We start from the raw sequence: 61,130 nt of genomic DNA, 5'->3' as shown, positions 1-61,130 counted from the left end.
CCCTAAAGATAGCATAGGCAGGGCTGAGTAACAATGATGCATGCTGCATATACATTTCCCTCCCCCCCCCCTTCAAATAATTATGGGCACTGTAGTTTGTTAAGCAATGCTAGGAATTGTAACTCAATAAGTGATGAGCTACATTGCCCAGAACCTTTGAGGGCAGAAATGTGCTTCAAATGTGTTTTAAAGATATCTGTACGCAGCCACAGTTCAAAATAATATTAATATTAACAAATGCAAGTATTACCCCTATGGGGGTTATCCAGAAGGTACAGTACATCTCTCTTTTGTACTGGTCACGCATTTCAGAACAGGAGTGCATATTGCTGACTCCCATCCACCTCCACAGAGGTTCACATACAGTAAAGGCACACAGGGATATCAAAGTTTCTGCTGGTTTTGCCTTCTACAATACAAATAGTCTTTAGTGGACAGGGGCACCTTGGAGAGGGAATGAGCAGGACCAGCTGCTATATTGTTCAAAGAAACAGTTCAGGATGGGGAAAGTGTTCCACTTTAAGGACTATCCAGAAATGTTCCTTCTTAATTTGAATTCTTCTATCGCAGCCACTCTGCACATTGAGAAGGACTATTTGGCAGAATCTTCCCTGGACTGTTCCATGTTTTGCACAGTCCTCACAGTGATCTACACTGAAGCTAAGTAACGTTAAAGAATAAAATGTATTTGTTAAACTGTGAATATACTATTTATGTCTCCAAGATCCAAAAATGAAATGTCAGGCTTAAGGTCAAAACAACCACCTGGAATTACATAATTCTACACAGTGCTTTTTTTCTGGGGGCACTCAAGGATAGGCAGTACCGGCACACACACACACCCAAGTGTTAAAAGTGTGCACTTACTGCATAACGCTGATGGAGACTCTTTACAGTTCATCAAAATCAGCTTGTGAGATACTACTCAGATTAGACTTCTAATTTTTGCTGCATTCTACAAAAAGTGAAAAGGGCCCAATAGTCCTCCAGTAGCCTCAGGTAGGTATCTTCTAGCAGCCTGGCTATGCCCCCACCCTCCTATCTCCTTTGGTATTACTTTCCCCTGGAGGACTGTTTTATTAACTGCTTTCAACCTAGTGTTCATTTTATTGAGCTGCCCCTCCATAGGCATCATCAATTCTTTCTGTGTTTCCATCACTCTGGAGCACGTTGATCTGCCAGGACCTCTGAATATATAAACCCTTAAACCAGGCATCCCCAACTTTCGGCCCTCCAGATGTTTTGGACTAAAATTCCCATCATCCCTGACCACTGGTCCTGTTAGCTAGGGATCATGGGAGTTGTAGGTCAAAACATCTGGAGGGCCGCAGGTTGGGGATGCCTGCCTTAAACAGTCCAGGATCACAATACCTCAAGGACTGTCTCTCATCATATAGAAACACCCAGACCCTGCATTTGAAGCCCTTCTTTGTGTGTAATATGAGGTTGAATGCAGGTGTAATGCAGGGATGACTCAATTAATTATGACAAACAAATGAGAAGTAGCTGAACTTCTCCTTTATTCCACATAGCTTTTACTAGCCTTACTTAGTTTGGAGGTGGAAATGTGTTATGTACTAAGCTTGGATCCTAGAACAATAGGCAAGTAGGATCCTAGAATGCAGCAACTGATTGGCTTGCAGGAGAAGACCAATCAGGCTCCAGGAGGAAGTTAATCATCCTATTAGGCTGGTAGGATCGTAGGATCGTAGAATGCAACAACTGATTGGCCTGCAGGAAAAGACCAATCAGGCTCCAGGAGGGAAGCAGAATCAGCCAATCAGACGGGACTCATTGTATAAAGAATGTATATAAAAGCCTTAGGGTTTTTTTTTGGGGGGGGGGGAATTAAATCACGGTTTTACAAGCTGCAATAAGGAGCATGAAATCACTACAGGACTCCGAGTATATTTCAAAATGTAATGACAAAAGTTCCAAAGATGCAGCTGAGTGTTTTGTTCCCATCATTTGTGGGTAACTGTTGAGCTGAACATTTGGTTTCAGTCTTCAACACTGGGCTATCTCAAATATTTAGTTAAAATATCACAACAAAGAAGGGGACACCAAGAAATATGATACATGTCTTGAGTTCTGGTTACCGGCTATTTTAAAATATTTATTTTAAAAGTTAAGGGTATGGGAGAAGTGGTTAAATGAAAGAGGATCACTTCTCACTAAGGAGGAGTGCACCTGCATATTGTTTTTTTGGATAACACTCAAGAGATAACAGTGGATTCGATTCATGCACCTAATGTGGAACAATTATTTTTCCTGCGGAACGTTTTAAAAAAACCCAACAACAACAACAAATCTTTGCTAAAGGGGATATAATTACAGGGGAGTTTCATCTAAAGACTTCATTCCATAGCCATCATCAACAGAAGAAGAAAACAGATGAGAGTAGAAAACAGATGGATGCGTCATTCTATGGAATATTGATAGGGTGGAATTGGTACAAATCAGAAATCAATACCCCACAACAGAAATGTACAGTACTTGTGGACAATCAAGAAGCTGCGTATTACAATTTCCAATTCTATGCAACTCTATGTCCTTTACATTTTTTTATCTTAATATCTAGGAATAGGAGATGAATAAAATAATAATAGTTGGGGGGGGAGCAGCAGCAAAATAGTTATCACAGAGTTTACCACAATAATAATCAAATCTTATAAAATAAATATGGGGAAATTATATATAATCATGAAAGTGACATGCTGCCAACATATAACTGTGTCGCTTTAAAATTAAAATTGCTACATCAACCAGCATCTTTTAGCCTTTTGTGTGCATTTGGCTGTGTTAAATGAGGTTTTGTATTTCACTGTGGGTTTTGGCAAGGCTTCATATGTTTGGACTTAAGTCAACACCGGTTCCAGCTGAACAGTTCCTGTCATTAGCTTTGCTTTCAGAGGTTCAGGACACACTGGATGTATTTGAAGCAAAGTTGATATTTCAGTTGATTGAAATCAGCAGCTCTGCACCAGGTACTGAAGGGAATCCAAGCAATGCAAGAAAGCCATTGCCTGGCTCATGAGTGACTATTTCAGATGTTACCAACACCCTTTGGCTTTTGGCAAGCACAATGAAGGAAATGCTCTGCTTTTGCCTGATTTTGTCTGTCTTATGGGAACAGATGGTGAAGGCTTATAAATATATGGGTGGTATTTTCTTAGTGACTCATCTATCAAAGCAACGAGCCTCAGACTGTTCCGGGCAGCCAACCAAGATGGACGTAAGCATGCTTGAAGAGCAATACGACTGTCTAAAACAGAAGCAAAAACTGCAGACACACATTATTGTGTTTAAAACAGGTAAGTTTTAGACTTGGCTAAAACTTTAAAAACAAGGGGTCCACAAAAAGCCTTGAAAATGTTCATTGATTTTTACAATTGCCCTAAGCTTATGCTCACATTTGAAAAGTTAAGTACAATGTCTTCATAAGAAATAGATCCAAGGTACCTTACAGATTAACAGATGTATTGTGGCATACGCTATACAGTCTGCTAATCATTAAGGTGCCATAAGACTCTTACTGTGTTTGCTGTAACAGATGGACAGCCCAGTCCTATGCATGTTTACTCAGAAGCAAGCCCCACATTGTTAAATGAGACTTGCTTCCTGGTAAGCTTGCCTAGTTTACAGCCTTATTCATCTACTCCCTGTGGGAATTGTTTTCACATTGTTATACACAGTCATAATAGTTAGCAAAGCCAAACGTTAACACTTCTTTCATGTTTGTGGGGGGAAGAATATCTTTTAGATAAATGTGCTCTGTGATATACTTATTAAATGTGGGTCTTGTCATAGCACAAATTTCAGCTTCAGTCCACAAAGAAAGCCACAGCTGGCTATTATCTTTACTAGAATCAGCTAAAGTGCTAGAAAATAGTGAGCAAACTTTTATGCTCTCCAGAACTCTTGTTCAGGTAGGATGTTTAGCAAAAAAAAGACAAAAGAGGAAAAGGGGCGAGGTGGGGGGAAGCTGAACATGATAAAAAAGCCCCACACTGAAACTGGTAAGTAAATTAGTCAGTCTTAAGAGCAAAATACATTTCAGGTTGTACCAAGAGTTATTGGGACAAGGAACTACCAATGGCTGTTCCCCTAGTTTCTTTAAACGATAGAAGGCAGTTGTTACTCTGATATGTCTCTAGTACTGAACGTAAGAGATAATCTCACTGATACAGCAGGAGTGACTAACTTCTCTGGATTAGAGCTGTTTTGTATAGAGAATTGTTGTGTTAGTCCCAGAAAGTGAGATAAGCAATGTAAGTAATTTCTTATGTTTTGTTAAATTAACTGAACCAGGTAAAATGATGGCTAAAAAAAGATGCTGATGTGGAAAAAAGTTTGGTAAGGAGAATTTGAAACACAACTTGAGGGTAAACTCTTTTCAGGCTTACCTCCAAAGAAACATGGAAAATGGGATCGAACTTATTTTCGACCAACAGTGTTTGATCCAGTACAAAGTCACTATGGGTTGTCTTGGGCAAGATAAATAAATAATAAAAAATTAGTTTGCTTGCATGATGTTTCTTAGAACAAAATGTTAATTATATCGGATAGCATCTACATAACACACAACACACAATACAACAGTATGTAACTATTTTAGGTTGCAATCCAGTGCATATGTTTTTGAGAGTTAGTCCTCTTAATGCAACAGGAACTTCTGAGTAAACATGCGTAGGGAGCATATAATTACTTTAAGAACCTAGCAGCCTGCTAAGATTCACCTTGATATTTTACTGAATGTTACTGTGAAAGGCAATCATGTGAAAACAGTACACGTAGCTTTGCCAGGTCCTAGGTGGTAATATGTAACCAGGAGAAAACATGTTGCTCTGGATTACTGGTTATCAAATAATGTCACCGTGAACCTTCCTAACCAATTTGTTCAGGCCTCCTAGAATATAATGTTGGACAATTCCTTAGCCTAAGGAAAAGCCGATCAAAGGAGAGAACTTCTCTTTGCAGGTCCTTCTACAGTGTAATGTAAACATGCAGGTGAAAACCAGTTGCTTGGCAAGGAATGGGAAATGATGAGAAACCAATCTGTGAGATTTTAGTCTTTCTGAAAGAACTTAACGGGTACAGGAGTGGCAGTGGTGGCAACACAAAAAGGTAGGTCTTCACCAGCCACATTACCAACTGACTTGCAGACCACTCGGCTATCTATAGTGCCTTGCCAGGTTGTCTTTGCAATTGCATCAGAAAAGTAGCAAAATAAGTTTTTAATAGGAGGATAACAGGAAACACTGGAATGCATGGTATTGCATTGCAATCATCTGGATTATCTAGGAAGGCCTGAATGAACCTATCTGTCAGTTGCAGAAAAAAACAGCTAGTGTGTGGAAGCGCCCTCACTAATGACAAAATTTGGGAATTCCTCTTTATTCGCAGGTATATCAATCCCTCAATGAAGAGCATAAGACATATTAAATCAGTGTGCCCATTCATCTTCTCCCTCTTTCTTTTTTTTAAAGCAGGTAATTCACTTTTCCAGCTTCTTCCTATTCCCCAACATGTCCCTATCAGGAAAAAAGGTCAGAAAATCTGTATTTTGATCAGGATTCTCATCAAAGGCAAAGGGGAGGACCTTGCAAAAAACCCAAAACCAAACATTTTGTTGCACTGAGAAGATGGTGCTCCACTCACATTTTTGAAAGTGTAACAATAGCCTACTTGGGTACAATGTGGTTATTGTACGCTGTGGCAGTTCCCCACCTTCCAATGGGATGATGCGTTCACTCCCTTTGGAATTGGTCCCAGAAAATAAGATAGGCTTACCAAAATGTTCAGATTTATGCTGGCAAAAGATTGTGAAAAGGGTTTTTAAAAAAATAAAAAGAAGCAGAAACAGAATAATTGATCTGAGGCATTTTTATGTGGGAACAATGTTTCTACTTGAGAATTTAGCAATAATAAAAATTTCAAGGTAAATAGTTTTTGTGTATGTGCACCTTTCCTGCAGATGTGGTTTGGGGAAATGGCTTTGAAGGCCAGCATTGGCCCACACAAGCAGGAGGTTCTTCACATCTGACCTAAAGAGAAAACTAGCTAGCGGGACCTAACTTGCCCAATCTTGCATTTATTTTCTACATGTGATTCATTTGTGATTAGATTATGGTAAGGCAGCCAATCTTTCTGGGATGTGTTAAGATTGTTTATCAGATTGCAACAACAGATTTTTGTGGTTCCTGATCTGGAGTGAGGGGGAGTCTCTTGCTCCTTTCTACCTATATTTGCAACAGCCCCAAATGTGAACAATCCCATCAAGCTTGTACTACTTTGCCACGTGTAATATGCAAACATATATTTTCTTCACAGGTGAGAATGAGACAGTCCCAGGGGAATCGATGGTCAGCACTGTTTTAATTAACAAGAAAATGAGGAAAGCAAAAGCATTTAAAGAGCGTGCTCCTGTCAAAGAGGTTAGCCTTGAATTGCCCTGCAGTGAAAATATACAAGACAGTTCACCTTGGCGGATACATCTAGAGATCCACCGCCTTTCACATGGAGAACACCAGGAAGTTCCTTTGGGTGCTGTCCAAAAAAGCAATGAACAGGTTAGCGCTGACAGTGAAATACTGTCTCAGAAGGAGAGAGTGATGACATGCGAAGAATTATTAAAAGGAAGTGAACAATCTGCTGGAATACTCAGCGAACAGGAAATTTCGAGCCCTGCTGAAACGACAGACAGTTCTTATTCACATTTGACCTCAGTTACTTCACCAGCTTGGACACACGCTCAAATTTCAGTCTCAAAATTGGCACCGACATCTAGTAAGCTACACTATTACCCTTTCCCTCAGAAGAAAACTCACAAGATCTCTGAAGCTGCAAGAAGACTTGGATTGTATGTTTCACAGTGAGAGCATCTCATTAAGGAAGGAAGCCAAGTCTTGCTACGCACAGTCCCCTACACAGAAGCAGCTGCATGTTCCTTCTGGTCACATGTGCAACTGCGATCGGATTCCAACACCTGTGGTCGCAGGAATTGCTGTGGCTGTAGCCATGTATATCCCAGCTTACACAAGTGTTACCCTGAGTGGGAAAGGAAAAACTGCTCATATATAGGGGTGGGGACAGCTCAAGCTACGGTATTTTAAACATTTGGCTAAAATATTCTTTTGCCCCCATCTCCTGTGCCAAGGGGCTTGTTCACATTTGGGTATTCTTTAGCTGTCAATCCACTCCCCACACCTTTTAAATTAGATCAGAGTTGTCCACACATGCACATATTTGAATTTGTATCCAAAGAGCAACTTTGGTCTTCTCAGGGGTTTTTGAATTTATCCTAACTTCTCTGTTCTAAATAAAAGGGACTTTCACTCAACTCACTTCTGTGGGATGAGAGAAATGAAGGCTTTGGCCCAGGAAACAGCAGGACACAATATCTACCAACCTCAGATCTTAGTCTGGAGACTCTGAAATTCTCCTGCCTCTATCAGCCTCCACGATGTATAATGCTAACCCATGATTTGTTTTTAAAAACCAAGGCTTTTCCCACAGACGGTCAAACAAACACGGCTTGTTTCTCCAAAGCTTGGTTCATTTTCCAGCTGCTCTTGCCTCGTGCCCTTCCATGGGTTCAGATATGACACCATAGTTAAAGCAAGCCAAGGTTTGCCAGCCAACAACAAAGCACAACAGGAGACTGTGGTTTGCTGGCAAGAAACAAAAGTTAAACCACTGGACAGAGTTCAGGCCATCAAACAATGGTCTCTGCTTATTGGATTCAGCTGGCCCTGCAATGGGAGTTAACTGTGAACACTTTCTAATATTTTACCAAATACCTTTGATGTGCTTGTTAAGGAATGATTGCTTAAAACCTATTTTGGACTACTCAGTGTTCAGACTTATTTGAAAATATATTTTGAAGGTTCATTGGGTAGGAAATCTTTTATAAGTTCATAAGTTCATGTGCCTTTACTATAATAATGAAAAAGCAGCAGAACAATAACGTTCTGCTTTCTAACGTTCTTTTTCTAACAGGATTTGGCTCCTGTTAGAAAAAGAATGATTGACTAGCTGCACCTTTGGTCTGATCAGGTTGAAGAGTTCTTATTATGTCTTTGTTAATTCGTGATCCCTGGACCGTGTAAACAAGCCCACAGTGGTTCTCTAAATGTCCTGCTAATTTTGTTCAGGTGTAGATGTAACTATGAAATGCATTTTTATAAAGTGGTGATAGTGATACTATTTCTAGAAATGTCTTATTTTCATGAACTGGAATTCAGTATTAATAAGAATGATTGACATATACTGCTTTGTTAATTCTTTATTGAAACAAATGATTCCCACCCCCTTGCACTTTCTAAAATCTGGAGTTGATCCTCTTTTTTTCCTGCCCTCTCAAGATTAAATATAGTTAATATGTAAATATATACGTTTCCTATTTTCCCCACTTCGTTTTCTCAGCTGCATGTCAGAAAGCACATATGCTTTTCCGCATCACTGAAATAAATTAATGACTTGTAATATGATTTTTCAATTCATGGAAATGTTGTTATTTTGTAAGAAATATAAATTGGAAGCACAGTTCTACTTTGCATCCAGACCAGTTGTTTTATTTTCATAATCTGCTCCTGAGAGTCAGTACTGATGTTTCATTTTGAAGGTTTTTTGGTTTTATGTGTGTAAATTAATATTTGATGTGTGTACACATAGGCTGCATTCATATATTACAATAATGCATTGTGACAAGACTTTGGCTTCTCCTCCCAGAGGAGGGGGGCAAAGGAGAAAATCCAAGGCATGTTCTCATAACAGCAAACCATAGTTTGAAGTTACATTTGAGTGTGTTCATAGACCATAGTGGATATTTGTATTACTTTAGTAAAAATGCATAATGCACTTTTTCCCCCTAGTCACTGCAAACGAGCATGATTGTGAAAGTTCTAGTATGAACCTTTTTGGTACATTTGTGAGGGCCTTAGGAAGTGGAGATATAAAGACCCACAGTCTTAAGTGGGGTGGAAAAAAATCATTAAAATAATAATAATAATAATAATAATTTTTTATTTATACCCCGCCCTCCCCAGCCAAGGCCGGGCTCAGAGCGGCTTACAAGCAATAATAAAAACAAGATGAGTGATTACAACTTAAAAACAAAAATAAAATACAACATTAAAATAATGGAACATTAAAATATTAAAATGGAGCCTCATTGCAGGAGAAGGAAAAGAAAAAAGAAAAAGGGGGCGGAGGGAATCAAATTGGCTCCAATCCAAAGGCCAGGCGGAACAACTCTGTCTTACAGGCCCTGCGGAAAGAGATCAGATCCTGCAGGGCCCTGGTCTCATGAGACAGAGCGTTCCACCAAGTTGGGGCCAGTGCTGAAAAGGCCCTGGCTCTGGTTGAAGCCAATCTAACTTCCTTAGGGCCTGGGACCACTAGGGTGTTGTTATTTATGGACCTTGAGGCTCTCCGTGGGGCATACCAGGCGAGGCGGTCCCGTAGGTACGAGGGTCCTAGGCCGTGAAGGGCTTTAAAGGTCAAAAGCAGCACCTTAAATCTGACCCTGTACTCCACCGGGAGCCAGTGCAGCTTGAAAAGCACTGGATGAATATGCTCCCATGGCAGAGACCCTGTGAGGAGCCTCGCTGCAGCATTCTGTACCCGCTGGAGTTTCTGGGACAGCTTCAAGGGCAGCCCCGCGTAGAGCGAGTTACAGTAGTCAAGCCTGGAGATGACTGTCGCATGGATCACTGTGGCCAGGTCGGGGCGGGAAAGGTAAGGGACCAACTGCTTGATGCGGCGAAGGTGGAAAAATGTCGCCTTGGCTGTTGCTGTGACTTGCGCCTCCATGGAAAGGGAGGCGTCAAGGATTACACCCAAACTCTTAACGGAAGGCAATGGCACTAATTGGGCCCCCGCAAGAGAAGGGAGTTGGTCCCTCATCCCCATGCTATCCCGACCTAGCCATAGGACCTCTGTCTTCGAAGGATTTAGTTTCAATCGGCTCCCACGAAACCATCCAATGTCAAGGATGAAAAGTTGCACATAACAAAACGGAAGCCTCCTTCCCTTCTTTTCTCTTATTTTAAAAGCACTTTTTCTTCTTCTGTGACATGTGCAATGCCCCCTCCCATACTTCTTTGGAAACATATGATACATCATAACCTGCTGTTCTTCGAGGGGCATTGTTGGGAGGTGGAACCCCACTCCAACCTGCATTGCCCTGGAAAAAACACGACTGAGGTGTGTCACAAAACCTTATACAAAAACATGTTGGTTGTAAGATGCTACAGAATGAAATCCATTTTCCTGCAATGAAGTCATGTGCTTCTGGGCCAGCCACTAAATGCACAAAGGGTGGAGGGGAGTTGACAACTCCATTATCTGCAACAGACATTTTAAGCACATGGCTTCTCCCAAATAATCCTGGGAACTGTAGTTTACCCCTCAAGCATCTTTAGCAAACTACATTTTGCAGGATTTTTTTTGGGGGGGACATATGTTTAAAATGCACAGTACGGATGTTACCCAGAAGACTGTTGTCAAAGTCAGTCCTATATTCTGATTTCTAAATAAAGTAGTTAGTCAACACCCTTTTTAATCAACATTTTGCAAAACATGGAGCAAACGTTTGAATCCGCAGACCAGAATAGATTGATTGTGACATTTTTGCTGGTCATAATTAAGGTGGTTTTTGGGTTTTTTACTGTTGATTTGTTTTTCCTATGTGCTAACATACCTTCCTTTGCTTTTTTATACTATCTATAGATACACACACACACACACACACACACACACACACACACATTCACAAAGCTAGGCCAGGTTTCCCACTCTCCTCCTTTCCAGTTCTGCCAACTTTGGCTACCTACCCACACCTAGGACAAAAAGGGCTTACAACCTAACAGCACAATCCTGTAGGTGCCTCACTCTCCCAATCGTGTTTACTGTATTTAATATTGTGTGCACACTGCCTATGGGGCCTGCAGCCTAAAATGTGCTCCTTAAAAGTTTCTGTTACGGAAGCAGTAGGTAAGCACCATAACTGCCACTATTTTTTGTTTTAAAAACAGGAGCCTTAGCCTTTCAAAAATGTGGCCCCTCCATGAGGATCCAGGAGGGCATCAACAAAAGAATGGGGCCTTTTTTGCAGTGGCTCCCTTGTGGAATTCCCTCTCCAGGGAAGCTAGCCTGGTGGCATCATGACACACATTTAGGCGCCAGGAGAAAACCTTCCCCTTATCCCCCACCTTTCGCTAATTCCATCTATGGACTTTTAAATGTGTGTTCCAGGCACGGAAAGGTGTTGTTTTTATTTTGTTACTATGGCATTTTTGTGTGCTTTTATGTTGTAAGCCGCCCCTGTAGTCCTCGGACGAATGGGCGGCAAAGAAATATCCCAACTCCGTTCCGCTTCTGAGGAAAGCTGAGGAGGACGCTCGCGCCGTTGCCGTTAGGTTTAAACGAGCGCGTGAGGCGATGCGCACACCTGGCTGAGGCAACGGTTGGCTCCTCCCCCGCGTGACGTAGGCCGGCGGCGCGTGCGAAAAGCGGCGGCGAGCCTTTCGACGCCACAAACGAAAGAAGAACTAAAATGGCGGCGGCGGCGGCGGCAGCGGCTGCGTCCCGGGAGCGCCGTTCCCGGTCACATGACCGCCCGATCTGGGAGGGGGAGCCGGGAGTGTTTTCTCTTTCATTTCCGACGGGCTCCCACACGTAGGAAACCCGGCAGCGCCTTCTGTTCCTCGTCAGAACCCGGGTCTGGCGGAGGGTGGGTCGCCGAGAGGCGGCGGAGGCGGCGGCCGGGAGGCGGAGACGCGTCTCCACCCAGCGCGCGCCGCTCTGGACGCGCCCTCCTCCTCCTCCGCCACTGGAAGCGGAGCGGGGCGGAGAGAGGAAAGCGCTCAGGTGAGTGACGGCCAGCGGCGCCCCATAAGCAGCCGGGGGGGGGGGGAGGGAAGGAAGGAGGAGGAGAAAGGGCCAGAGCCCCTCACGCTGTTCTCAACAAAGCCCCTCACGCCTGGAGGAGGGAGGGGGTGGCCAAAGGCTACTTGCAACAGTCACCTCAGCCATAAATATTGACAACAGCGCCCTACAAATGCTCTCTGCCTAGGGGGCGGGGTAGGCTCAAAACGTCATCATAAAGGATTTTAATCTGCATTTTGACAGCATACTCCCTCAAAGTGGCTAGCCTGTAAAAGTATACAATGCAGTATGAAAATTTAAAACGCCCATTTCATAAACTGACATGGTGAATTGCCTTGAGATCTTTTGATGAAGGGCAGTACAGTGGTACCTCGGGTTAAGCACTTAATTCGTTCTGGAGGTCTGTACTTAACCTGAAACTGTTCTTAACCTGAAGCACCACTTTAGCCAATGGAGTCTCCTGCTGCTGCTGCTGCGCCGCCGGAGCACGATTTCTGTTCTTATCCTGAAGCAAAGTTCTTAACCTGAAGCATTATTTCTGGGTTAGCGGAGTGTGTAACCTGAAGCGTATGTAACCTGAAGCGTATGTAACCTGAAGCGTATGTAACCTGAAGCGTATGTAACCGGAGGTGCCGCTGTATATAAATAAAATAACATTTAATAATGCATGCACACACACCCCACACACTGTGTCCTCAGGGTGGGTGGGTGGGAATCTGGCTTGATCTGTCTCTGGGGAAGCACTTAATTCCCTCCGTCACCCCCCAAGTTAAATCGGTTCGTTGCGGGCTTGTGGCATTGATGTGCTGCCAAAAGCATCCTTTCAAGGTGGCTCTGGGTTAAAAGCACTGGGCACCCACACATCCAAACACATATCATTAAACCAGTAGGGTCATTACAGGTGGCCACCGCAGACGACCTCCTGTCTGAGCATTCGTTCTGAAGTTGTGGGGAGGTCATGCGGCGTTGTCTCCCGCGGTTGCTTATAACCGCACTTTCAGCCCGTCGCCCCTCTCACTTTTCCGTACTGCAAAAAGTCAGATTTTTAGAAGCAGGTTTGTGGCACGTGAGCTTGAAATGTGTTTTGGTTGCGGAACCTGAATTTATTTGCTGGCATCTGAATCCCGCCCTTTCCTCATATGGCCCCCAAAGAAGAATTTAAGCAAAATAAATAGAATAAAACACTTTTGCAGTCAAATAGGAATATCGATTCTGTAGGGGGCTACAGAATTTAAAAATTGCCATGAAATAAAACAGCATCATGGCAATGTACTGTATAAAACTTGGGAAAATGAAACTGTTTTCACCCCATGCCTAAAAGATGATGGTGTATGCACCAGGCAAATTGACAACTTGCAACATTTCTCTTTAGTTTCCTTGTGCCTGTGTCTTTTAATAGGAACCTGACTCATGAAAATGACACCACTGAAGGTTTCCCTGCTGCTTAGCTCCATTACACAATTAATTCATTTTTTAAAATTTATTAATTCATACACAATTAATTCATTTTTAGTTCAACGGTGTAGCTTTTCTCCAGAATTGTGGTTACTTGAGATCTGCAGATGACAGGTGGTATACAAATTTAATAAATAATAATAGGCATTTGAAACCCCTCCCCTCTAGGGGATCATTGACACCTTTTCTTCCCTACATGCACCCACCCACAACATCACTGGACAAATGACTGCAGGGCAATCAGTCTGCAATAAGTTTTTACTTTCAGAATGAATTCTGTTTCTCAAGAAGTGTTTTTCAGGGGCAAAAAACATACAATAAATCTAGTTTGTATTTGGACTACACAGCGGGGGTAGTACTCTTTCTCCATTGACTCTAATACAAAATGTTTGTACACAGCCCTAGTCACTGTTTAAAGGCCAAGGGGGAGGGCCAAACTGGTAACCCTGTATCACATGTGGGGGGAAACCCTGTGCCACCAGCCAGTCCTTAGCCTGCCTTAGGCGGTTGAAATACAATATCCTGTGCTATAGGCCTGGCTGTTTCTAGTAGACTCCTTTAAACAGCCATGTGACAGATTAAAAGCCAAAGGCAGCAGTCTCCCTGAAGTTTAAGTCTTCCCAGTTGGATCTCTGCATGTCACACAGCTATGAAAAATGCAAGAGGGAACTGGCAACTTGGTGGGATGAGCAGAGGGGTTAGATCAGTTGCTAATTGATGTGTGTTTCTTGCAATGTTCTCAGCTAAAATATATAATTCAGTGCACCTCCCTCGCTGGTTTTCTTACAGAGGCACTGTCTTTAAAGTTTGCTCATAAATTTGCAGCGTCTGTCTGAGAAGTAGAAGTTTCACACAATAAAACATTAATAGAAATGTTTCCTCATGGAGTCTCCTTCCCTTTCAGTGTCAATGGCAGTGCAATCAATGCATATGAACCAAACACTAGAAATGAAAGCAAAACTAATGAATCAATTTTACTGCCTCACCCCAAGTGACAGATGGCAGCATTTTAAGATCTTTGCCAGATCTTTTATCAGCCATAAATGACTCTCTTGACTCTTGAAGAGGCTCTGCATGTAGATTTCTTTCACACAGTGTTCTCAGTTTCAGTCTTTTCGTTTATCCTGCTCCTTAATATCTCCCCACCCCCACCCCGCTTTCTGTTTTTCTCATCTGGCTCAAACAGAAATGGCAATGCCAGTCAAGACAACCACATATTTGGTTGATTGTGTAGAAGGAATCAAAAGTTAAGCCCCTGACCTTCTGCTTATCCATATGGTGACAGAAAGAGAAAGTCCATGAAGAAATCAGGAGTTTCTTTTCTCTGGCTTCCTCCTTTCATCACAGCTTCAAAAATATCAGCATGTTGGCAGGATTTTTTGGCTAAGTCTCTAAAATCTGGCAGCAGCTCTGGCTGCGCTGGGATCATTGGCAGATACTAAAGTGTGGAAGGCATGGTAGAGATGGAAAAGAGAAGTAGCAACAGCTGAAGTCCTCAGACCACTTCCTCTATAGAGTTGTGAATCTTGCAAGATTAAAAGGGGTTTAAAGATTGCAGCATTTGAAATTTCTGTTTTGCCCTTTTTGGTGCCAACTTTTAATTTGGCCCCTGTATCACAGCCTCTGGTGGCAGCTTGATCTGCAGACATTTGCAGGTGGTCATGTTTTTCTTCCTGCTATGAATAGCTTCCAAATGCTGATTTCTGCAAATCAAGCTGCTGTTTAAGGCTCAAGAGCAGCCCAAGCAAGCTTTTCTGGTCAGCTGGCATCCAATGCCAATCCAATTTAGTTAGAACTTCTCCAAGGCTTTACATAGTCAGCTGCATTAAATCCTGCTAAGATTTTAGTTTGACTAGATTTCAGAGCTGATATAACATTTTATCCTGGGTAAAGATGTGAAGCTGTGTTGGAGCATTGATTCAGCATCCATCTCCATGAATCTTAAATATCCAGTCAAATACATTAGTTCTTTCTGTGATTGCAGGCATAAGATTTCAACTTGTCAATGGTTTTTTATAAAGATTGGTTTTCAAGAGGAGACAGCAATGCGGAGCAAATAAAAACATGTTAAATCATTAACAAACATCAGTTCCAAGTTTATTGGCTGCTTGCTACTCAGCATCAGCTGAATGTGTTTGTTTGTTGCTTGTTTGTATAATGTACTTTGCAACTTCCATTCATCATGAATAATGTAGGGAGGGGGAGAGCCATGCATGATACCCTGAACTTGAAAGAAAGGTTTATAAAAAGGAAAAAATAAATTAAATAAATAAATTAAAAACAGTTTCATAACTGGTGCAATTTCTTTGCTACCCTTGCACTAAAAGAAACAGTTCCACTTCTCTGCCTCCCCCCACCCTTTAGCAGTCTGTCATTAACTGCCATGTGGGAAGTATCCTGATGTAGTGTTAAATGTTAATAATGTTTCTTGTGCTTTACAAACACATAAATGAGTGCTGTTTGTAAGCTGCTTTGTATTATAACCTGAAAGGCAGGATATAAACAATTGTAACAAAGCCATAATATATTGGAAGCTGTTTTGCACCAAGTCAGACAATGGTCCATCAATCTCAATGCTATTGATGTCGACTAGCAGTGGCTTTCCAAGGTTCCAGGCAGGCCTTTCTCACTGGAGATACCAGGGGTTGAACCTAGGATTTACTGTATTCAAAGCATGTCCTTTTCTACCAAGCCATTCCTGTACTTCATCGGTTTCAGCACCATGTAAACAAACAGGTTTCTTTTTGGAATAAGAGGAAGTAGAATATGCATTTTGATGCAGCCTACCTACAAGATTACAATGCCCATTTCAGCAACTAGTGCACATAGAACTGAGTGTTTTAATTTTGTTTCCTAGGTAAGGATGGCACAGAACAAATACCTCGCAGCAAAACTGAAAAACTATTTGCGAGAAGATAAAATTCAGCTATGGAAACCCCCATATACAAACAGCTGCCAGGAGGCGGGTGAGGAGCTGAAGGCAAGTAGTTTGTGGCTGGCGTATTGTTGCTGCTTTTTACTTCATGCAAATTTACTGCTTTCATTTCTTAACAGATCCATTTTTATCATCCTAGGCTCTCGCACTGCAATATTCAGCCAGGCTAAATTGTAATGACAATGAAATAGAGGCCCTCCTGGAAGAGATACGCTCCAAAGCAGTCGAGCGAGGAACAAAAAATGAAGCTTATAAGATGACAGGAGTTGCGACGCTTGAAGTAGCCTTGCCTACAAGGTTGGGTAAAGTAAGCAATTGTTTAATGTTCTCAAAAGAAGCATATATAATACGTTCAGTAATTGCTGTGGATGTGTAATGAATGGAAACATTTCATGTATACAGAAGAGGCAGATAAGCTGCCTGAAATGGGTCTTCTCCTTGCCTTATGTAGGGGGTGATGGAGCAAGGAGCCACTCAATTGGATAGCTCAGTTGGTTAGAGCACGGTGCTGATCATGCCAAGGTCTCAGGTTCGATCTCCATATGGGATAGTTGCATATTTCTGTATTGCAGGGGGTTGGATTAGATGATTCTCAGGACCACTTAATTTCCAATTGCACAATTCTAATATTCAGTGATTGGACTCCTTTTGTTTTACCTTAAGGCTTCATTGCATGGAACTTCACAGTTGGAAATTATAAAGTGTTGAATGTCTTGCTTGGTCCTCCAGTGCTTTTAAAAAGCAATTTACAGATTTGACATTGGGGTCAAATAGCCCTAACATAAACCATTGTTTAGAATAAAAACTCTCAATTCCGGAAAGAAATTTGGATTTGTTGAATTTTGCAAGTCTCCTTGGAAGGAACCACACAATTCGCTTTAACTTTGCATTTATATCTCTGCAGGCAAGAAAAAATGTGCTGGAGACAAAATTGGTCATCACAGGCAAGGAGCTCAGATCTCAGTAAGTAATTACCATTTGCCTTTTTGAGGTTTTCTTCCCTGCCCCCCTTTTATATAGTTCTTTTTATACCATATAATTTGGGTCTGGTGTATTCGTATTTGATATTTAACTTAGTTATGCCTCCTAAATTGAACACAGTAATGGCACCTTTGGCATATTTTGCAAATATTTGTATCAAAAGGTGCAGGTGGATTTTGTGCATATTTTTTCAAAAGTAAGTCTGTGAATTCATTGGGATTTACTTGTGGGGTTATAGCCCTGTGTGATTATCAGTTGATACAAGTACGGGACTGACGAAGCCTTTTTCTTCTGTGTGGTTCTTCGTCTATAGCAGTGGTTCTCAAACTCCCCCCATCCCCATGGACCACTTGAAAACTGCTAAGGGTCTTGGTGGACCACTTAATGTTTTTTTTCTGCCTGTTGTAGCAAAACTCAACTTCCTGTCTGTGTAGTAAAAATGTGTAGGGAAAAACCTCATTATTCAGAAAAAAATTAAAATATTTCAGTATTTCCACCCCCCCCCCCCAGAAAAATAAGTTAGAAGTAAACAAAAAACACTAATACCCTGTTAAAACTGAATAGCATTTAATATCTATTGCTCTGCTTCACAGAATAGCACAAGCATATGGATTGGAAGAAAATTGCATCAAAATAATTATAAACAAGAAGCAGCTTGACCTGGGTATGTATCTTATCGTTTCAAACATGGTGACCATTTTGTGCGCATATGATTGACATGCAACCGCCAACACACACACTGCTTTTGGCCCCAGAAGACGGCAGAGGGTGGAGCAGGCTTACGTGTGACTGCTGACATGCACACTGACCTGGAACGCAACTCTCGTGCAAATGGGGAGTTGGCTGTATTTACTATAAAGTGTTGTACAGTATTTTAATTGAAGTTGTGCCCTTTTTTTGTTTCTTTTAAGCCATACGTTTAAAAAACTTTTAATCCCATATTCCTCCAGCTGACTTGGATGCATTAAACTTGCCTCCATGTTACAGGAAAGACTCTAGAAGAGCAAGGTGTGACGCACAATGTCAAGGTCATGGTGCTTGAGCTGAAACTGTCCGAAGAAGAAACCAGGAAGAAAGTCCGCAGTGAGGAAATGCAACAGGAGGAAGAGGCTGTGAAGAAAAAAGAAATGAACAAAAGGATGCAAAGGACAAAAAAAGGCTTAGAAATACTTGCAGAGCGAGGTAAGGAGCTCTTGTAAATCCCATCATTAGCAGTACAGATTAAAATTCCATTTAAAGAAGAATAATGAAATGGAAAGAGCATTGTCCTGCTTTGCAAATAGTGTGAAGATGCATGTCGTTCTTAAAGAGAGTCACAGCTGGTTTTTCTCTCGCAGTGTAAGCCCAGATCTGCTTTTCCCTCAACAGACATACCAGCATCTGCAGTCCTGGAACACCCATCAGCCTTGCCCTTCCTTCATGCTTCAGGCAGCTTGTGGGTGTTTTGTTCGCTTACAGGAGAGAGGAAGGACCTTTTGGGTCAAAAGGCCAAAGCGTTATATCCCACCCCATGTGTCACCCACTCCTAACTTGGACAGGCGCTCCACAAGGATACCAAGTTTCTTTGGTCATGGTTCTAAAATCCAGAATGGTCCATGCAACTGAATGGTTGTATGTGTGTTATCCCAGCTAGGCGTTTGTCACTGTCATGGGTGTGAGACACCTGGTTTGCATGTAATGCTAAGTAGTAATACAGTGGTACCTCTAGTTACGAACTTAATTCCTTCCGGAGGTCCATTCTTAACCTGCAACTGTTCTTAACTAGAGGCATGCTTTCGCTAATGGGGCTCTTGCTGCTGCTGCGCCGCTGGCACACGATTTCCGTTCAAGGTACCACTACAGTAATAATAATTTGCTATTTATACCCCGCCCATCTGGCCGGGTTTCCCCAGCCACTCTGGGCGGCTCCCAATAGAATATTAAAAACACGATAAATACATCAAACATTAAAAACTTCTTTAAACAGGGCTGTCTTCAGATGTTTTCTAAAAGTCAGGTAGTTGTTTATTTCCTTGACATCTGATGGGAGGGCATTCCACAGGGCAGGAAAAAGACCTCAATTTCTTTTGGACAGAGTTGTGTATTATTAAGAACCTCATTCAGGAACCACAAAATACCGTCTTCTTTTTTTAAAAAAAAAAGATGCAACACAATAATCAATTATTTCTCGTGGCAATTGATTTATCAAAAAATTAATACAGATGTGTTGTATACAGAACAAGGAACAATCCAGTGAAGCAGGCCATTGTATTTTACAGATGCAATATTGAGAAACAGTGTCTTGGTTTATACATTACTGGAATTTAAAGGACCCAGAGCTAATCCTGCAAAGACACATATTTCCTCATTTTCTGTCTGATCTGTTTCAGAGGATTCCATGGATCCCGACAGAGCACCTTACCTGGACATAGCAAACCAAACCGGAAGAACGATCAAGATTCCTCCACAAGCAAAAAAAGTGAGTGTATGCTGTGAATAAGTTGCTCATTCTGTTCTGTTCGTTTCCCCGAAGAACAGGAAAGGCTTGCTTTTAATTGCAGTTTGCACTAAGGTTTAGTGTTAGTAAAATGCTTTCCCCTCCACCCCCACAGGCTCTGTTCTTAGCCATGGGCTATCATGAAAAGGGCAGAGCATTGCTGAAGAAAAAAGAATATGCTATGGCGCTGCCGTTCCTGTTGGATGCAGATAAACATTTCTGGTAAGAACCTCTTGGTACTTTTAAAAGAAGTTTGGATATGGTTCTTTACAGAGCAATCCCATAACGTTCTTTTAAAAGGAACTGGCAGTGTATCGCTGCTATAACCAGAACATGCCCCACATGGGAAAGAAAGGAGGACATGTCAGATTTTTTTTTTTAAATCAGCAAAAACTCCAGCCACATTTCCACTGCCCTTAGTAGCAACACCACCCCTGTCCACAAATCCCATTTATATGTAGCCCACCCTGGGACTGCATGATTAAGGTGTGCTTTGAATGCCTATAAATAAACCCAGTCTCATTTTGGTTCTTACTTTGCCGTCTTTCTCATAGTGGTGGTCATGTATCTGGCATTTCTGTGCTGATACAGTGGTGTGTTCTCTGAATCCTATTGCCCAGGGGTGCAGAACCAGTCATCCAGGAATTGCATGCTGGCAGTAGGAGGGGCCAAAAAAAGAAGGGGTGCAGCCATACCCTCCAAAATTCTTCTTCATGCCTAATTGCTTTGTGGGGGTAATCTTCACGGAGACTGCTTCTGGGAGGGTTAACCCTTCCCTCCCTAGCTGCACCGTTAAGAAAAATAGGCACAGCAATTGGGCTTGGAAACTGCCTTCTATTAGCACCAGTAGAAGGCCTATGTGAGGTGGGGTGCGTTGCTGCTAAGATAGGAAGGCCCCTGCTGGCTGCTACACCCTTTCCTACAGCCCCTAGTCCAATGGAGTTTCAGTCAAGAACTGTACCCTTATCCACTGTGCTACACTATTGCACCAGACTTTTAAGGAAAATAATGCGTACCGTATTTTTCGCTCTATAAGACGCACCAGACCACAAGACGCACCTAGTTTTTGGAGGAGGAAAACAAGAAAAAAAAATATTCTGAATCTCAGAAGCCAGAACAGCAAGAGGGATCGCTGCACAGTGAAAGCAGCAATCCCTCTTGCTGTTCTGGCTTCTGGGATAGGTGCGCAGCCTGCATTCGCTCCATAAGACGCACACACATTTCCCCTTACTTTTTAGGAGGGAAAAGTGAGTCTTATAGAGCAAAAAATACGGTATTTTGCAGCATTGCACATTTTATGTTCATGTAAATTCTATCAGTGGCTTAGCCTCTTTGGAATCATTCATTTTCTTGTTGTTTTTCAGTGAATGTGGTTCAGACCTTCTGAACACTGTTGATAATTACGCAGTGTTGCAGCTGGACATCGTCTGGTGCTACTTCCACTTGGGTCAGCTGGATTGCCTTGATGATGCTGAGAAAAAGCTCCTTGCAGCTCATGATTGTTTCAGGAAGTGTTACGGAGAGAACCACGAAAGACTGGTCACTATAAAAGTAGGCTAAAGAGGATGGTGTGTGGTTGTGGTAGGGTTTAATTCACTTGCCTGTGAAAATTGTGTTTTGGAAATATGAACTGTCCCACTAGAGCTGGTTGCCTTCGGTACTCAGGACTTGCTTCTTGCTTTTCCCAAGGAAGGAGTGTGTTCTTGGGAACTAAAGGCGTGAATACAAAATCTCAGAAAGGAAGTGCATTCACAAAAGATGCATTGAATCCAGGACTGATTCTGTAAGATCACCTGTCAGGTGTCTTCCTTCCGAATGTTGTTCTTCAGACATTACATTTTTTGCACATCATGGAACACAGAAGTAACTCTGAGAATTGCACTTAAACTTCTGCAAAGGCTAGGGCAGTGGAAATTGTAGCAACTCAGGAGGGTTGCATGTTCTCAATCCTTGGAAAATTCAAGCAGAAAACCCAGTTGCGCTGTTAACACTCTTGCTAAGGATGCTGTAGTGTGGATATCTGTGGGCCCCTCTCAAAGAGCAACAGTCCTAGGGCCTCTGTTTTACCAATCTGGTTAGAAAGCCTGAAAGGACTGTATAAACTATACTGAGTGAAGACTGCGGACTTCTGAAATTCTGTTGTTGCATACAAATGGCCTCACGTTCTGTAGCTCCTTTCATACTCTCCAGTTATCTGTCCCTTGAGGTTCCGTATCTTGAATTTGCACGACAAGCAAAGAAAAGGAATAATCCTCCAACTCAGAGCAGTCATTCAGCCCTACTATTCCAATTAATGTTAACAAAAGTAATGAAATCTGATCCCTGTGTAATCCGGTGGGAAGGTGCTTCTAAAGATTAAGCAGAAGCGTTTAGCAGGAGCATTCCGGCTGTGCCCATTGAAGTGAAAGGGAGCTGAGCAAGCACCAGGCAGCTCTTGCACAGTTACCATTTGTTTTGGTGGGGCTTGTCCAGCCTGATGGTTTTTCACAAAGCAGCATTACAGATCCAAAATAAACTAGGCCCTAGGGCTGGGTTCCCAACACAGCATCCATCAGCACCACAGTGCCCTCATACACATCAGTTTCATTAAGGACCCATTCCCCTCCTAATTTCTAAATTGAGGGGTGTGGGGTTTGTTTTGCTTTTGAGTGGAGCTGCTTGTTTGAACAGGTACCTGTTTTTTATGGAGGGGGTCTTGCTTTTTGTCTGTGTTTTATTTGTTCTTTTGCAAGGTGTAGGTGTCTGGGGGCAGGTTCTGTGAAATAGGTATTTTTGTGGTGGGTGCCCATGACAGTTTTTAAGATTCCCAGATGTCCCTAGGCCCAAAAGGTTGGGCATATTTTCTCCCCTTTCAAAGCCTTTTGGGTGGCTAACCCACATACAGCAAATGACTGAGAAAACAAAACCAAAAATGTATATGTGCTTCTTATTGTTAGGAATCTCCTCATTATTCATTGATTGAATTTCACATTAAACCTTTTCTAGATTATTGGTTGCATATCTGGTTTTCAGATCCCAACCTCTTATTTGATATTGCAGGTTACTTACCTGTATTCAAGCCTGATCTTTAACCAGTCCATTTCATGGGATTCTTTGTAGAGAACTCAAGTGTTCTTGTTTCAGTTTCCCAAATTTCAAGAGATAAAGTGCAGTGTCAAGTTTGTATGTTGTTCCATATACAAACCATTTTTTTTGTACGTTATGATTGTGGGGTCCTATTTTTCTCGCATACATTTTTTGTAAACTTACATGACTTTCAGTAAATAAACAGAAGGCCCATAAACTATGTTTTTGTTGATTGGAATTTTAAGTTTACCCATTTATAAATGCTTGCTTTTCTTTAGGGAAGCTCTGGGAGAGAGAAGGCTTTGTTTCTAAGGCTGTACTTGCTTCAAGGAATAAGCCATTATCATAATGGCAGAGAGAGGGAGGCTGGTGAAAATCTTCAAAGGGTAAGTTTCTGTGTTTAGTGTCGGACTTAATAATCCCTCCCTAAGCCTGTGCAGTTGCCTGGAAGGAGGCCCCTTTGAACACAGTTGTGAAGCATCAGATTCCCAGTTTTATTTTTCCCAAATAGCCTGTAAGCAGAAAAATGGTTTTCTTCATATTTTATTCATTCCCTTGAGCAGAAGTGTATTTTTCCTTTTCCCCTTCTTTTTCTATGCAGGCACATGGCTTGTTTAAAGAGTTGTGCATCGATCCTGACAAGATAAATAGCTTGTTACTACTGGGATTCTCTGCTCAGGAAGCCCGCCTGGGTCTCCGAGCTTGCGATGGGAATGTGGACCACGCTGCCAGCCACATTTCCAACAGGAGAGAGGTACAGTGCCAGGGTGGTACCATAAGGGTCTGTTTTAGATTACTGTGGTGCAGCAAGTGGGGAAACATGAGGAAAAGCTAAATACCACCAGCATTGGAGGGGTGTGTGTGTGTGTTGCTGCATGACAAACCACTGAAGACACCTCAGAGAGGTTTCCGCATAATGACCGAATGGGTGGATCCAACCATTAAAGAGGCAGAGCTGTACTCACTTACACGTTGCTTTTCCCATTTAAAAAGGTCATGGGCTGAATTTCTAAACAGCTTCTGAACTTCTGAATTTAATGAACAATTTGAACATCCTTTGGTAGAAACCTCTGAGAGAGGTGAAAAAAGAAACTTGTCCAAAGTCTGTGTTGAACAAACCCGTTTTAATTGTAATAATAATAAATTTTTATTTATACCCTGCCCTCCTCAGCCAAGACCCAGCTAACAACCAATAATAAAAACAAGTTGATTAAAATACAATTTAAAAGATTAAGATACAACATTAAAACAATTAGGGAGCAATCTCTTCATAGGAGGAGAAAGGAAAAAGAAAGAGGAGGAGGGAATCAAACGGATTCTGAGCCAAAGGCCGGGTGGAACAACTCTGTCTTACAGGCCCTGCGGAAAGAGATCAGATCCTGCAGGCCCCTGGTCTCAAGAGACAGAGCATTCCACCAGGCCGGAGCCAGTGTTGAGAAGGCCCTGGCTCTGGTTGAGGCTAATCTAACTTCCTTAGGGCCTGGGACTTCTAGGGTGTTGCTATATATGGACCTTGAGGCTCTCCGTGGGGCATACCAGGAGAAGCGGTCCCGTAGGTACGAGCGTCCTAGGCCATGAAGGGCTTTAAAAGTCAAAACCAGCACCTTAAATCTGACCCTGTACTCCACCGGGAGCCAATGCAGCTGGAAAAGCACTGGGTGAATATGCTCCCATGGCAGAGACCCCGTGAGGAGCCTCGCTGCAGCATTCTGCACCCGCTGGAGTACAGAATGTATTGTAGACTTTCTGTGCATTCCCTGTATCACTTCCTCGAGAACTATTGCACCAAGTGGCTTGATGACTGCCACTTTCATCAGGTCCACTGTAAGGACGCCAGCAAGAAACAGTTGTAATGGGAAGAAATGTGTCTGAGTCAAAGGATAAATCTTAACAACACAGAAAATATCCACCAGGAGTGTGTGTGGGTATGTAGCTTGCTTGTATAATAAATAGCTTTCTCCCTCCACCCCTGCCCCCCGAAACCACCACTTGTACAGGAAAAAGCTCAAATAAGAAGAGAGGAGAGAGCTAAAAGAAGAAAGCGATTGGAGGACATTAACTCCTTGAAGAGTATGGGCTATTCAGAGCGAACTGCTAGAGAAGCTCTTCACAATGCAAAAGGAGACCTTGAACTAGCGGTTAAGGTAAATGCTTTTCCAAACTTTTATTAAACTGCAAAAGAAAAATCCCACATTCAGTTGAAGTACATAAAAAGAAATTCTCTTGGCTTTATAGTTTCTCTGGCCTTCTTCACTTTTATGGACCCTAACATTAAATCCCAACCTGGCGAATCAGGTTTCACTGTGCACTGATATGTAGAGTCTTGAACATGTTTATTGGACCTGGACAACACTCTTGATTCTAGGAGTTTCTTACCAAGCCTCCCTGTGCCTGGATCTGCGAAATGAAACAAATGGATTTCAGCCGCAAACAAGTTCACTGAGCAAATAAGGAAGAGGGGGTGTCATGCTCCGTTTAATGATCCAATGCCTGTTGTTTTCCCCCTAGAAAATGGAAAGGGTGGCCATTAAAGAATGAAATAATGGCTGTCTTTTTGGCTACCCTTCAGGAGTCCTACGCTGAGTGGTCAGTGGCACCCAAAACGAGATGGAGGATAGTCTGGGGTGCATATAATATCCCACCCCACCCTCCATTTTTATTTTTATTTTTTGGGACACACTAACTTTTTTGTGAACTGGGGAGGCATAAATTTGTTCAGTACATATACTCACTGTTTGTTGTCTGCTCTAGATTATGCTTGAAAACCCTCACCTACTCCTGTCAGATGATGACGATCCGGTGCCCAGGAACCAGTTTCAAGTTCCCCAGGAAAGTATTGATCAAGTAAGTCCAGAGAATAAGCTTACATTTAAGAAAAAGAAATCCAGTGACTTTTAGGGTTATCAGGCCTTGTTCTCCTTCTAAGGTCCAGTTACAGTTCATTGCAAGCTACTGTTTACTTCAGCAAAGCCAATTAGTAGACCCTAGGTATATTTGTGGTGCATTTTCCCCAAACCCATACCTCTTGCATCATGGAACAAGCTGAGAGCGTGGCGTTTGTATATGGGACGTGCACTTCAAACTCCCATTCAGCCATGCAGTGGTAGCCTTAGGCAACTGTTCTCTCTCAGTGGAACCCAAATTAAAGTCATTCTTAGAGTGAGATTTATTGAAATCAGTGATGCTTAAGTTAGTCATGACTTGGGTCTAAATCTGACTGCGCGCTGTCTTTTTGTGTTACCATAACCTAGCTTATCATGGGACGCGGGTGGCGCTGTGGGTTAAACCACAGAGCCTAGGACTTGCCGATCAGAAGGTCGGCGGTTTGAATTCCCACGACGGGGTGAGCTCCCGTTGCTCGGTCCCTGCTCCTGCCCACCTAGCAGTTCGAAAGCACGTCAAAGTGCAAGTAGATGGGTACCGCTCCGGCGGGAAAGTAAACGGCGTTTCCGTGCGCTGCTCTGGTTCGCCAGCAGCGGCTTAGTCATGCTGGCCACATGACCCGGAAGCTGTACGCTGGCTCCCTTGGCCAGTAAAGCGAGATGAGCACTGCAACCCCAGAGTCGGCCACGACTGGACCTAATGGTCAGGGGTCCCTTTACCTTTAACCTAGCTTATCAAGCTGTTTTGACATGAAAATGCTATGTTGCCCTCTCTGGAGGAAGGGTCCAATGGCTGGTGACGTGTATATCTTCCTTATCCTTTTCTTGCCTAGTTGGTGTATATGGGCTTTACTCCTGAAGCAGCAGAGCAAGCTCTGAAAGTGTTTAAAGGCAACATTCAGCTGGCTGTGCAGACGCTTGCTCATTATGGGGGATCTCTCCCTGCTGAATTACAGACCCCTTCAGATAGCATCACTCCCTCAGATGAATCCAGTTCGCCAAAAGACTCTCCTACGGACTCTGCAGGTAAAGGGGCTTGCTCCAGGGTGGGTGGGTGAGATACTCTGGGGTGATGAAACCAGGAGAGAAGAGGGAATTATGTTGCCTACATAGTGCCGGTTGAGACAAGGAAGATGGAGCACAGAAATACTGGGAAATTTCCTTGTCCATGGGCAGCTTCACACGTGTTTGGACTGTGGCAGCAAGGAGAATGTTAAGTCAGACACTGCACTATAAAGTCGAGGCGATTCACACATTCAGCTGTGAGTTCTTATCACACAATGCATGTGGGAGCTGTTCCCCATTTCTCAAATTGCTTAGTTATCCATATTGGCTGTGCAGCTGTCAAGTAGCCGCCTGATGGCTTGACACTGTAAAACTGACAAGACAGCTTTACAGAAGTATTTCTGATGGTATGCACTGGAGGCCTTTGAATTAGTCTCTTAGTGTTATTGCGCAGCTGATAGGTTTGTTTGTTTGTTTTATTTTCATTTAAGTAGGATAGCTCAGTTGGTAGAGCATGAGACTCTTAATCTCAGAACATGCGTTCAAGACCCACACTGGGCAAAATATTTCTATATTGCAGGGGGGAGCAGACTAGATGATCCTCATGGTCCCTTTCAACTCTACAGTTCTCTGACTTGCAAATAAGATAAGATATACAGTGGTACCCCACAAGACGAACGCCTCGCAAGACGGAAAACCCGCTAGACGAAAGGGTTTTCCGTTTTGGAGGCGCTTCGCAAAACGAATTTCCCTATGGGCTTGCTTCGCAAGACGAAAGCCCATAGGGAAATCTCCGGGGACCTCTTTTAAATGCTAGCGGTGGGGAGCAAAGCCTTTCCCCCCCCTCCGGCCTTCAGAAGAGGTCCAGGAAGGCTGGCGGGGGCCGAAAGGCTTTGCTCCCCAGCGCCAGCATTTTAAAAGCAGTCCGGGATAGCAGGGAAGCGCTTCCCGCTATCCCGGACGGCTTTTGAAGGCAGGAGAGATCCGCGAAGCCTGGGCGCGCTGATGTCAGCGCGCGCAGGCTTCGGCATGCCGGCAACTGTCCGCCAGCAGCGGCAGCGCTGCCACTGCTGGCGGAGAGGTCCGCGAAGCCTGGGCGCGCTGATGTCAGCGCGCGCAGGCTTCAGCATGCCGGCAACTCTCCGCCAGCAGCGGCAGCGCTGCCGCTGCTTGCGGAGAGGTCCGCGAAGCCTTGGCCGGACAGCTTTTGAAGGCAGGCGGGGGGGAGCAAAGACTTTCGCCCCCGCCAGCCTTCAGAAGAGGTCCAGGACCTCTTCTGAAGGCTGGCGGGGGGCAAAAGTCTTTGTCCCCCTTGCCTGCCTTCCCAGGGGCTTTTAAATCGCCCCGGGACAGCGGAGAAGTCCTCCGCTGTCCCGGGGCGATTTTAAAATGCCGCCCGCCAGCATTTTAAGATCGCCCCGGACAGCGGAGAAGCCCTCCGCTGTCCCGGGTTTTTTAAAATGCTGGGGGTGGGAAGAAAAGCCCTTGTCTCCCCCCCCCCCAGCCTTCAGAAGAGGTCAGGGGACAGACTGTCCCCGGACCTGGTCTGAAGTCGGTTTCCCTAGGAACGCATTAATTGATTTTCAATGCATTCCTATGGGAAACCGTGCATCGCAAGACGAAAAACTCGCAAGAAGAAAAAACTTGCGGAACGAATTAATTTCGTCTTGCGAGGCACCACTGTATCCAGTAAAAAAAACCAACCTAACCTCAACTACATTTAATTGCTGCAATTACTCTGACAGCATTATTTACATTTTTTATTTTTATTTTTTATTGATACCCCACCTTTCCACCAGAACCAAGTCTTAAGGATGCTTACAAAAATTAAAACAAGCACAGATTCAACACAGAAAGCTAAAACCGATAAAAGATGAGTTTAAAAGTAATTAAAACAATGTTTTAAAAATCCTAAATATAAATATTAAAAACTCTAAAAACAGCACAGCACTATTAAATACTGACAATATTTCCTGATGGGAAATTTGTTGTTCCAAACATCACTAACGCTGCCCATCATTTCTTAGGCTGCTGAGACACTGCATCATCCTGACCTGTCTGTACATCCATAATGGCTAATAGTTTTGTCATAAGCATTATGTGCACAATTTGTCTGCACTATACATTGGTAAATTGTAATTATTGAATATGTTATATGGTCATAAGCAACCAGTCTTTTATTTATTTATTTATTTATTTATTCCCCATAAATCATCTTACTATTTTTATTGTTATCAGGAGAGATACTAAAAGTGGTGAGTTAGTTGCAGACAGTTTGAGAGATACTAAACGTGTTTTTTTATATAAAAGAATAAGAGAGTACTCTGATGTGCTCTCTGAACTTCTTTGAGCAGCTTCCAAATTTGAAAGTCTTGAAACTACGGTAGTGGGTTGGTTTGTATAGTTTCCTGAACTTCAATGCATGTCATAAATCTTCCTATCATGAATATATTGCAGAGGCAGGTCCGTCTGGCCCCTTCCTAGGTCTTAAAGTCTGAGACTTCTTTTGCTACCTTAATATCTTTATAGAAGATCACTGAAGTTATTGGAGATGACTCTGATGCCCACTTGTTCCCTAACAACATCTTTGTACTACTTAGGCTATGTATAGATAGATGTTTTTTCATGTGTATATATGTATAGAGTAGGAACATCCCATTCTTTCAGGTGGATCGCTAGTCTTAGCTATCCAGTATCATAGCAGATATCCCGACTGGACTCCCACCATTGACCAAGAGAACTTAATATGGCTATACATTAATGTCAATTACCATTGCTGTCTGGCAATGCCACCCCTTGTCCCTCCATCTCCTTTACGAAACCTCAGCTTTGATGCCGGGGATTTTGGTAGGTCCAAACAAAGTAGTTTGTAATTGCTTGAATCAAGTCCAGCTTTTCTTCCTTGGGCAGTTTTATTATCAAGTTACGAAAGAAAGAAAAACTCAGGCAAGACGTGCATTTTTAGCATTGTCGTCCTGTCCAGCAGAGTTATGTTTTTAATTTTGACTGCTCTTGTATTTGCTGTTTCACCTTGAGTATGAGGGTATTATTTTCAACCATTTATTTTTTCTGTCATTTGAAAAAGTGCCCCAGATATCTCCCTATGTTTGGCTTTCCACTTAGCTTCACATCAGTGGGCAATTTCCACTTCAGTTGTGTCTCTGTTTACTCAGACTTGTCAAAACTCATATGCTGCCAGATCTCAAAAAAAGCTCATTTAACTTAACAAGGTTAAGGCTCTTGGGGGGAAGGGGAGAACCTAGGCTCTCCAACCATGTGTCTTCCACCCTAAGTCATCCTGTGGACTCTAGGGTACAACATTGATCAATACATCAGATACCAAAGATGACACGGGAGCCTTGTTTTATGCCTCTCTGAAGATAGACATTCCTTGACTGCTGCCCATTGCCCAAAATGCCACCTGTAAAATGAATCTATCCAAATTCTTATCCCATACGTTTAAAGTTTATCTAAAGCACCTCTTAAAATATTACATCTCCTTTCTGCATCTTCTGTGCATTCATTAATGGAGAAATGGACACAGTTGGTTATACCAATTACTACACCTTTTGTTTTTGTTCATGGGGGAGTGGGTTGCTATGTAAAAATTAGATCAAATTCCTCCCTTAAGAAAAGAGAGCCGTCATTTTTAATGGGTTGTTCAACCCACTTACATTCAAGCTCATCCATTTGAAATTACTCATTTTTTTATTTTTTGTCTGAAAAAAGAGAAAAGGAAAAAGAGGAAAGAAGAAAGAGGAAAAACTCAAGGTAATAACAGCCTTCCTATTATCACTAATTGCTTGTCGGAATGAAATGAAACATTATAATTAAACGCAAAGATGGCACCCTAAAATTCCCCACTGTATCTTCAGGGCAGCACTGCCTTCACAATCTTCTTTATTTCTTATATCCTCTGTTGTCATGTCATTTAAAGCTACACTTTCAACCTCCTCTGAGCTTATATATATGTTATATACCCTCTGCCTCTTGCACTGAGTGATAGTCAGCTCTCTTTAATAATCTACCATTAATTTCATGGGAAACCCCAATCTGTATATTCACTTTTCTTTACTTAATGGTGGTTTAAAAAAATGTAATTCCCGCCTTTTCAAGTATAAACCTGAATAAACTAAAACTTCCAATCATTCTACCATCAATTTGGGGATTTTTGTATAGTGCATTTCCTCTAAATCTTTCCTCTGCCTGTTCTATAATTTTACTAAGAGATTTTGAGGCATGTTGGTTTTTCTAAAATGTTTATTTAAGATCCTATGGTTGAAATCCTATGCCCATTTTCCTAGAAGTAAGCCCCTCTGAACACAGTGGGCCTTTGAGTAAGCATGCACAGGTTTGTGTTGTGAAAGCTTTAACAATCTTTGCTTTGGTCTTAATACCTGAACTTATACATGCAGTGATCAGGTCCTTTAGACTGCAATCCCATACACACTCACTTTGGAGTAAGTCCTACTGTGACTTAATTCTGAATAGACATGTATAGGATTACGCTTTTACATAAAGAACTAGCTCAGCTCCATCTCCTTCCTTCAGTCTTCTTTGATGATACCCTGTTCTTATGCTTCTGATGTCTATATCCTCTGAGGGATCTGAGAAATTATCTGCTGTCTCTTCTTGTTCATTAAACCTTTTGCTTGTATGTGAAAGGCTCTTACAAACTTGTTTGTACTTGTCACAATTTCCTAGATTCCTTTTTGTATTTTAACCACTTTCTGTTCTTATACTAAATTTGTTTTATGCTTGAACGCTCTAAATCTAAAGAGCTTACTTTCAAACGTTGGCTTCTGCTTCATGCATGGATTTTATAATGGGTTGCATGTAGCCAATGCTGGTTCTACTCTGAGTAGGGCCATTAAAATTAATGGACATAACTAACTTAGGTCCATTGAGTTGGTTACAACCCACTAAATGATATTTTTCTTTAAATATTAGCTCTTTATCCATAAAAAAGTCTTGCACAGTGACGGCTTGAATAGATTCCAGGGTCAAGTCACTAGCATCTTGGGGTGCCCCCCCCCCCCTTTCGCTATGTTAATGTTCACAATACCGTTGTCAGTAACTAGTTACAGGACGTTATGGAAATAATCCCTGCTTCTCATCCCCCACTGATACCGTGCTTGATAGAATCTGGAAAAGGTTTAAGTCTGAACAGTACATGTCAACTATTGACCAGATTAGAGATTCCTATAAAGCCTTTTACCAAATCAAATTGTTGATGCAAAGTACTGTTGCAGAAGAGCTAATGTTATGGTGAGGTGCCTTTTGAGACTTGAGAATTAGAGACTTTTCCGTCGTGTGTGCTACATGCCTGTCTTGTTTGCAGGCACTTCCGGGGCTTCAACTGATGAAGACATGGAAGTAGATGCTGTCAATGAAATCTTAGAGGACATCCCAGAGCACGAAGAAGATTATCTGGACCTAACTCTGGAAGAGGAAGAGCTTGTCATCAATGAATACCTCTCTTACATACAGCACCTGCAAACACAGTCCCAGTAGGCAAATTCTGAAAGACTCCAGTATCACATACATGAACCAGCATTTGTGGGGCTTAGATCCAGGGGGGAAATTAGTTGCATGTAAGTCGCAGTGAAGTCAGTGGGTCATGACTAATTTTAAGTGTAATGTACTTAGTCTAGATTAGGACCGTGGACTTCTAATACTTAGATTGCAAATATGTCTGACCCTCTTTTTGCCAAATGCCTTAAGTTAAGTCAGTTGCATATTTTTTAAAAACAAACACTGGCATGAGTAAAACCTGTAGTGACCTAGAGTGACACTGGAGAGGAATACATTTAATTGTAGAACAAAAATATTTGCAGAAGAAATATTTTTATAGAGAGCTTCGATATATTATATTGGTGTGAAATTCATCTATTTAATTAGTAGAGCAAATAAAATCAGTTCTGCATACATTCACAAAACCCAGATTTCTTTTAAAACCGCAGATCTGACTGTGATAGCACATACATAGTATCCACTGTGACTAGCTCTAATATCTTCTGGTCGCAGAAATAGAGACCTAAGTGTATAGATTTTGTCCGTTCTCATAGAGCTTTTTCTGGCCATCCTGTATTCTAGAGCCAGCTGTAAATCTATGGTGCATGGACTTTAAAGAGCTCCTTTTTTCAATAATGCAGTAACAACCGATAAAAAACCCCACCCATCCATCACATTTATTGCAGTTTCCCCATAAAGCTGAGGACTGCCCATTTGGAAGTGGTAGGCACTGAAGTTAATTAATTATCTTTAAAGGAAGAGGCTCTTGGGCAGTGTCCCATGTTGCTTTTCCCTGCTGATGCTTTTCCCTGGAAAAGTGATACAAGTATGGATATTCATACTATACAAATAGCCAAACATGTGCTTGAACTTCAGTTGCAGCACATCAGTTGAGGAGTCTTTTGTTTCAATTGCAGCCATTTTGTGACCTCTTCCCCTTGTCGTCAAATGCAAATGAAAGAAATACTGCAAGCAGAGCTTTTAGAAATGGGCTGGTGGGTTCTCCTGAGCTGCCTTAAGAAGGAAATTGCGTGGCCTCGCTTGCACTAAACCAAACCATGCCTTAGCAAAAAGGAGCAAGTATGCCAGGCACTCTGAGTGAATATCATGGTCACTAGGCCGTGGTTCAGGTTTAGTGCTGTGAGTGAACCTAGACTTGTGTGTCTCCCTGAAACAAACCACTAGTGGTGAATCTAGAACCACAAACTTGGATTCACACACAACACCAAGCCCAAACCATGCCTTAGCTCTGGGTAATATAGCAGCAGCAGGACAAGGGGAGGAGTGAAAGGGTTGTGATTTTTGCTCTGGGTACCAGCACACATGCTCATTTTTGCCAAGCCATAATTTGGCTTAGTGTTACGCGCAACCTGTGACGTGGTCTTTAGTCTAGGCTGTGCTTGTTCAGTAGTTCCAAAATTTAAGGTTTCTTGCCTTAAAAATAGAAGTGTGTTAAAAGTACAAAGGCAGGCGCCATGCTGTGTTAAACCAGTTAAACCATCCAGTTCAGTACTGATAACTCATGCCATCATTGGCTCTGTGGGATCTCATGCAAAGAAACACCTTTTCCAGTTTTTGCAATATCCCGTAACTGCTAAATCTGTGTCTTCAGTAAATCATCCTGCACTGTTATCACTGCTGATTAGCAAACCTTGGAAAATTAACTTGCAAACTGCAGCCATAGAGAGCCTATAGGAGGTGGTTGTGATCTGGACGGGGTTGGCAATGTGGTACAATTCTTCCTTGTACTGCTGGCTTACAAATCACTCCCCTCCTTTATCCTTCCAACGCAAATTAAGCCCCTCTTGATAACCAGACAGGGAACTACTGGTTGTAGTGGTGATGTAGCCACAATCTCATGTGCATTTATGTATACACCAGTTTTTGCAGCTATAAACAAGGGGAAGTAAATAAAGAATTGTTGGTAAAAACATAGCAGACACTATTTTTTAACCTGCCTAGCAGTCCTAGTTCTGAAGGCAGCCTCCAATGTGTTTAAAATGCAACAAAATAGGCAAAAGAAACTAGTAAGAGGCAAATATGTATACAAGTTTTTCCCCACAGATGTTCCAGCTGCTACTGTGCTTCTAAATCCCTGGACCACAAAAAAAATCTCAGAGTAAATTGCTCTGAAATGTTAGTCTCTCACCTAGGAGGCTGCCATTGCCTCCTTAAATCTCCTGTAGTTTGGTCTCCTGGGGGCAGATTCAAGAGGCACCAGGAGAGCAAACGTGTTTATATAGCAATAAAGCTTCATGATCTTAACTGGCACCCACATTTTAAGTATTAATGAAGAACTACAATTATTGCCTTTATCTAGTAACTTCTGTTTTTATGATGTGATGGTTCTTGCACCCAAACCTTTCCTCCTGTGACACAGGATAAAAACCTTGGTCCTTGAAGAGACCTTCCCAAACTGAAAAATAAGTTGCTGTCTCGCCACTAGAGGTCAGCCAGGATTCATTCAGTATTTTAACTAATATGAGACAGAAATGCAGGGTTCCTGTTCTGGAGATGATGCTCCTTAAGGCTGTGCTGGACTTGCTGCCATTAAAATGGCTTGGTCAGGACAGGGGCAGGCAGCCAGGTCACGGAGCATCATTCTCCCATCAAGGCACACCCCAAAAGCCACAAACCAAGTCTGCTGGTCATCATCAGAAGGCGATCTTGAACCTGGATGTATTGTGTGCACATTAGGCAGCTTACTTCACTTTTCCAAGGGACAGGACTAGAAAATGGGAGGTTTCGTTTTTCTGAAACGTCCTGATGCACTTTGGGTGGTAACTTTATGATTGAACACAGTCATTTAGGTGATGACAAGTATCAGGCACATGAGATTTGCTTCTCAGATAAGGGGGGATGTAGCAGCTCCTACCAGTGTCATTGTCCTTACACCTAACTAGCACTTTCTGATGGGACGACAATGTGCTGGTTATCTGTTATGTTTTCAGCCATACAGACAGAATAAAGAGTATCTGCACTTGCTTGGAGACTTAATTCATTTTATGAATTCTTGAAAGGCCCAGCCTTAGTGGTGGAGAGGAAGTGGGGCTCCGGACACTTTTTTTGTAGCCTTTTCGGTGCTAGGTTTCTTAATTGTGTTTTAAATACAGTGGTACCTCGGGTTAAGAACTTAATTCGTTCTGGAGGTCCATTCTTAACCTGAAACTGTTCTTAACCTGAAGCACCACTTTAGCTAATAGCTGCCGCTGCGCCATCGCTGCACGATTTCTGTTCTCATCCTGAAGCAAAGTTCTTAACCTGAGGTAATATTTCTGGGTTAGCGGAGTCTGTAATCTGAAGCGTATTTAACCTGAAGCATATGTAACCCGAGGTACCACTGTACAGGCTGTGAACAGTGCTTGCTTGTTGCTTCTGTTGTAACGACACTTTTTGCTTTTTACAGCTTGTTTCTAATTGTGTTATATTGGGGTGTGTGTGTGTGTGTGTGTGTGTGTGTGTGTGTAATAGTCGTATCTCCGTTTACGTAACCCTCTGGTTATGTAAACTTCAGGATGCGCGCACGGCAAACCTGGAAGTATTTTACCAGGTTTTGCCACGCATGCGCAGAAGCGTTCCTCAGGTCGCGGAAACCTCGGGATCCAACCCAACCTCCGGAATAGATCCTGTCTGCAACCATAGGTACCACTGTATATATAAATTTGTCAACTGCCCTGGGAATATTTCCTGATGGTTGGCTAGAGAAATAACAATTTCAATGGTCGTGATTTACCCAGGCATGCAAGCCTGTTAACATGAGCAGAAAACTGAGGGTAAGTTGTAGTTTGAGAGACAAAGAGACGTGTGCCACCCTGTGACATCTTCCCCCAAGAAGTACAAGTCCCCAAGTTCCTTTGTTCTTGTTGGCACTTCCTATGCATAGGCAGCAGGAGCCAGCAAGGCTTGGCCTCTTGCCTGGCAGCATGAGGAAGAGACAAACAGGAATTGAAGGCGGTGAGACCTCAGGGACAGTGGAAGCCGGTGCCCCAAACGTGAGTTTTTGGTCTCCTGGCTCCAGAGCACCTAAAAAGATTTGTCACTGGGGTCACATCCATGCCACACATTTAAAGCGCTCATATCTCACTGGTAACAGCCATGGTCTCCCAGATAATCCTGGGATGTGTAGTTTGTTAAGGGTGCTGAGAGTAATGAGCTGCCACAGAGGTACAGTTCTCAGCACCCTTTATACAAACTACAGTTCCCAGAGCACTTTGCTGGAAGCCATGACTGTTGAAATTGAGGAACAGGAAATTGTCTAAATGGCTTTTGTCATGCATGCTTATAATTGAAGCACCATCCTGAGCAAATCAAGCATCCAGAAGTGTAAGCGAGTTTAAACAAAGCTAACATGCGTGGATGTTGAATTATGGGGAAATTTTAAAAATAAATAATATAAGAATACAGGGCTAGTCAATTACACTACACCATAAGGCATCATAAGTAAGGGTATGAGCAAGAAGCAATTCCAGAAGGCCCAGGAGAAGCAGGCGGCAGTGGTGAGGAGAAGGGATTGCTAGGAATGAGATCAGGAGGATGCTGGGGAGCTGCCATGTTTGCAGGCAGGCAAGGCACATGCAGGCGCTTCGGTCAGTGGGGCTCAGCACCCACCTGGACAAATGTGCCAAACTCAAGCAGCCTGGATTCAACCTGGGAACATGAGCCCTTCAGGGGGCCTCTGGCATTTGAGGATGATGATAACACGGATAGAATACTGCCCTACTTTACAAAAGAGGTTATGTGGAGAAGGTCCATAGCACCTCCAGCTAGTGCTGGGAGTGCTCCTTTCCTGAAACCCTGGAGAGCTGCTGCCAGTCAGTGTAGACAGTACTGAGTTAGATGGACCGCCGGTCTGACTCATGTAAGGCAGTTTCCTGTCTTCTACTGAAACGTTAATGGGGAGACGCCTCACAAGCGGCTTCTTTTCGTAAGGAAGCCATCCATTAGTACCTACCGTGTGCCATTTGGCTTTCCTTTTTAAGAATAAGTTTTAAAAATTCGTAGAGTTGTCACATTTATGAGTACTATGAGAGCTAATTCGTGTAGAAGCCATTAGCCCTGCGTCTTTTACTTGGAACGCTGAAAGCACCCCCAAAAGCTGCCACTCCAGCTGGAAAGAATTGTGCAAGTATTTGCAGTTTGCACAGCAAGAGTAATTGGCAGAAGCGTGAGAATGTTGTAATCTGCTCAGGAACAGGGAAGCAAATAAAAGATGCATTCATCCACCCCAAACGAGCAGGCAGAAGAATTGGCTGGAAGCCTCAAAAGCCGTCCCGTCCCCCCACCAACTCTCTGACACTGTAGGACTGGTACTATTGAAGTCAATTGAACTACTCCACAGTCTCCCTCACTGCCCCTTTTTCTCCTGTGTCCAGTTAACTCTGCTGCTCATCCTTGCTCAAAACCTATCAAGACTGCAACCCCCGAATAAGAATAATACAGTCATTTAAAAATAAAATATTGGCCCATGCCCTGCAGGGAGCTCTTGTGCAGCTTGCACCAAATGCTCTCCTTTCTCCCTTCTATCTTAGGGATATTTAGCCTCTTGGTTTTTTTTTCCATATATGAGTTACACTTCTGAATGAACTTTATTACGGTCACAGACCAGCATAAGAAAAAAGTTCCATATTTGTATTTTTTGTACTTCTGCCAACCCCTGGGATTTCCCATTAGCATGATGCTACCTCCATTCTTGACTTCCTCTGTTTCCCCTCCATTTCCCTCAGCACTGCCCACCTGAGTTGTTGTTAGAGGAAATGGCTGTTTCATTAAAGGCAAACTGAAAGCAAGGTTTGTCACCTGCTTTGGCATTGTATGGTTTTTTTTATTATTATTGAAACGAAAAGCTGCTGGAGGGAACCAGATTAGAACTATGGGGTGGGAATGGTAGCAATGGGAACACCAATTGGGATCATTGTAGGGGCAATGGGTGAATGCACAACCTGCTTTGGTCAGCTAGCAATTGGGCCTCTTTAATTCAGTCTAGTGAAGAGAGAGGATAGATAAAGTATACACGCACTTCATATTTATATAGCGCTTGCACCGTTCAAAGCATTTCACTGCATACACTATTTGCAGTAATCCTTACACCAGACCTGTAAAGTAGGCCAGTGTTGTTATTGCAGATGAGGAGGCTGAGGTTGAACTAATAGGGCCAGGTAGTGTATTTGTGGCTGAGAGATGTGAACCAGCAGCCTCACAGCTCATTCTCCCAAGTCACTACACCAGGAGTGGGCTTTGGGAGGAAAGCAGTGATTCCTGCTGACCCACCCACCAGCAGTGCCTTCTTGAGTTGGCTTTCTAGCAATATAACTTGCTGTTTAGAGGTATAGGATCAGCCTTGCGGGCCAAATTTGACAGAAGGTGGGACTGCCCTTGTCAACCACCTCACATCACAATGACATCAGGTGCAAGGTGCTTTGAAGTCCCAAAGTTGGGTTTCAAAGCACCTTGCAAGTCGTTGCTAAAAGGAAGGATTTCCCCCTCTGCTTTTGCAGGGGATTCCATGCAAATCCTTTCCTGAAACATTAAAGGGTTTGGCTGGAATGCTGCCAAAATGAGCAGGATTTAACCCTACATGGCTGATGAGCAGGGTTGTTAATTCCTACTGCTTTGGCTGCATGTGTTTGTTACCTGCTGATAACAGGTGCATGCAGCCAATGCAGGATTTAAGTCCATCGGATGATAATAATGAGTGTTGTCAGCAGATGGGAAGGTGTGCATGGTTAGAGGAAAATGGTCTTATAGGCCAGCTTGGATGCCTTGGTGGGCTAAGATTAGCCCACAGGCCAGAGGTTCCCGGTCCCTGGGATAGAGGAATACAGTACAGCACTCACAAAATTGCTGCCTTCCTTTTCTCCCCCATGCCAGTTATATTTCTTGTATTAAACTTACATTTGATGCCAATGCTGTAGAATATGGAAGCCTTTCTCCTGCTGTGATTAAAATCAGTCCAAAAAAAGAGAGGACACATTAAGTGTTATCTCTATGACAGTTTTTATTAACCTCCCCCCCCCCCCCGCTTTGTCACAGGCACTGGCTCGGTATGCTACACAACAAAGAAAGCCACACACAAGTGATTAAAGTACTTGTTTCAGTTAAACACTGCTACAACAAAATCCACAACATCATAGTTACATATTTATGGCTCAGTGGTTATCTAAACAAACATCAGAGGGAGAAAAGAGAAAACCAGGGTAAGAGATTGCTTCCCCAGGTGGAGAAGCTTAGCCACACAAGCAACAGAGGTCTTCCAAAGCCTCATGCTAGACTCCACTTCCTTTCTCTTTCATGAACAGAAAAGCAGCTCACACAGCCCCCACTCCACACATCTCATCTCAAGGACAGCTTCCAAGTCACTCTGCTGGGCCCATATTCCACACATTCACACACACACATCTTTGCTGCAAGGGTTCCTCTCCAGTGAAGGACAGGAGATGTATCTCCCTGCTCCTTCTGCCACCAAGGAACCTACACACCTTTACTTCTGAAAGAGCTTACGTCAGACCCTAATTCCATCACCAGTCCCCATGGAGATTATCACAAGTATCTCTCACCCACTTACAAAAAACACTCCATATTTTACCCTGATAGAACCCAGACCAATTTGCTCCAACCGTATCTTTGTGAAGACAAGCCCAACCATTTTCCAGTTCCCAAATGTTGCCAGAAACCTCTCGCCTTGAAACCCAGTTTTGCTTTTAAGAATCCAGCCTTTTGCTTTTAACAGAAGTTTGAAAAACAAATCAGTAAGTGAGGCTTTTTGTGGCCTGGAGCTGAATATGCTCATCTGTAGATGTTTAAGGGTCACCTGGAGAGGCCAGTGCAAAAGCTCACAATTCACCACAATGGCAATTTCTGCACATCACACTAAACTAAGCCATGGCCTAGTGCAGATGTAGAAATGTGCTGGCTCCCCAAGTGGAAAGGCAGCTGTGCAAAGTGCTGATTGGTGGGTGGCTGTGATCCCACCTTGGATGCAGTATGCTTTGCATATGCATCATGCTCTATGGGGAGCGGGGGGGGGGGTTGTAAAAGTGCCATATCATTCATGAACTTATCCATCCATTTAGCATGATTCATTTGCAAATAATTGCAAAACTGCTCTGAGGAGAACGAGGGATTACAGACATCAGTAATCAGTGCTCTGCTTAGCTGGCTCTGCTGCAAAATCCAGAGAAACAGTTTCGCCTGGTGTTAAATTATGGAATGGGAATATGTTGTTAACAAGGCACGGCAACTGCTTTTTCCTGGCATGTACCATTAAACACCTTTCCAGGTCTGGGCACAAAGCAAATGGGGGGGGGGAGTTACCATATACCCCTGTTCTGTGACACACCACCTAAACATGACATCAGGCTCCCTAACCTTCTATGACTGACCTGTTAAAAGCTCTGGCTTCCACCCCTGAGTCTTCCTTGCCCCCTCCCTTTCTGAGCGGCTCCAAGTTGTACTGGCTCTGCGGGCCCCGTTGCTTAGAAATCTGCACCTGCAGCGTGCAGGATGAGACATCTCTGTGGGCGACAAATGGTGTGTGATGCAGTAGGCCAACAAAACGGGCATTCCTATATGTTCACGAGAATAGATACATCATCATGAAATAGGTATCTGTCATAGTTCACTTCCCTGCTGCTTTTTTGTTGCCATTTCATCAGCATCAGGCCAGGATTGTGCCCACACAGCTTGTGACCCACCTTGCTGAACGCAGCCCACCCAAGACACAAGGCTGTGGCCAGCCAGGTGCTTGATTATGGCAGGTGGGCAGAAATGCCAGGACATGGAATCTGAGCCCCTGATAGGCCTGCTCAGTATAATGAGCTACAGGCTGCATTTGGCTTGGTAGGTCAGTTGGCTCAGGCGTTCCCTTATGTAGTCGACTGGGTGCTTCCTGTCCTCTCGCACCAGCCCAGCCGTCACACGAGCTCCACGGCCTCCTGCTCCCCCCTGTTTTCCTGGTGCACCATGCAGCCCACTTTGTTGTTGAAGAGCCGAGACAGGCTTCCCTTCTGAGAACGCCTGCCCTGGATCGACCTCTCCTTCCAGCGCCGCTTGCTCCGCTTGCTGACCTGCCGTATGTCCCAGATCCTTAGCGTGCCGTCGTGGGAGGCCGTGTACAGTAATTCGTTGTGAATCTGGAACAAAAGTGCCGTATTTTAAAAGGGCAGCTTAACCATAATCACAACACAGCACACAGAAGCAAAGAAGCAGCTTCTCTGTTCCTTTTTTTGTACAACCCATTTGTGGAGCGGGGTTTTCTCCCTTCCGTCTGAGCCCAATCCCAGGTGTGGGTGGGGTGGCTGGTTACAAAGGTGTAAAGCAACAGCCTCCTTTATTATTTCATTGTACAGTGGACACTCGGGATGCGAACGTGATCCATGCGGGATGCAACCCACAGCGTTCGCAACCCACAGCGGCGCATCTGCACATGTGCGGCCCCTGAAACCCGGAAGTAACCCGTTCCGGTACTTCCAGGTTTTGGCAGGTCTGTAACCCAAAAAAACACAACCTGAAGCATCTGTAACCCAAGGTATGACTGTATGGTGGTTCAGCTTGCGGCCCAAGGGCCGTATGTGGCCCTCAATGCCTTTTTTTAGTGGCCCTCGGCAAAATTTGACACACACCCCAACCATCACACTGCCTCCCCAAATATGCTTTTCAGGGGAGTTGTAGATCAGCAACATCTGGAGGACCAAAGGTTCCTCACTTCTGTGATATGTGACAGGTAAAAAGACACCCACAGTTTTGTCAGAGGCAGGACCTGTTCATGTGCAACCAAAGGGAGCACACAAAGAAAACGGGAAGTACTCCTTTAATCCACCTCACCCTGCCTCCAGCATGATGAGAAGAAGAAAGTGTGGCAAGCACAGAAGGAACAAAGTCTGGCAGAGGAGGCCTGCTAATGCCTACCACTCAGAAGCAGACACAACACCCAGTGCGTGAACCCAGCTTCAAACCGATAGTGGCAGGAGATGCAATCCTAATTTTATTTATACTTAAACACCTAAGTAATTTTTAACAAAGTGTTTCAAATGTAACGAAACCTGAAGAGGCATCATTATCTTGACCTCCTGGCTCCCACTTCCTGCGGGCTCCATCCAAAAAACAAAGGGCTCTTGACTCATCCCACTCCATGCAGCACAAAAGAGCAATAGAGCGTTGTTTTTTCCAGGGAGCTGCTCACTGCCATGTGCCTATCTTGGCTCACGAATGTGAGTGCATAACAGAAGAGCACAGCCAATGCCTCTCTCGCTGCTCACTCTGACGGAAGCTTTTGGCCTTCATCTCAGGCATGTTGGGTGCATAATTATGAGAGGGCTCTGCTAAAGAGTCCACTTCTGTTTACTGGGGAGGAATGGGTGAAAGAGCTTTTTTGCATGTGCCTTAGCTCACTGAGAGCTTGCAGACTGGGGTTATAGCAAGCAGCCAGGTATGAAGTCTACGGGGGCTGGCTTGAATCCCCAGGTTGCCTAAGCAACATTTGACCGGATATTGTGAATTAACTTAGGACCCAGTCACCATGGATGGGTCTAGAACTTATTTTAAAGCTGTCTAAGCAAATCAACTTCATAGGGTGACCCTATGAGCAAGGAAACAATTTTTTCCCAGTAGAGCCTTTTTCTTAAGAATCTACCACATCCATCATTGCACAACAATTGATGAGTATAGGTAACAATGTCAGTCCATTGTTCCATCTGGCTGAGCCTTGTCTGGACCAGCGGGAAGGGACTTTTCAATGCCCTTTTCTAGCCTACCTGGAGATGCTGGGGATTGAACCTGGGGCCTTCAGCATCCAAAGCATGTGTTGTAAAAGTGAGCTATGGCCCAGCCTGCCATTAATAGCTAACAGAAGGAACCCTTAAGTGCTTGTAAAGGAAGTGACACCAAACCGTTCCTGACCCACAGAGCTATAGCCAAGTGTTGTGCAGCTGCTCTTTGTGAGGCTCACCTGGATGCAGTTAATAACCAGCTTGTGACCTCGGAACACTCTTTGGAGGATGCCGGTCTTGGTATTAAAAGCTCGGGCACAGGCGTCACCGCTTCCTGTAAACACTGTAATGAAAACAAGGGTGAGGGACCTTTTCAGAATAACATTTTTTTTATTCGTTTGCTATTAAAATGTTTGTTTTCTCCTATTTTCAACACAAAGGGTCAACTCGGCAGGCAACAAAGCGAAGATTCAAACTACACAAGATAAGTGTCATTGAATTCATCAGAACTTACTCCCTGATAAGTCGGTTCAGGGTTGTAGCCTAAAGTGAGTCTTATAAGGGGAAAGGGTGGAACAGAGAAGGTAAATGTGCCAACCCTTTGGGAATTATTTTCAGCTAATTCACATTTTTGATAGCTAATTCTAATTTGATAATCCACCCTGAGGCTGAATGTAGCACTCAATAAAATAGTAATATATGTAAGGGAAGTCGTAATGTATTTTTTCGCTTTTTATCCTCACAACAAACTTGAAAGGTAGGCTGGGATGGGCACTTTCTCCAATTCTCTTAGTGAAATTCACAAGGAGGGGAACTGAACCCAACTATCTTATATATTTTGGCACTCCTCAGCTTTACATTTTTTTTAATTTATAAGCATTCACCAAATACCAAAGATGGAAACAACTGGCACATGCAAAAAAAAAAAACCTTAAAATTTATGACATCAATAAGAATTTATGACATCAATTATAAATTAAATCAAAGCTAAACACCCTATATAGCCATGTAATTTCCTTTTCTACCAGTTAGGCACGAAGACCAAATATACCACAGGATGTAACACAAACAATGAATCACTTAGCAAGCAGAATGAGATTTTCTTTTCTTTAATTAATTGTTTGAACAACAGAGCAAGTCATTTTTAATCTTAGTGTCTTCTAAAAAGGGGCATTTCTATTTGGAATGTGTTAAATATTCTTTTTCATTCAATTAACCCAGGGCATTTTTTACTTTGAAAAGGTATCCTGCTATAGAAACCCATAATCACAGGGTTCATGTGATAAACATAGTCAAACAAAGGTTGCATTTACAATCCAGACATGTTGTAAAGCAAGAAAAGGCTTCCGAAGGGTGCCATGCCTGTCAAATTTAGAGTCCTCAAAGGTAATTCTTTGCCCTTTACCACCCACAGAGGTAATAGCTCCACCCAGCACTCACATGGGATCTTTCTCCTGCCATCTAGCAATGAATTCTTATTAATGGGTCTAGGTGGCAAACAGTTCTGGGTTGCAAAGAGTGGCACAGCCTCTGTTAGGTGTATTGGGAAGTGAAGGGCATTAGGAGTGAATTACACGCAATGTCCAATTCATCCTTAAGCTGCTGTTTTCTGTATTCAAAGCTAAAACATATCTGAAGAGGTCAAGGCCCATGGCTCAGTGGCAAAGAGCATGTTTTGCCTGCAGGTTAGATGGCTGGTATCTCCAGACTCCTGCCTGAAACCCTGGAGAGCTGCTGCCACTCTCTGCAAACAATACTGAGCTACAGGTAGGTAGCCGTGTTGGTCTGCCGTAGTCGAAACAAAATAATAAAATTCCTTCCAGTAGCACCTTAGAGACCAACTATGTTATTGGTTCCAGTAGTAGATAGGTAGCCGTGTTGGTCTGCCATAGTCAAAATAAAAAAAAAAAAAAATTTCCAATAGCACCTTAAAGACCAACTAAGTTAGTTCTTGGTATGAGCTTTCGTGTGCATGCACACTTCTTCAGATACACCGTATCTGAAGAATGTGTATCTGAAGAAGTGTGCATGCACACGAAAGCTCATACCAAGAACTAACTTAGTTGGTCTTTAAGGTGCTACTGGAAAAAAATTTTTTTTTTTATGTTATTGGTATGAGCGTTCGTGTGCATGGGCTCGGGCTCAGAATAAGGGAGCTCCTGACTGGCTATGGTGTTAGGATGACAAGACATGAAGGAATGCATTACTAAAGCATTCTAGAGCCAGCAGCTTTTTTGCAGCTTAGGCTGCAAGGGGTAGACTCCTAGCTTTAGTTGCCAAGGATGCTTTCTGGTATGATTACTTCAGGTAGGCAAACATCCTCTCTACACTTTCAGTTCTAGCATGTCCAGGCTAAGAGGGAAGGAAACCTGTTAATGCAGAATGGGCATCAAAAAACAACCGCAACTGTTTTCAGCACAAATCGTGCCACTTCAGCGGTATGCTTGCTGCACATCCAATATGCAACTGGGGTTGTGTCAGCATGAATAAAGTCTGAAAGGGGTATCAGATTGGGTATATGTAGAAAAAAGGCACGCAAAGCCAGTAACGCCCTCTGAGAACATTTATTACTTTACATCCAATTACTACGTTGTTGGGTGGTTTTTTTTAACAGAGATCGGGAGAACAGTCCAAGTTTGCCAACTGCCAGGATGATTTTGTGCCATCTGGAAGCATTTATTCCTTAAACGCAAAGGCCTTGGTCTGCTGCTACAGAAGGGGAGAGTGTGACTATCTCTGGATGAACAACGGACTGTTCTGCTTTTCTACCAAGAGCAAGGATGCGCAGGGGGCAAAAAATAAAGAAAGACCCAGCTCAGAATACCTCTGCACTTGCAGCCCAAAATTACCTTAAAGTACCCTCAATGTTCAACTGAACGTGGGGGGGGGGGAGCATAATATAATTTGCAGTGTGGCTATGCAGCTTAATCTTTTGGGCTAGCAAGGTAGGGTACTGCCAGCAGGGGAAGAGCCCCAATTTAACATTTGGCTTTTAACTGGTATCAGCTAATGCCAAGGGCATAATCTGCCAGGCACACCTCTGATGAAAGCCCCATTGGAATGAAGCCACCTGGACCATGGGCAGTGGGAGCATGAGGAGGAAGTTAGCTGCTAGTGTAATTCCTCGCCGCCGCAACCCAATATGCTCATTACCTACCATGCAGCTGAAAGGGATTCGAGCCTACAAGTTACAGAGTCCCCTCTCTGCAGGCCAGAACTCTGGGCTACATGGATCCATTCCAGGGAGTTCATGCCAAAACCTACATGCTTCTACGACAGGGTAGGGAGTCCTTTTAGCCTGACATGCCAGATCCTTATCTCCCCACACCCCCATGGAAACATGACAGCTGGCTGGGCTGACCCATCTGTCAATCATCTGATGTCATAATGGCATCAGGCTACTGATATCTGGGTGGTCCTGCCTACATGTCAAAGTTGACGGGGGCGGGGGGTGCTTTGCCAGTGTGTTCCCTTCACCTAATGAGCAACCTCATCAGGTGATGAGAAAAGGGGTTACATCCTGCTACTTTGGGTGCACAGCCCCAACCCTGTGGGGAACAGGGGGTGCAGCCAATGGAAAATTTTATTTGTATTTATGTACTTAAGCCTAGATTGTTTTTTTCTTTGTAATGTTGAGTTTATTATGTGTTTCCTAAACTACAGATTATTGTTATTTTGAATTTACTGACATATACTATATTTTGTATATTTGTACTTTTAATGCTTTGAATGTTTGCTGTAAGCCACTTTGGGCACAGCTTGTTGTTGAAAAGTGACATATAAGTAAACTCAATCAAAGACCTGCCCTTGTATATCAGCTGACATCACTCACCCATCAGCGTGACATCAGCTGGGCATGGTTTGGGTGAAAACGCCTTGTAAGCCAAACTGGACTCTCCAGCAGGCCAGGATTGGCCCACAGGCTGTAAATTCCTCACTCCTGTTCTATGAGGTCTTTGGTTTTTCTGCAGTATAGTTTGTCCACAAATGCCTGGAAAACTGGTTTAACCAGAGACTATAGCAAGCCACCAAAATGAGATTTAAAGCAATAACCACAGCTAAGTTTTTGAAAAGATGTCACTCATTCACAATCTTCATCCTTAACAGGATATTTCATCGATATTCATCTGCTTTCACTTCTTGCAACATCTGTCAGTTAGATTTTTATTATTTGCAGCCAATTTACTTATTACTTACTTTCAACTATTTATATACCACTTAATCACCAAAGTTGCTAAGCGGTGCCATTACAAGCTCTGCAACATACACAAAAACAATTTCACAGGCCTGGTCTAAAAATATAAGCGTGTCTTCAACTCTAGCAAAGTGTGCCAGGTGAGCAAAATGGCATCAGGGATGAGAGGAAAGAAAATTCAAAATCTGAAACAAGATGTGTGACACCCTTTTTATAAGGAGCTAAAACTCTACATGAGCCTCTGCCTAGCTCTGTGTTGTTGGCTTACTTAACAAAAGAAGGAGAATAACATGGGGGTGATTGTCTCCTTCATACCATCAGGACTTGGATAGTTGTGGCAAATTTCTGCTATAAGGAGAATACACAGAAGGTGGTCGTTCCTGGACTAACATATCTGTTGCCAGTGGACAAGATGAGAAAAGGCAATTGGGAGGGTTTGTTGGAACTTACATATTCCAGCATGGTATTTCAAAGTGCTGACGCTGTGCTTGTGAGCCTTGAATGTCTGGACTCGCTCCCCTGTATCGGCCAACCAGCATTTCACCGTCCTGTCTGCACTCCCTGAATACAAGCGCCGATTCACAAGCTAAGAGGGGAAAGAGAGGAAAGATCACTTTCACGAGGGAGCATTGTTCGGAGTCATGGTCATTTTCAGCGCTACCTTCCCCCTGCAAAAAGAAAAATGATGACACAATTCAATGATATGATTGCAATGTAGAAAGCAGCACAGCTTTTGGAGCTCTAACACAGACCTCTGATCTTATGTTCTGCACGCAGCCAGGGCTCCCAGTGGGCCTCCAAATGGCTTTGAGATGTCAAAGAGGAACAGATGAAATAGCTCTCACTCTGCTAGTATAATTAGGAGCAGATCCTTTAAAGCTAGTGAAGCTCCATCCCTTTGCATATATCTGTAAATAAACCACGTATCATGAAGACCCCACAGTCTCCACTGTGCCTCATTCCCAAAAGGAAACACGAATCCTGGGTGAGCACCTGGAACTCCTGGAATATCTCACCATTCAGAGACTGGGGTGGCATGCAACAATAGAGTATTAAAAACAGTTTAAAATAAGTGACACTCACAAGAAAGGGAGGTGTGTCGGTGGGTGGGTGGGTGTGTCTCAGATGGCAAAGGCCAGGGTAAAGAGTTGCATTTCAGCATAATGTATATGCTAGATGCACCTCTGTGGGGAGGAAATTCAATAACTTCCTGAACTTCTTAGAGCAGTTGACCTACTTAGAGGGCCACCTCTGCTGAGCTTAACATCCAATAGAGTCTGTAGAAGAGGTAATTACTGCACAGTGGTACCTCGGAAGTCAAATGGAATCCGTTTTGGAAGTCCGTTTGACTTCCAAAACATTCGGAAACCAAGGTGCAGCTTCTGATTGGCTGTAGGAAGCTCCTGCAACCAATTGCAGCCAGGTTAGACATGCAGGTTCCAAAGAACATTTGCAAACTGTAACACTCACTTCCGGTTTTGTGGTGTTCAGGAGCCAAAACGTTTGAGTCGCAAGGCATTCGTCAACCAAGGTATGACTGTATTTGTTTCTCAGAAAACGGAGGTACAAAGAATCCCTTGTATATGTTTCTAATTTAAAAGGCAGTGGATTAGAATGACTAACACAATGACTTGGGTAACATAGACTGGAGGTGGCAATTCAATTCAGGATAATAAGCAAGCAAATCTATATGTATTTAGTTAATAGCAAGCAGTTTTTTTAAAATGTAGGGTCAGATACAAAATTCTGGGCTCATCTACACTTAACATTTTGCCCTGTGCTTTCTAGGCAGAGATCCATGTTTTAAAGTGTGGTGTCAGAGCACCCCCCCCCCACTGCTTTCCTCAGTAAAAACCGCTTTTTAACGCTGAATCTGAACAAACAGCAATTCGAGTTTTCTGCAGAATGCTGTTTTCTCCAATGCAGAAGTTAAAATGCAGAAGTTTTCATGGGGAAAAGCACCCGGCCAAACAAAAAAGTGCTCCAACACATAGCTTTAAAGAGCAGACGTATTCCTAGAAAAGTGGCACAAAAGGAAGTCTGGGTGAGCCCTCTGAGAAGCTGCACACTCCATTACCAAAGCCAATGTTTCCCACCAATTCTTATTTTCATCTATTTTCCTCTACAGAAAACATACATAGGCAAGAAACCCACAAAACAGCAAACTTTCTTGTTCAGAAAACTTCGGTTTGGTGCAGGTTCCCCCTCCCCCTCCTGAAGGAATGCTTGCTTCCAGAAGAGATCCATTATTTTAAATAAAAGAAACATTTCATGCAACCTCCCACAACAGTCATTTGGCTAATGGAATGGAAAAACAACTGCAGCCGTAGGGCTTAAGGTATCCTATATCGTGAGGCACATACCAAGTGTGTTACAGGAAAGCTTATACACGATTTTTGCTTCATTTATGTCAAGATAAAATAAAGTGGCCAATCTCTGCGAAACGTGCTTTTAATTTCTTTCATTAGAAAGACAGGCATGCCTTTCATCGACAAGAGCAGAGATTAATTTCCCATGATTAGCAAGGGAAGGGAGAAGCGGGAAAGAGGCCTTTCCACCATAGGTTTCTTCCAAACTTATCCAAACCCCAACAATGCCTGATTTAAAAAAAAAAAAAAAATAGCTGGGGAGACACAAATCCCAATTATAATCTGCCTGTGGCTTGAAGAAGCGGCAAACGGCTTTGTTGCTGTGTTTTTCTTGGCTGGCATTGGAAAAGGCTTTGTTCACTCTGGCTAATTTCCCAACAGAGCGGCTGTTGGAGAAAAGCACAGCACATCACGGAAAACAAGGAGTACAACTGCGCTCGTACCTCTTAGGGAATGTCTGCAGAGTGGCAACTGCCTGAGCTCCTAAAAGACAGATGCTCTAGCCTTCTGTGGCATTCGCAGGCTGCATTGTGAAGCAGGCTAGACAGGTCCCCCACAATCGCTTCTGCTGTGTGGACAGCTAGAGAAGCAGACAGCATGGAGGCGTCCATCCTTTGCACCAGGGATGGGAAGCATCTCTGGCCCTCCAGAGCTCGCTGGGCTCCCACTCCATTCAGCCCCAGCCAGCATGCTCAGTGGTCAGGGATAATGGGAGTTGCACTACAACATCTGGAGGGCCAGAGGTTCCACAGCCTTGCTTTACACCAGCGGAGCTTGCAACCCTTTGTTCAGTGGCGCTTGCAGTATCTTCATAGCCCAAAGAAAAGGGGAACTAGGTGAAAACTCATTTGACAAATTTCTCAGGTCGTGTTGTCAATACTACATGGGATGGCTTTCATCCCATTTCACTTGCTTCGTGCCATCCCATAAAACATGGAGGAAGAGCCTTAGCCATTTAATTTCCAGCAGGCCAGTGCAGCTTCTCCTCTCACTCATCCCTGGCCATGTTCACATCAACATGTTTCATGGACTCACAGATAACACTGTCCACACATGACTGACTCAACCCTGGAAAGCTTAAACTGACACCTACTCATTTCCACTACTGGACAGGCGTTCGCAAAAACGTGTAGAAGGCAAGATTATCTATCTCTACCTTGTAGTTATCCCACTGCGTGGGGCAAATAACAGCTGCTTCCTGATCAATGCCTTGCTAAACCATCCATTGAAAGTGCCCTGTGTTAAACGCAGTCATGCAGTCAGGTACAGTCCTCACGCTTATTCGTTTTTATAACATTCTTCCAATGAGATCAAGGCGTCAGTTAACCTCTGCAACAATCCTGTGAGGGAGGTGTCAGGAGCTTTTGGGCAGTACACCCAAGGCACGTGCCTTATTCAGCTTCTCAACACTATGACCTGATGAGCCACAGCTGAACATGTGGATTCATTCCACTAAAAGGCAAAACACCGCTGACATGAGGTAACTGGGTTCTGTCCTTAGCATTTGTTTTGTGACAACTCAACATGAAGAAAACACCCGTTCGTGCTGCAGTCCCTGAGTGGTGGTGGACATGTGTTTGTGAGCCAGCTTGGCAACTTTCTCAAGGCTGTTCAGTGAGCGTCATTGCTGAGCAGGATTTCAACCTGCATTCTCTATGCCCAAGGCCAGCATTACTCACTCTACTAGTCTACAAATCATAACATTGAAGAGATCTTTGTGGTGGATAGAACATGTTTACAGTGATAATTTATCTCCCGCTCCAACTTTCTGTGGTCCCTTCCCTTGCAATTATACTAATATATTTTTCACAGGGTTGCATGGCTTTTCACAGCTCCCCACATGGAACCATGCCTGCACAGCTGCCTTTTTCAATGGTTACCGCACCACAAATGTCATGGGTCAGTGACAGAGCAGCTGCTTTGCATGCAGAAGGTCTCAGGTTCGATATCCGGTATCTCCAGGGAAGGCCAGGAGAGAATGCTGTCTGAATTCCTGGAGAGCCACTACCTGTCAGTGTATACTGACCTAGATGGACCAAGGGTCTGTATAAGGATACTTCCTATGTTCTTCCTAGAATTAGTCTCTCTCTCTCTCTCTCTCTCTCTCTCTCTCTCTCTCTCTCTCTCTCTCTCTCACACACACACACACACACACACACACAGTATGTAGCTCTCGCCTCAATGCAAGGAAAATAAAATCCCAGAGTAGTTGACAGACATGCTCCGCATATATGCAGCTGTTCAAGGCTATTTCTGTATCTTTCTGACCAAAGAAATCTAGAAGAGAGTTGCTCAGAAGTTCCTTCTGACCACAGTTCCCAGGGATGTGCTCCATCCCAATCAGATGCAGAAGACTATTCTACTTCTATTCTTTGTCATGGAGTTCTTCAGTTCATCTCATTTGTGGACACACTCTGACAGGTGCTCTACTTTTCCTGAATCTCTCCATGTATGTATTGCAATATGTCAGGAAAGACCTTATTTAAGTATACGACACTTAAGTTAAGCGAGATGAGCGCCACAACCCCAGAGTTGTTTGTGACTGGACTTAATTGTCAGGGGTCCCTTTACCTTTACCTTTTACTTGGGCCATTTCTTACATTAGTTCTATTACTATAGAAGTCCTTTATCCACACTGGCTTCCTCTGCTGTTTTCTCTTCCCAACAAATGCTACCCTAGTTGGTTGCCCCGTTGCTCCAAGCAGCAACACTGGCCTTAGTGAATGGCTACATTCGCACATAATGCTAAGCCTTAACCATGGCTTGTACATGAGTTACCTTGCATACATTCAAAGAAGCCATGGTTCATTCTCCGAAGCTTGGTTCATTTTCCAGCTGCTCTTGCCTCGTGCCTGTATTTTGGCATGCATTTGGGGTGCTGTGGTCAAACAAACCAAGGTTAAGCAAGACACCTGGATTCCAATGTGCCACCAAACAATCTATGGTTTGTTAGCCAACTACAAAACACATCACTGATTGTACCCATAAACTGTGGTTAGTCTGCTGGGCTGGGTTCAGACATTCAAACAAAGGACACTTTGGTTAAACAAACCATGGTTTAGTGTTATGTACAAACCAGGCCAATATCAAGTCACTTACCTCTAGGCAAATGACAGATCCTTGATGCTCTTTGAACACTCTCAGCTGCTCGCCAGTCACGATGTTCCAAGTCCGGATGGTGTAATCAGTGCTGCCTGAAAAAAGCTCCCTGTTTGGAGCATCAAGTATAAGACATAAGACGGCCCCAGTGTGTCCCAGCAAGGTTTGGTGGCAGCGCCCACTGGACACCCACCAGACCTTGACAGTGCAGTCTGTGCTCCCTGTCACCAAGAAGCCCCTGCTCAATTTCTCCTCCTCCAACTCTTCCTCTTCTGAATCCTCAAGGACATCCTTGGAGGAGTAAAGAGCCAACGTCAGAACACAGTTCCGGTGGCCTCGGAACTCCTGGATCGGCTTCTCCGTATCCACACTCCAGCACCGTGCTGTCCTGTCATAGGAGCCACTGAAGAGATAATCCTTGAAAACCAGAATCCTGTTGGGGGTGGGGGAATAAGCCACATGTCAAAAGAGTTTGAAGTTTCCCCCCAGCTCCTTCTGCCTGGCCTTATAATGTTTCTTCCAGTAGCACCTTAGCGACCAACTAAGTTTGTTATTGGTATGAGCTTTCGTGTGCATGCACACTTCTTCAGATGCACACGAAAGCTCATACCAATAACACACTTAGTTGGTCTTTAAGGTGCTACTGGAAGGATTATCCCCCCCCCCCCCGAGTACGGCAGATCAACATGGCTACCTACCTGTACTTATAATGTTTGTGCTTTAGACTGTCAGCATGTAATCCTATACATCTCTACTGAAAAGTAAGTCCCACAGAATTAAATGGGGCTTACACTCAGGTAAATAAGATTGCGATCTTAATCATCCTTGTACCTTTCTTCTCAGTTTTATTAGCTGAACTGCTGTATGCAGAACTAAACATAGTACCCCACATGAATCTATTTTTATTCCCCCAATTTGCATACTGCTTAATCACAGTCGTCTCTAAGCGGTGTACAGAATATCCAGTAGAATAAAACTAAAAATGAGTTAAAACAATACAGTAATGTCATAATTCAGTTGTGAAGCCTGCTGGAATAAAAATACTGTGCTAGTTCCTTGAATTCCCGGCTAGTTTTCCAGAAACTTATTTATATCTAGATTAACTGAAATGGGGTCAGATTAAATCCTGGGGCAGCTGAATTCTCAACCTTATCCACTAATAGCCATGGTTGCATGCCAGCCATAGTTTCCTAGATGGTTTCTCTCCCTAAACAAATTGTGGTGCAGCCCTGTACTGTAAGTGCTTGGCCACGTGGACAGGTGAACTTTATGACAGCCCTAGATTTCCCCAAGTGCAATAAAACTGAACACTGCAGATGACCAACTCTAAAGACAGTACTGTATAGTAGCCCTAAGGGTGGTCCTCTGTATTCCAGCCTAGGTTGCCAATTTATCTAGAAATTCCATTTGCAAAAAGGAGAAGTACATTTGGCAGCTGACACACACACAAAAAGGATCCCTTGCTTGCTTGCACACAGAATGCACGTTTAGCATAACAAATCAAGGTCTGGCTTTAAGCTTCTCTGGGGGGTAATTAACAGCAGGGCAAAATTCCAAATCTTTAAACAAAGCTTTAGCTGTATCCCCCCCTTTCTTTCTTTTTTACTACTAAGAAGTATGCTTAACACAATGCTTTTTAATCTCTTTATCAGGTGCAGCTGTTGCCAATTTCATTCCCAGCAGAGAATTCGGTTCAGTTCCTCCTTGTTCTTCTGTCCGTCTCTCTTGCCCAGGCTGTGGCTGCGTCAGCATTCTTGCTGGAATAACTAATCGCATACGGCCAAGAGCATGTGTAGCAGAAATTTAGGCAATTCATTTGCGCAATACAGCATAGGGAGGAAACGACTGGTTTTGAACAGATTCAGAAGTAAGGATAGGAGACCTGAGGAGGTTAGCTGAGGAGCTAACTAGCATCAGATTACAGGTTGTGACAAGCAGAGAACGCAGGGTGAGGGGAGAAATCTAGGCAACTCTAAATAAAAGACTCTGTGATACCTACCTGTTGACAATCGATGTGTGCCCTCGGTAAACTGCCAGGCACTGGCCTGTCATCACGTCCCACTTTCGAATTGTGTGATCCGCACTACATGTAAAAGCAGCTTCATTTTCTAAGTGGCAAAATGTGATGTAGCTTTCATGTCCTGGGGAAAAAATATACAGAACTAAGAACCATCAGTACAAATTTACTGAAAACTACAAAAGGAGATTTTTGTAACAGGAACTTGTGGCTGTCCAGATGTTGTTGGATTTCGGCTCCCATCAACCCCAGGGCAGCATGGCCAGTGTCCAGGGATGACTGCAGTCCTGCAATCTCTGGAGGATGACAGGCTTCGCTGCCCTGGTCTTGTAACAGGAAGGTTTGCATCACACTCTTAAATTGATTACTGTGGCAGATCTGAAAGAGCCTTTGTACTGGTCTTATGCTAGTCTGTCAGGACTTCCCTCAAAGGATTCCTGGGAGGTGTGATTGTCAGTGCCTGGAATTCTCTACAGACCTGCAACCACTTGAAGATCTACAATACCCTGGATTGCCAGGAAAGGGAGAGATGTCTGCTAAACCTGTTCTGAATCTGTGATATAAATATGTCCTTATGCAGCCTCCCCCCCCCCCCCGGCCAGGACAATTGCTCTCCTTTTAAAACATGCTTTCTACTATCTCATACAAACCACAGCTCTATGCCTCAAAATTCACATTCCAGTTGTATAAAATAAATAATAAATGTTGGAAATGTAAGGAAAAAGAAGGTACTTTTTACCATATGCGGTGGGAATGTAAGAAAGTGAAGGACTTCTGGGAAATTATTTATAATGAGATTTTTAAAATGCTGAAATATACATTTGTAAAAAACAACAACCCAGAAGCCCTTTTACTTGGTATTGTAGGTACAGAGATTCATAAGCATGATAAAAAATTGTTTTTATACGTGACAACTGCAGCAAGAATACTATTAGGCCAACGATGGAAGCAGGAAAAGAAGAGTGGCAGATGAAACTGATGGATTATTCTGAGTTGGCAAAATTGCTGGTGAGTTGCTGGCGGAACCAGCAAGACCAGACTTTCCTGAAGGACTGGAAGAAATTTATGATATATTTGAAAGACAATTGTAATCAATTGACATCGCTTGTAGAGTTACAAGAAGTTTTGTAAGGAGAACTATATGAATTATTGCGAAAGAGGACGAAGAAGGAGTTTATTTAGGATTTGGATTTTATAGCAATAACTATAATAATAAAATGCAAAATTAGAAAGGAAGTTAGAAAACCATCAGTCCATTAGGATGATGGAAGTCCTAGGCAGTGATAGCCAAAGGTCTGTTATGTTGTTCAAGATGGTATGTTATGTTTGGAAAACATGTGTAAAAACCAATAAAAAATATATTTAAAAAACAAAAACAAAATTCACACTCCAGCAATCCAGTGGTGCTGTTAGGTAATTTTTAAACTCTGGACTCAATGGTTATGGGGTCTGGGGTCCCTGCCTCCCTGCTCATTTTCCTGAGTGCAGAGCCCTAGATGGGGTGGTCTGATGTCTTGCTGTTAGCACTGACCGCCATTGTCCTGTGTTTTTCACACAGAGATCAATGGGACCTGTTCCCAAGTAAGTTGCACATAAGGATTTCAGCAAGAGAATGGGTAGGAATTAAACCTCCCCCTATTCACATTTTCCACATGCGTGGGAAGAATGCAATCTATATGAAAGATGACTAACTATTTACGTACACTTTGGAAATTCAAGCTTCTTCTGACTCAATGTTTTTACTGTTTCGAATATAGTTTTTCTTTTTTTTAAGTCCACCGAGCTCCTTGTTTAATAGGCACTTCCTTCTACCTACATGGTCAGCTTCCATGTTCTTTAATCATTTTGAGGTCAATCTATGGAAATTGTATAAAAAGTGGCATTTCTCATTCTGAAGATGAAAACAAACTTAAGAGCAGACAATCAAGCTGTTTACATGAGCCCTTAGTGATTATTCAGTTGCAAAAGAAACAAACAAAAACTAACTAACTAAGTGAATACCTAGAATTGGCTAAACTTACAGACTCAATAAGAAATCATTCAAAGGAGAGAATGGGATGTTTTTTATAAAATATATGAAAATGGAGGTTCCCAGACCGTCACTTGGCTTAGAGTAGATTAAAATCCAGAATGTTTCTCCACAGATTTACCAACTGAATACAGATATTTAGAAAAAGGAATTATCAAATAACGTTCATGGGTAGTGGAAGACATGTTAGGAATCAAGGAGTCAAGCCAGAAGTTGCAAAAAGACGGCTTGCACTCTCTACGAAGAATTGTATTTGAAAATGCTTGGTTTTGAGGCTTTTTTAAAATTTATTTTTCTTTTTTCTTTTTCCTTTTTCATTGCTGATATGCTTTTTCTTTTTTCTTCTTTTTCTTTTAATATTCTGATTATTTGATGTGTGTGTGTACGTATATGAAAAATCAAAATAAAATTAAAATAATTAAAAAAAATAACTTCTTTTAAATAAATAAATTTAAAAGGGAGAAAACTCTAAAACGAAAAAACCTTTCGTCTTGCGAGTTTTTCGTCTCGCGAGGCGTTCGCCTTGCGGGGCACCACTGTACATTCTTTCTGCAGCACCTCTGTGGGCCTCTGGAACCTAGTTATGTCACCCCTGCAGAGCTGGCAACCCCTCACCCCTTTTCAAACACCCTCCCTTGTGGAGTGTTCCCTCAGCCTCCTTTCCTCTCCCCTCTCCTTGGGAGTCCTCCAGGCAGCCACTTTTGCTGTCCCAGGTCTCTGAGCTGCCCCCCACCCTGCCCTAAAGAGAGGTGCCTCCTCACACTGCCCCACTGGCAGAGACGGTTCCCGCCCCTGCCCCCACTCATTCATCCCGAGTTGCCCATATTGTTGTATACAGTGGTACCTCGGGTTACAGACGCTTCAGGTTATAGACTCTGCTAACCCAGAAATAGTACCTCGGGTTAAGAACTTTGCTTCAGGATGAGAACAGAAATCATGCTCGAGCGGCGCAGCGGTGCGGGAGGCCCCATTAGCTAAAGTGGTACCTCAGGTTAAGAACAGTTTCAGGTTAAGAACGGACCTCCGGAATGAATTAAGTTCTTAACCTGAGGTACCACTGTATTTGTGATGGGTTTTAATTTATGCAAGCCGTTTGGGGAGCCAATGTCTTGGGTAGCATAAAATAAAATGGCTTCTCCAGAGTCAGTCTTGAATGAAAAGGTTTTTAAGCAAAGGTTGGATGGCAATCTGTCATCCTGCATGATCTAGTGGATTCTTGCATCACAGGGGTTGAACTATAGGACCCTCCAACTCTATGATTCTATAAAATTGCCTCACAACAATTTATATGTGTGTGTTGTATGTGTGTGTCTTAAATATATCATCATCTGCCTTCTCCCATGAAGAAAAAGGTTTCCCGTCCTCATTTGAAGGAATCCTCCAAGGATTCAAGTATGGCAGGATCTCAGCCGTCTGACTAAGCAGACAGACACACTGCAGCTTGCCAGGTATGTTATGGGCTACCACAACCACACAGACATTAATATCACTTAACCAGAATTTGGGAGGGGCTGTGTGATGGACAGACCATTGGGGTCATCCTCCAGAAGACCATCAGCCAATCATGGCAGGGAAAAGAAATGGCTAATCAGGAGAGAGAGTGAGGATAGTAGAGAGAGAATTTGACAGTTTAACTGCCACATGGAGTCTGGCTAGAGAAGTTGCTTAGGGGTTTGTCAGGCAGGATAAACCTGTTTAATTTTGTCATGTGAAAGAAACGGACCCAGAAAGGGTCTTTTACAGAAAGAGTTAGCCATTCTAGGAGGAAAGAGATCTATTAGAAATAGCTCTGTTGTGGGGAATTATAAGTAAAGTTATTGCTCAAACCTGAAACAGCATTTCTGAAGGAAAAAGTACTGTCCCTTTAACAGTAAAAGTGCTTTATCCTTCATTAAGCGCTTGTTAGTAAAAATACAGTTTCCACTTCCATCGTGCCTCAGCTTTAATTTATACCTAGTTTGGGAAATAAGTTGTCACAGGAAAACCAATATTAAGAATCTTTAAAGCCGATTTATGTTGTACAAGTGCCCTGCCACAGATAGAGAATCCCTGAATTCTCTTTTTTATATATATTAATTTTATTAGTTTCCCAAATTTTAACAAATCAATCCAAATTATTTAAATTTAATACAATTTTTAAAGTAATTAGGTTTCCCACTCCTGTTACAAACCTATGTCCATTGCTTCCTGATGTTGCTGCTTCATTCTTCTTTAATCACCTTCTCATCTATTAATTTTAATTCATTTACATAGCTAGCCTTTGTTTCTTCCTTGCAATTAGCAAGAATCCCTGAATTCTCAGTTGTCATAGAGAGGTAGGCTAAATCACCCCATATGCGGTCATTTTGCCCCACTCCCATCTTCACTGAGGGAGTTTGTCACAGGGTGCACCCCAGAATCAGAGGCTAAGGGAAGGTTTACCCTACCTTGAAAATGGGCCCTGCACTGGCTGTCCGCAGTGCTCCAGAGCCGTGCAGTGCCATCTTCACTACCTGTCAGGAGCCACTGGCCGTCTGGGCTGAGGCTCAGCCAGTTGATGCCTCCCTGGTGATCAGTGCAAACTTTCAGTGCTGAACTACTGCTCCCCATCTTGCGAGTTCCACAACAAGGCAAGAGCCGGGGTGGAGAGTCTCATAGGGTCCGAGCCAAACAAGGATCAGGAGTAGGCCTTAAAACAGCAGGCTGCATCAAGCCAACTCCAAGGATCATCTTTGGTGCAAAAACAAACAGTAGGGGGGTGTTGCTGTCTCTACGAAAAGTGAAAAAAAATGTATTAATAATGATAAGAACAACAACAACACAATAACAAATGATACTAGATGGCTCAGGCACACAGCCATTATAGCCAGAAGCTTGACCATTAAGCTGGCGAACCCCTGCGCCTCTCCCATGAGTAAACCCATTATATTAAACATTTCATTGTTTATTGTAACATGAGAATAACCCTGGAAAATAAACCCTGAAAAAATATCTGGAAACTTCGCCTGGTTAAAAACATGGCCAGACTTTTGACTAAAGGCCACTGGAGTGACCCTGTTTTTCCACATGTAAGCTTTCAGCTGAAACAGAATAGAACACTACATTTCTATGATTCTACTACAGTTATTCCCAAATTGTATGCCAGAGCATTCTGGTATGACTCGGATGAACTACTTACTGCGCCTAAAGGAGGCTTGTCTGAGGCTCTGGGCGTGCCTTCTTTGAGAACAGGTAATTCTGCTGATCAGGTGTGATTGAATGATCCGATCATGCAATCATATCAGATGCAGACAAACAACATAATTGCTTCCCCTTCCCTGCTGTCTGTGATTTTCACTGCTCTGGGCATGTCTCTTCTCAGATGCAAAAGGAGAGGAGACTTTGCTACCAGTGTTCCTTAGCAATCTGGAGTCTGGGAAGCTGCCCTGCAGAGTTTAGGCAAACTTATATTGAATGATGCACCTACATCACATGCCAGACCTTGGAGAATGGAGGGCTATAGTTATGGCTAAGAGTTCAAGCAACAAACTCTGTAGTTTATTCCATATGTTTTTCCTCCCTCACCGCAAATAGTGGTTGCTACTCACAAGTGTCCAAAAGCTAAAGGGAAGACAAATTATTTTGACGCTAGCTGCTGTCATTTTAATAAAAGCCACGGCTGTTGTGCCAAAGGTTGTGCCAAAGAAAATCAAATTCTGTGACCAGAATAGACATTGCAAATATTATGCATATCCTTAGTTTGCATACACTTATCCTGCTTCAAAAATCCAGGTTTTCAAAATGCTTGGAATTCTTTGGCAAAGGTTAAAGGATACTGAGAATATGTGGGCTGGGCACAGAGCTGCCTCAGATTAGTAAATTCCTTTGTGGAAACACACATACAAAACCATCTCTGCAATAAATCTCAGTGGGAGGGCAGCAGGGGTGGCAGTTATTTATCCCAGCAAGTGCCGCCCCCAACGCCTTGATCCCAGGAGAAAATAGTCTCTAGATACCATGGGGTTTGTCTTTAATCTGCACAAGGCTGCCTGGACTAGTATCTCCAAGCCAAAGGGAAGCCTGTCATAGCAAACTCTGCCTACACAAATTGTGTAAGCCAAACACAGCCCACCAGCAAAATCTATCACAGCCCATCAAGAACTCACTACACTTCCTAGTTTTCTTCCTGCCTGGAAGTAAGAGCTGTTCGACAGTGGAATTTGCTGCCAAGGAGTGTGGTGGAGTCTCCTTCTTTGGAGATCTTTAAGCAGAGGCTTGACAACCATATGTCAGGAGTGCTCTGATGGTGTTTCCTGCTTGGCAGGGGGTTGGACTCGATGGCCCTTGTGGTCTCTTCCAACTCTATGATTCTATGACTGGCAAAGATAAAACAGTAAATTGTGAAGCACCTGGCAGCCCTATTCCAGCAGCCAGAAGAAGTGGCAAAAGGAAAGCATACAGATAAGGCTCCATCCATCTTTCCATTCCATCATACGGCAGTAATTTACTCCCCCGAGGGAGGGGCTGTAGCATGCAGAAGGTCCCTGGTTCAAT

The 61,130-nt window shown here is 43.2% G+C and overlaps 3 protein-coding genes across 6 annotated transcripts; 2 read left to right on the top strand and 1 right to left on the bottom strand.

Moving 5' to 3' along the window:
• Nucleotides 1-1,758: 1,758 nt before the first annotated feature.
• Nucleotides 1,759-7,500, top strand: LOC308569686 (uncharacterized protein C9orf152). 2 transcript variants are annotated; one of them, XM_081163917.1, is made up of 3 exons: nucleotides 1,759-3,036; nucleotides 3,140-3,314; nucleotides 6,334-7,500. In XM_081163917.1, the coding sequence occupies exons 1-3, from the start codon at nucleotides 3,034-3,036 to the stop codon at nucleotides 6,876-6,878; spliced, it is 723 nt and encodes a 240-aa protein (XP_081020043.1). In that variant the 5' UTR covers nucleotides 1,759-3,033; the 3' UTR covers nucleotides 6,879-7,500. The 2 variants fall into 2 exon arrangements, with proteins under 2 accessions (XP_081020043.1, XP_081020042.1); XM_081163916.1 differs by lacking the exon at nucleotides 1,759-3,036 and having other exon boundaries at nucleotides 3,071-3,314.
• A 4,047-nt stretch (nucleotides 7,501-11,547) lies between these two features.
• On the top strand, nucleotides 11,548-35,191 carry NUB1 (negative regulator of ubiquitin like proteins 1). 2 transcript variants are annotated; one of them, XM_081163655.1, is made up of 16 exons: nucleotides 11,548-11,874; nucleotides 16,205-16,327; nucleotides 16,422-16,589; nucleotides 17,187-17,245; nucleotides 17,857-17,927; nucleotides 18,251-18,445; nucleotides 19,633-19,721; nucleotides 19,855-19,961; nucleotides 21,104-21,290; nucleotides 23,084-23,191; nucleotides 23,407-23,559; nucleotides 24,803-24,949; nucleotides 25,557-25,649; nucleotides 26,521-26,713; nucleotides 30,422-30,463; nucleotides 32,034-35,191. In XM_081163655.1, the coding sequence occupies exons 2-16, from the start codon at nucleotides 16,211-16,213 to the stop codon at nucleotides 32,204-32,206; spliced, it is 1,902 nt and encodes a 633-aa protein (XP_081019781.1). In that variant the 5' UTR covers nucleotides 11,548-11,874; nucleotides 16,205-16,210; the 3' UTR covers nucleotides 32,207-35,191. The 2 variants fall into 2 exon arrangements, with proteins under 2 accessions (XP_081019781.1, XP_081019782.1); XM_081163656.1 differs by lacking the exon at nucleotides 30,422-30,463 and having other exon boundaries at nucleotides 11,549-11,874.
• Nucleotides 35,192-40,455: 5,264 nt separating this feature from the next.
• On the bottom strand, nucleotides 40,456-59,213 carry WDR86 (WD repeat domain 86). 2 transcript variants are annotated; one of them, XM_081163825.1, is made up of 6 exons: nucleotides 59,045-59,213; nucleotides 54,572-54,713; nucleotides 52,573-53,005; nucleotides 47,555-47,690; nucleotides 43,149-43,252; nucleotides 40,456-41,334 (listed from the first exon to the last, which is right to left on the bottom strand). In XM_081163825.1, the coding sequence occupies exons 1-6, from the start codon at nucleotides 59,205-59,207 to the stop codon at nucleotides 41,116-41,118; spliced, it is 1,197 nt and encodes a 398-aa protein (XP_081019951.1). In that variant the 5' UTR covers nucleotides 59,208-59,213; the 3' UTR covers nucleotides 40,456-41,115. The 2 variants fall into 2 exon arrangements, with proteins under 2 accessions (XP_081019951.1, XP_081019952.1); XM_081163826.1 differs by lacking the exon at nucleotides 59,045-59,213 and adding an exon at nucleotides 57,951-58,100.
• Between the last annotated feature and the right edge of the window lie 1,917 nt (nucleotides 59,214-61,130).

Source organism: Podarcis bocagei (assembly GCF_964188305.1).
Source record: "Podarcis bocagei genome assembly, chromosome: 12".
In the NCBI taxonomy this organism is placed as follows: domain Eukaryota; kingdom Metazoa; phylum Chordata; class Lepidosauria; order Squamata; family Lacertidae; genus Podarcis; species Podarcis bocagei.
The sequence above is the reverse complement of the archived record's forward strand: the minus strand, read 5'-3'. Positions and strand labels throughout refer to the sequence as shown.

Coding starts and splice junctions, on each gene's coding strand:
- LOC308569686 (XM_081163916.1), top strand. CDS start 3,086: ATGAAGGAAATGCTCTGCTTTTGCCTGATTTTGTCTGTCTTATGGGAA. Junction 3,315..6,333: donor CATTATTGTGTTTAAAACAG/GTAAGTTTTAGA, acceptor TTTTCTTCACAG/GTGAGAATGAGACAGTCCCA.
- NUB1 (XM_081163655.1), top strand. CDS start 16,211: ATGGCACAGAACAAATACCTCGCAGCAAAACTGAAAAACTATTTGCGA. Junction 17,246..17,856: donor GGCAAGGAGCTCAGATCTCA/GTAAGTAATTAC, acceptor TCTGCTTCACAG/AATAGCACAAGCATATGGAT. Junction 21,291..23,083: donor AAAGACTGGTCACTATAAAA/GTAGGCTAAAGA, acceptor GCTTTTCTTTAG/GGAAGCTCTGGGAGAGAGAA.
- WDR86 (XM_081163825.1), bottom strand. CDS start 59,207: ATGGGGAGCAGTAGTTCAGCACTGAAAGTTTGCACTGATCACCAGGGA. Junction 54,714..59,044: donor GTGCAGGGCCCATTTTCAAG/GTAGGGTAAACC, acceptor TTTTTTCCCCAG/GACATGAAAGCTACATCACA. Junction 41,335..43,148: donor TGGTTATTAACTGCATCCAG/GTGAGCCTCACA, acceptor CTTTTGTTCCAG/ATTCACAACGAATTACTGTA.